The following is a 71,067-nucleotide window of genomic DNA, read 5'->3' on the forward strand; positions in this document are numbered from 1 at the left end:
TCGATGCAAAAATGTTTGCATCGATGCAACCTAGCTGAAAATTCAAATTTCAGCTTCAAAGACACATTTGCATCGATGCAAAGTGTTATGCATCGATGCAAATGATTCAAAAACATAAAAAACGGCTAGTTTTAACAAAACGGCTTCATCCCATTAACTCCCCAACGTTTCTAAGGTTTGGGAAGTCTATAAATAGATGGATTGAAGCCTTATTTCACATACGTGAGTATTTGCAAACTATCTTGTTCATATTCTTTCATTCTACACATTTTTAAGGTGTTATAATACACAATTTGAGAGAGCAATATCAATTGGTTCAATAGTGCTAAACTTGTAATCATACACTCTTCTAGAGAGTACTCATTTCATCTCAACAATTCTTTGAGAATTGTTTTCTTGTACACTTTGTAAATTGGAGTGTGATCTCCAAGGTTGAGTCAAGAGTTATAAACACTATAGTCGGTGAGGATACCAAAGAAGTATACTAAGTACTCAAGGCAAATCTTAGAGAAGGAATCTCTAAGTGGAGTAGGTTAGTATACGAGTGGTGATCATATACCGTGAGGTGTTAGAAACTAAGGACTCGGATTGTAAAAGGTTTTGCGCGAGCACCTTGAAGCTTGGCAATAGTGGAACTTCTCAATAGCGATTGAGAAAGAAAGTGGACGTAGGACAAGGATTGTGCCGAACCACTCTAAATAGCGTTTGCATCTCTCCAAACTCATCTCTTCTATATTATTGTCTTTTACCTTTGAGCAAATAAATTGTGATCGAAAAGTAGCTTCGTAAGTACTTAAGGAATAGCTTAAGTCCGATTGGTGAAAAGCTTGATCAATTTATTTGAGTTGGTGTCTATTGGAAAGTAAAAGCTCCTTATAAATGCTTAGCAATTGAGTTAAGCTCTTGGAAAAATACTAGTACAATAACACTTTTGTATATTGTCTTTAACTTTCGCAAAAAGATTCATTGTTGTTGCAATACTCAATTCACCCCCCCTCTTGAGTAATTGTGCATAGGTTCTACAAGTGGTATCAGAGCTTAACCCTTTGAAAGACTTAACCGTTTAAGGGAAAAGATCATGGCAAGCACAGGCTTTAACAACAACAACACTAGCGAAGGTAACTCAACCGCTAGACCTCCTCTTTTTAGCGGAACAAATTACTCTTATTGGAAAAATAAGATGAGAATTTGGATCCGTTCTCAAGATGTGAGAATTTGGAAAGTAATTGAGAATGGAAATCACATTCCAACAAAGACAACAAGCGCTAAAGAAGAAGGAGTCTCCGTCTTAAAACAAGTACCGAAAGGAGAAGATGAATATAGTGACGATGATTGGAAGAAAGTGGCAATGAATGATAAAGCCATCAACTTCATTCATTGTGCACTTAACGAGCATGATTATATGAAGATCTCTACATGTGAAACCGCTAAAGAGATTTGGGATAAACTCCAAATCACCTACGAAGGAACCGACCACGTTAAAGAATCAAAGGTATTTATGTTGGTTCATGAATGGGAAAATTTTAAAATGAAAGATGAAGAGAGCATTGAAGAAGCCCTTGAAAGACTCTCCAAGATCTTCAACAATCTAAGCATGCTTGGCACAAAATACAATGATAAACAAATTGTGACCAAGGTGCTTACAAGCCTTACACCAAAATGGAACTCCAAAGTGAACGCCATTGTGGAAGGAAGGCTCTATGATCAACTTACATTTGATCAACTGCGAGGAAATCTTCTCACCTATGAAATGACTATGCTAAATAGACAAAAAGGTGAAGAAAGCAAGAAGAAAAGTCTCGCCCTTAAAACAACATCACTGCAAGAAGAGAGTGATGATAATGAAGAAGAAGGAGATGAAGAATTTGTACTCTTATTAAAAAGATTCAATAAGTTTGCAATGAAGAAAAACTTCAAGAACAAAACAAAGGAACCAAAATGCTATGAGTGTGGAGAAGTTGGACACATCAAACCCAATTGTCCAAAACTTCAAAAGGAGGACAAAAACAAGAAATTTAAGAAGAAGGAGAAAGCATACATATCATGGGAGAACGAGGATGAATCCGACTCCGATGACAACGAGGTTGCAAATCTTTGCTTAATGGCAAGCGAAGAAAAGGTTAGTGATGACAACCCCACTTCTTTTAATTTACAAGATGAATATGATGCCTTACTTGAGGTGTACACAAAACTTACCCAAGATTATTCTCTCCTAAAGAAAAAGAATATGGAACTTTTAAAACAAAATGAGATGTTGAAAAACGAGAATATCAATCTTGGAAAAGATAAGTGTAGCACAAGTAGTGATCCATACAAATCTTGTAAAATGCATGAAAATGAAATTACAAATCTTAAGAACACTTTAGCTAAGTTCAATGAATCTTCAAAGAACTTAGATAAAATGTTGAAAAACCAAAAGCATGTTCATAATAAGGAAGGTTTGGGCTTTGAAAAAGGAAAACTTAAAAATGCTAAAACTCCTATTAGGCAACCGCAAGCCCAAAAGGTAAGCATGCCTAAAAGGAATGAAGCCTTTAAACATCCTCCTCAACATGCTTCATTTAGAAATTATAATCACAATGTATATAGATCAAAAGATGTTGCATTTAGGAAACAACCTAGGCAACCATTTAGAAACATGCATAGGATGCATAATCCAAATGTCATATGTCATTATTGTAATAAAGTAGGTCATATAGCACCCGTATGCTTTACTAGAATTAAACATATAAACTTTAGTAGTCAAGATACGAGATGGGCACCTTATGGGCATTATACTCATACTAACCATCAAGGACCCAAATTCACTTGGGTACCTAAATCCCAATTTTAATTGTTTTGTAGGTACGTGTTGGAGCTAAGGATACAAATTGGTATGTTGATAGTGGATGCTCCAAACACATGACCGGCGATGAATCAAAGTTCACCGCAATAGAGCCTACAAACGGAGGAAATGTGATCTATGGAGACAACAACACCGGCAAAGTAATCGGCGTTGGAAAAGTTGGTAAAAATTCTTCTACCTCCATAGATAATGTTATACTTGTCAAAGGTCTCAAACATAATCTCATTAGTGTTAGCCAACTTTGTGACAAAGGAAACTTAGTTACCTTTGACTCAAAATGTTGTTTGATAAAAAGGCAAGACACTAATGAAATTGTGCTAATTGGACACCGTGTTGACAATGTATACATGATTAATATAGATGAAGTTTCCTCAAATGATGTGAAATGCCTTATTAGTAAAAATGATGAAACTTGGTTATGGCATCGTAGAGTAGCTCATGCTAACATGGACCATCTTAGCAAGTTGGTCTCTAAAGAGTTAGTAATTGGCTTACCAAAGCTACGTTTTGAAAAAGACATCCTTTGCGACGCATGTCAAAAGGGAAAACAAGTAAAGGCCTCTTTTAAATCTAAAAACATTGTTTCGACAACAAGGCCATTACAACTTTTGCACATGGATTTATTTGGTCCTTCCAGGACTATGAGCTTTGGTGGCAATTACTATGCTTTAGTTATTGTTGATGATTACTCTCGATTTACATGGACCTTGTTTCTAGCAAACAAGAGTGATGCATTTCGAGCATTCAAAAGATTAGCCAAAGTTATTCAAAATGAAAAGAATTTGCATATATCATCTATTAGAAGTGATCATGGTGGAGAATTTGAAAACAATCTTTTTGAAACTTTTTGTGAAGAAAATGGCATTGAGCATAATTTTTCCTCTCCTAGAACACCACAACAAAATGGTGTGGTTGAAAGGAAAAATCGTCATTTAGAAGAAATGGCGAGAACTATGCTCAATGAGGCTAATATTCCTAAGTACTTTTGGGCGGATGCGGTTAGTACCGCGTGTTATGTTATGAATAGGATTATCATTCGACCTATTCTTAAGAAAACACCGTACGAATTGTACAAAGGAAGAAAGCCAAATATTTCCCACCTTCACGTCTTTGGTTGTAAATGCTTTATTCTAAATAATGGAAAAGATAACTTAGGCAAATTTGATGCTAAGGCTGATGAAGGAATCTTCTTAGGCTACTCTTTAACTAGCAAAGCTTTTAGAGTATATAATAAACGCATCATGACTATGGAAGAAAGTATTCATGTCGCTTTTGATGAAACTAACCATTGTTGTGCTAGAAAAGATTTTGATGAAAATGTAGAAAACTTTGATTCACTAAATTTGAATGGTGAAGACAAAGAAAAAGATTTAAATGAAGCCTCTACAAGCTCAACAAAGGATAGTGTGCAAGTTGAAGAAATTGAACCATCACACGCACAAATAAATGCACTTCCAAAGGACTGGCGTACTTCAAAGGATCATCCTCTAGACAACGTCATTGGTAATGTTTCGAAAGGGGTAACAACTCGATCTACTTTTAGAAATTTATTTACATATAGTGCTTTTGTTTCTCAAATTGAACCATCTACCATTGAGTCCGCAATTGATGATGAACATTGGGCTATGGCAATGCAAGAGGAGCTTAACCAATTCAAACGAAATGACGTTTGGGAATTGGTGCCTAAACCAAGTAATCAAACAATTGTAGGAACAAAATGGGTTTTTAGAAATAAACTCGATGAAAATGGTACATTTGTTAGAAACAAAGCTAGATTAGTAGCTAAAGGTTATAATCAAGAGGAAGGCATTGATTATGACGAAACTTATGCTCCCGTAGCTAGATTAGAAGCTATTAGGATGTTACTTGCTTTTGCATCCTCTTATAACTTCAAACTTTATCAAATGGATGTTAAGAGTGCCTTTCTTAATGGTTTCATTCAAGAAGAAGTATATGTTGAACAACCTCCCGGTTTTGAGGATTATGAAAATCCTAATCATGTTTTTAAACTCAAGAAAGCTCTTTATGGTCTTAAACAAGCTCCAAGAGCTTGGTATGAACGTTTGAGCAAGTTTTTAATAGAAAAGGGTTTTAGAAGAGGGAAGGTTGATACAACTTTATTTATCATGATTGAAAACAAAAATATCCTTTTGGTACAAGTTTACGTCGATGACATAATATTTGGTTCAACTAACGAATCACTTTGCAAGTTTTTCTCAAACCTCATGCAAAGTGAATTTGAAATGTCCATGATGGGCGAACTCAACTTCTTCCTTGGTCTTCAAATCAAACAAGGAAAAGAAGGAACTTTCGTTGGCCAAACCAAATATTGCAAGGAATTGCTCAAAAGATTTGGAATGGACAATGCTAAGGCAATGGACACACCAATGAGCACTACTTGCTACCTTGACAAAGATGAACAAGGTAAAAACATAGATGTAAAGAAGTATAGAGGCATGATAGGATCATTGCTTTATCTAACGGCAAGTAGGCCAGATATCATGTTTAGTGTATGCATGTGTGCGAGATACCAAACTAATCCTAAGGAATCTCACTTAAGTGCGGTGAAAAGGATTATGAAGTATCTCCTAGGAACATTAAATGTTGGATTGTGGTATCCGAAAGGATCCACTTGTGATTTGATTGGTTATTCCGATTCCGATTTTGCCGGTTGCAAATTGGATAGGAAAAGCACTAGCGACACTTGTCACTTGCTAGGAAACTCTCTTGTTTCATGGCATAGCAAGAAACAAGTAAGTGTAGCCTTATCTACCGCCGAAGCCGAGTATGTAGCCGCCGGTAGTTGTTGCGCTCAAATTTTATGGATGAAACAACAACTTATGGACTATGGACTCATGCTTGATCACATTCCTATCAAATGTGATAATACTAGTGCAATAAATTTAACCAAGAATCCGGTTCAACATTCAAGAACCAAGCATATTGAGATTAGACATCACTTCATAAGAGACCATGTTGAAAAGGGTGATGTGGTTATTGAATTTGTCGAAACTAGTAAACAACTAGCGGACATCTTCACTAAACCTTTATGTAAAGAAAGTTTTTTTAACATCCGAAATGAACTTGGTATCTTGGATTCTAATCTAATATGATTTGTTTGAATTCATTGCATTGATATTACTATTTTTGTATCTCTTACTAACTTAAGCATTGGAGATATCCAATTAGCCATTGTTTTGTAGGTTTATGAGTTGATCTTGAGGTAGATTGAAAAATTTGAAGATTATAAACAATGGAGGATCAACAAATTGAAGTTTATAATGGTTTAATTGATATTTCCTTCATAATTTTGTTTAATGATTAATGCTTGTATGCTTATTTGGTGAATAACTCAAAATAGGCTTGGTACCCCTATTTTAAGTTAATGTGCATGCTTTAATATATTTCACTTATTTAGGGGGAATTATGCATGCTTGTTATATATATAAAAAGAGGAAATCAAATTCTTTTTGAAAGGGGGAATATCTCATCCTTGAAATTAATAGAGATATTGAACTTAAAAAAAAAAAAAAAAAAAAAAATTCATTGTTTTATGCATGCTTCTATGACACATTTCAAACTCCTTTCTTTTTGATAATGTCAAAAGGGGGAAGAGAAGTTTGAGGATATTTGAAATTTTGAACTCTTGAAAAAGAAGAAGTTTGAGGATTTGAAAAGAAGAAATAAGTTTGCGAAACAATGATTTCAAAAAGACTTCCGCTAAGCAAAAACTTTGATATCTAAATCGTTTTCTTTGATAAACGCCCTTTAAGGGAACAAATGCACATATTTAGGGGGAACTCCTGCAAAATTTTTTTTGTGAAGTCTTCTCCAAAGCTTTCTATTAAAAAAGTGCATTATTGTTGCTTTCAAAATCATTTATAAATGCATATCCTCAAAATTGGTTTGTCATTATCAAAAAGGGGGAAATTGTAAATCATGTTGCTTGTATGCGAAGTTTGTATTCGTAGGTTTTGATGAATGACAAACCAACAAAAGACATGAAAGACAAACCAACAAACAACTTGAATGAACAAGCATGTTGAAAGATCAACTAACATTCAACGTTGAGAAATGAAGAGTTGAAAGCAACACAACAACAACAAGAAACTCAAGTCCACAACATTTGAAGACAAGTATAGTGTCTTAGGACTTAGGTAAATTCTTGTTAAGAACCAATTGCTAAATCTCTCAACACACACTCACAAAATGTTTTGATGCACATCTTGCAATTTGATGCTAGCCAAATGGTTTAAAAACTTGTTTTCAAAGGTACAAAAGCATAGGAATTGACTCCAACAAGTTTGAGATCAATCCTAAGCATTTTGAAGTGATTTTAAGCCATTCTTTAAGGTTTGCATCGATGCACACTCATCTTGCATCGATGCAAAGCATGCAACGACTTTTTGCATCGATGCAAAAATGTTTGCATCGATGCAACCTAGCTGAAAATTCAAATTTCAGCTTCAAAGACACATTTGCATCGATGCAAAGTGTTATGCATCGATGCAAATGATTCAAAAACATAAAAAACGGCTAGTTTTAACAAAACGGCTTCATCCCATTAACTCCCCAACGTTTCTAAGGTTTGGGAAGTCTATAAATAGATGGATTGAAGCCTTATTTCACATACGTGAGTATTTGCAAACTATCTTGTTCATATTCTTTCATTCTACACATTTTTAAGGTGTTATAATACACAATTTGAGAGAGCAATATCAATTGGTTCAATAGTGCTAAACTTGTAATCATACACTCTTCTAGAGAGTACTCATTTCATCTCAACAATTCTTTGAGAATTGTTTTCTTGTACACTTTGTAAATTGGAGTGTGATCTCCAAGGTTGAGTCAAGAGTTATAAACACTATAGTCGGTGAGGATACCAAAGAAGTATACTAAGTACTCAAGGCAAATCTTAGAGAAGGAATCTCTAAGTGGAGTAGGTTAGTATACGAGTGGTGATCATATACCGTGAGGTGTTAGAAACTAAGGACTCGGATTGTAAAAGGTTTTGCGCGAGCACCTTGAAGCTTGGCAATAGTGGAACTTCTCAATAGCGATTGAGAAAGAAAGTGGACGTAGGACAAGGATTGTGCCGAACCACTCTAAATAGCGTTTGCATCTCTCCAAACTCATCTCTTCTATATTATTGTCTTTTACCTTTGAGCAAATAAATTGTGATCGAAAAGTAGCTTCGTAAGTACTTAAGGAATAGCTTAAGTCCGATTGGTGAAAAGCTTGATCAATTTATTTGAGTTGGTGTCTATTGGAAAGTAAAAGCTCCTTATAAATGCTTAGCAATTGAGTTAAGCTCTTGGAAAAATACTAGTACAATAACACTTTTGTATATTGTCTTTAACTTTCGCAAAAAGATTCATTGTTGTTGCAATACTCAATTCACCCCCCCTCTTGAGTAATTGTGCATAGGTTCTACATGTTGAATGCCAAGCTCCCTGCCTCTTCTGGTGTTCAACGCCAGAGATGCTGGCCTCAATGGGCATTGAACACCTAGCTTTCCTCTTGTCTGGCGTTCTACGCCAACAATGGGCTCTCTCCAGGGTGTTCTATTTTCAATTCTAAATATCTCTGTCTCTATTCTAAGTGATACACATGATCACAAATGTTTAAAAAGCAAGGGAAAACTATGAAAATTAATAGAAAATAAACTAAAAATTAATAATGAACACAAGAAAGAAGACGATAGTACTCTACTTATGGTTGGATTTTCTCCCAACGAGCACTTCTTTACCATCATTAGCTTGACATTACTGCTGTTATGTTAGCAGCAGAGTAGAGCTTTCTTGCTCAATGTCATCCCCTAGGTAATCTTGACTCTCTGTCCATTAACGGTGAATCTTTTGTCTGAGTATCTATTTTGGAGCTCTATATGACCAAAATGTGACACATTAGTGACCACAAAAGGTCCCGTCCATTTTGACTTGAGCTTCCCAGAGAAGAGCTTGAATTTGGAATTAAAGAGTAAGACCTTCTGGCCAGGTTTGAAGACTCTGGAAGATATCTTTTTATCATGCCATTTCTTAGTCCTTTCTTTGTAAATTTTAGCATTCTCAAATGCAGCATGTCATTAGCTGGAGCAACCTTTTTTCTCCTGCAGCTTTGGCATCAAAGTGTAGGAATTTGATTTCTCAGTAGGCCCTGTGTTCCAGTTCTATTAGTAAATGACATGCTTTGCCATAGACCAGCTGGTAAGGCGACATTCTAATACAGGTCTTGAAAGCTGTTCTATACACCCAGAGGGCATCATCAAACTTCCTTGCCCAATCCTTCCTAGAGGTGCTCACTATTCTCTCTAGAATTCTTTTGAGTTCCCTATTGGAGACCTCGGCTTGCTCGTTTGTCTACAGATGGTAGGGGGTTGCCACTCTGTGGCGAACGCCATAACGATGCAGAATGGAGTCGAGTTGTCTGTTACAAAAATGACTACCTCCATCACTAATCAGTGTCCTTGGGACACCGAATCTGCTGAAAATATATTTCTAGAGGAATTTCATCACTACTCGGATATCATTAGTGGGTGATGCAATTGCCTCAACCCATTTAGACACATAGTCCACTGCCACAAGGATGTATGTGTTCGAATAGGAGGGTCGAAAGGGGCCCATGAAGCCTATTCCCCATACATCAAACAGCTCAATTTCCAGAATCTCTTGTTGTGGCATCTCGTGATTATGAGGGAGATTTCCAGCACGTTGATAATTGTCACAATTGTGGACAAACTCCTGGGAGTCCTTGAAGAGCATTGGCCAGTAGAAGCCGCTCTGAAAAACCTTGGTGGTTATTCGCTCACCTCCAAAATGACCTCCATACTCTGATCCATGACAGTGCCAGAGAATTTGTTGCGTTTCTTCCTCTTACACACAACGGCGGATGATACCGTCCGAGCATCTTTTGAAAAGATATGGTTCATCTCACAAGTAGTACTTAGCATCATGTATGAATTTTCGAACTTGCTGTTTACTATATTCCTTGGGGATGAACCTTATAGCCTTGTAATTTGCAATGTCAGCAAACCAAGGTGCTTTTCGTATTGCAAAGAGTTGCTCATCAGGAAAGGTCTCGGATACCTCAATAGTGGGAAGGGGCGTCCCTGCTGCAGGTTCAATCTAGGACAAATGGTCAGCTACCGAATTTTCTGATCATTTCCTTGATCTCTATGTCAAATTCTTGTAGGAGTAATACCCATCTTATCAATCTTAGTTTAGAATCCTGCTTGGATAGAAGGTATTTGAGACCAGCATGGTCAGTGTAGATAATGACTTTAGAACCTATTAAATAGGATCTGAACTTGTCAATGGCATAGACGACTGCAAGTAATTCCTTCTCTGTGGTGGTGTAGTTCCTCTGTGCGTCATTTAAAACACGACTGGCATAATAAATGATGTGCAGAGGCTTATCATGTCGCTGTCCTAAAACTGTACCAATGGAATAATCATTGGCATCACACATCAGTTCAAATGGTAGGTCCCAGTTAGGTGCAGAAATGACAGGTGCAGAGATAAGCATTGCTTTCAGAGTTTCGAAAGCATGCAGACAATCTTTGTCAAAAACAAAGGGAGTGTCAGTGGCTAGAAGATTGCACAGGAGTTTTGCAATTTTAAAGAAGTCTTTTATGAACTTCCTGTAGAATCCTGCATGTCGCAAGAAACTTCTGATTGCCTTAACATTAGTAGGTGGTGGTAGTCGTTCAATTACTTCCACCTTAACTTGATCAACCTTTATTCCCTTGCTTGAAATCTGATGTCCAAGAATAATTCCTTCAGTCACCATGAAATGATATTTTTCCCATTTTAAAACCAGATTTGTTTCTTGGCATCGTTTCAGAACTAAGGCGAGATGGTTAAGGCAGGAATCAAAGGAATCACCAAAGACAGAGAAGTCATCCATGAATACTTCAAGGAATTTCTCAACCATATCTGAAAAAATTGAGAGCATACACCTTTGAAAGGTTGCTGGTGCATTACAGAGGTCGAATGGCATTCTTCTGTTAGCAAACACTCCATATGGGCATGTGAATGTTGTCTTCTCTTGATCCTGAGGATCTACTAAAATTTGATCGTAGCCTGAATAGCCATCCAAGAAGCAGTAGAATGCATGCCCAACCAGTCTTTCTAGCATCTGGTCTATGAATGGTAGGGGAAATGATCCTTTCTTGTGGCATTGTTAAGTCTCCTGTAATCAATACACAAATGCCATCCTGTAACTGTTCTCGTGGGAATCAATTCATTCTTCTCACTGTGGATCACTGTCATCTCTCCTTTCTTAGGTACAACTTGTACAGGGCTTACCTAGGAACTATCTAAAATGGGGTAGATGATCCCAGCCTCCCACAGTTTTGTGACTTCTTTTTGAACTACTTCCTTCATAGCCGGATTCAGTCGCCTTTGTGGTTGCACCACTAGTTTAGCATCTTCTTCGAGCCTGATCTTGTGCATACACCGAGTTGGACTGATTCCCTTTAAGTCACTTATGGTCCATCTAAGAGCTATTTTGTAGGTCTTCAGCACTTGAATCAATGCTTGTTTTTCATGCGGCTCTAGAGCAGAGCTTATGATCACTGGATAAGTGTCACCCTCTCCTAGAAACACATATTTTAAGAATAATGGAAATGGCTTGTGCTCGAGATTGGGAGGTTCATCTTCTACCTTAAGAGCTTTTAACGACTCTTTCTATTCTTCTGGTGCCTCCATGTCAGGCGTGGCATCCTCAAGGATGTCATCCCGCTCCTCCTCGAGTCTCTCAACTGCATGTACCACTTCCACTATGGGATCGATGATATCAATCCTCATGCATTCCTCTGCGGTGTCAGGTACTGCATGGCCTTGACCGCATTCAGTACGAATTCATCCTCGTTAAATCTCAGTGTCACTTCCCCTTTTTGCACATCAATGAGGGTCCTTTCTGTAGCCAGGAAAGGTCTCCCTAAAATGATGAATGCATTCTTATGTTCTTCCATATCCAATACCACAAAGTCTGTGGGGAATACAAAGGGTCCGACCTTCACAATCATGTCTTCAACCACTCCTGATGGAAACTTGATGGAGCCATCAGCAAGCTGAAGGCATATATAGGTGTGCTTGACTTCTTGGATCCTAAGTTTCTTTATTAGTGATTGGTAGCACAAATTGCGAATAACACTTTTCACAACTCGTACCACTAACCAGCAAGTGCACTGGGTCGTCCAAGTAATACCTTACGTGAGTAAGGGTCGAATCCCACAGAGATTGTTGGTTTGAAGCAATCTATGGTTATCTTGTAAATCTTAGTCAGGAAGTCAATTATGTTTATCAGTTGAATTATGAATAACCAGTAGAGCATAAATTAAAAGTTACTTGTTGTGTAGTAATGGAGAATATGTTGGAGTTTTGGAGATGCTTTGTCTTCTGAATCTCTGCTTCCCTCTGTCTTCTGATTCACGCACGCACGTCCTCCTATGGCAAGCTGTGTGTTGGTGGATCACCGTTGTCAATGGCTACCTTCCATCCTTCCAGTGAAAACTACGCTCACGCGCTCTGTCACAGCACGGCTAATCACCGGTTGGTTCTCGATCCGGTTGGAATAGGATTTACTATCCTTTTGCGTCTGTCACTAACGCCCAACCTTCAGGAGTTTGAAGTTCGTCACAGTCATTCAATCCCTGAATCCTACTCGGAATACCACAGACAAGGTTTAGACTTTCCGGATTCTCATGAATGCCGCCATCAGTTCTAGCTTATACCACGGAGATTCTGATTAAGGAATCTAAGAGATACTCATTCAATCGGATTTAGAATGGAGGTGGTTGTCAGGCACACGTTCGTGGGTTGAGGAAGGTGATGAATGTCACAGATCATCACCTTCATCACAGTTAAGCGCGAATGAACATCTTAGATAGGAACAAGCGTGTTTGAATGGAAAACAGAAATACTTGCATTAATTCATTGAGACACAGCAGAGCTCCTCACCCCCAACAATGGGGTTTAGAGACTCATGCCGTCAGAGAATACAAAGTTTAGATCTGAAAATGTCATGAGATCCAAAATAAGTCTCTAAAAGTTGTTTAAATACTAAACTAGTAGCCTAGGGTTACAAAATATGAGTGGACTATGATGGATGATGCAGAGATCCACTTCTGGAGCCCACTTGGTGTGCTGGGGCCCACTTGGTGTGTGCTGGGACTGAGACTTTAAGCAATCCACGTGAAGAGGCCATTTGTGGAGTTGAACGCCAGTTTTTGTGCCAGTTTGGGCGTTCAACTCCAGTTTTTGATCCTTTTCTGGCGCTGGACGCCAGAATTGGGCAGAGGACTGGCGTTGAACGCCAGTTTACGTCGTCTATTCTTGTGCAAAGTATGGACTATTATATATTTCTGGAAAGCCCTGGATGTCTACTTTTCAACGCAATTGGAAGCACGCCATTTCGAGTTCTGTAGCTCCAGAAAATCCACTTTGAGTGCAGGGAGGTCAGAATCCAACAGCATCAGCAGTCCTTTTTCAGCCTGAATCAGATTTTTGCTCAGCTCCTTCAATTTCAGCCAGAAAAATACCTGAAATTACAAAAAAACACACAACTCATAGTAAAGTCCAGAAATATGAGTTTTTCCTAAAAACTACTAGAAATAGACTAAAAACTAACTAAAACATACTCAAAACTATATGAAATTATCCCCAAAAAGCGTATAAAATATCCGCTCATCACAACACCAAACTTAAACTGTTGCTTGTCCTCAAGCAACTAGACAAATAAAATAGAAGACTAATAGGTTGAGAAGCAATAATATCTCAGAGTTTTTGATTGAAGCTCAGATTCTAATTAGATGAGCGGGACTAGTAGCTTTTTGCTTCTGAACAGTTTTGGCATCTCACTTTATCCATTGAAGCTCAGAGTGATTGGCATCTATAGGAACTCAGAATTCAGATAGTGTTATTGATTCTCTTAGTTCAGTGTGATGATTCTTGAACACAGCTTCTTTATGAGTCTTGGCCGTGGCCCTAAGCACTTTGTTTTCCAGTATTACTACCGGATACATAAATGCCACAGACACATAACTGGGTGAACCTTTTCAGATTGTGACTCAGCTTTGCTAAAGTCCCCAATTAGAGGTGTCCAGGGTTCTTAAGCACACTCTTTTTTTTTTTTTTTGCTTTGGACCTTGACTTTAACCACTCAGTCTCAAGTTTTCACTTGACACCTGCACGCCACAAGCACATGGTTAGGGACAGCTTGGTTTAGCCGCTTAGACCAGGATTTCAGTCCTTTAGGCCCTCCTATCCACTGATGCTCAAAGCCTTGGGATCCTTTTTAATTGCCCTTGCCTTTTGGTTTTAAGGGTTATTGGCTTTTTCTGCTTGCTTTTGCTTTTCTCTTTTTTTTTTTTTTCTGCAAGCTTTGTTCTTTGCTGCTTTTTCTTGCTTCAAGAATCATTTTTATGATTTTTCAGATTATCAATAACATGTCTCATGTTCATTATTCTTTCAAGAGCCAACATATTTAACAGTCTTAAACAACAAATTCAAAAGACATATGCACTGTTCAAGCATTCATTCAGAAGACAGAAAGCATTGCCACCACATTTAACTAATTAGAATTTCTCTTATTAAACTCGAAATTTTATTTGCCTCTTATTCAAAAGATCTACTATTTTATTCATGTTTGCTGATGATGAGAAAAATAGACTATAACTTAATTGGGGATAAAATCAAACTAGACACTAATTACTACTAATGATCATGTAATGAAGACACAGCCATAGATAAGCACTTATCATAGAGAAAACGAAAAATAGAGAAAGTAAGAACAAGGAATGAGTCCACCTTAGTGATGATGGCATTTCCTTCTTGAGGCACCAATGATGCTCTTGAGCTCTTTTATGTCTCTTCCTTGCCTTTGTGGCTTGATTCCTAGTGATTTTTTGGTATTTCTATCCTCAGTTGCTTCCAATAATTATGTGGAGGGAAGTCCATCCCCTGAGGTATCTCTTGATTTGCAGCCACATGTTCTACCACTGAGCTATAGATCCTTTACATAATTGTTTTACCACACCAAACTTAGAATGTTGCTCGCCCTCGAGCAAAAGAAGAGGGAATTGCACACAACTCTGGGCGTTCAGCGCCAGGTTGGTGCCCATTTTGGGCGTTCAACGCCCAATTACTAGCCATTTCTGGCGTTGAACGCCAGAACCATGCTCTGTTCTGGCGTTGAACGCCAGACAGGTGCTTCCTCCAGGGTGTGATTTTTCTTCTGCTGTTTTTGATTCCGTTTTCAATTTTTTTAATATTTATTTTGTGACTCCACATGATCATGAACCTAATAAAACATGAAAAATCATGAGAATAAATAAAAATTGGGTTGCCTCCCAACAAGCGCTTCTTTACTGTCCTTAGCTGGACTTTGCTGAGCTTTTAATCTAGCTTCAGCCTTGAGCATTCTTGCTCAGTGTTGCCTTCAAGATAATGCTTGATTCTCTGTCCATTGACAATGAACTTCTTATCAGAATCAATATCTTGAAGCTCCACATAACCATATGGTGATACACTTGTAATCACGTATGGTCCCCTCCACCGGGATTTCAGTTTCCCGGGGAATAGCCTGAGTCTAGAGTTAAACAACAGAACCTTCTGTCCTGGTTCAAAGATTCTAAATGACAGCTTTCTGTCATGCCATTTTTTTTATTTTTCTTTATAAAGCTTGGCATTTTCGAAAGCTGTGAATCTGAATTCCTCTAGCTCATTTAGCTGGAGCAATCGTTTTTCTTCTGCTAATTTGGCATCTAAGTTTAGGAATCTGGTTGCCCAGTAGGCCTTATGTTCCAGTTCCACGGGCAAGTGGCATGCCTTACCATACACGAGTTGGTATGGAGAGGTCCCTATAGGGGTCTTGAATGCTGTTCTGTAAGCCCACAGAGCATCATCCAAGCTCCTTGCCCAATCCTTTCTACGGGTATTTACTGTCCGTTCCAGGATTCTCTTTAATTCTCTGTTAGAGACTTCAGCTAGCCCGTTGGTTTGTGGATGATATGGAGTGGCCACTTTGTGGCGAATTCCATACCGAACCATGGCAGAGTAAAGCTGTTTATTGCAGAAGTGAGTGCCCCCATCACTGATTAACACTCTAGGGACACCAAATCTGCTAAAGATATGTTTCTGGAGGAACTTCAGCACTGTTTTAGTATCATTGGTGGGTGTGGCAATAGCCTCAACCCATTTTGATACATAGTCAACTGCCACCAGAATATAAGTGTTTGAGTATGATGGTGGGAAAGGTCCCATGAAGTCAATTCCCCATACATCAAACAACTCTATTTCCAAGATTCCTTGTTGAGGCATGGCGTAACCATGAGGCAGATTACCAGCTCTTTGGCAACTGTCACAATTACGTACAAACTCTCGGGAATCTTTATAGAGTGTGGGCCAATAGAAGCCACATTGGAGGACCTTGGTGGCTGTTCGCTCACCTCCGAAATGGCCTCCATATTGAGATCCGTAGCAATGCCATAGGATTCTCTGTGCTTCCTCTCTGGGGACACACCTACGGATAATTCCGTCTGCACATCTCTTAAAGAGATAGGGTTCATCCCACAAGTAGTACTTTGCATCAGTAACTAATTTCTTCTTTTGTATTCTATTGTACTCCTTGGGTATGAACCTTGCAGCTTTATAGTTTGCAATATCGGCAAACCATGGTGCTTCCTGAATGGCAAATAGATGCTCATCAGGGAACGTCTCAGAGATCTCAAGAAAGGGGAGGGACGTCCCTTTCACTGGCTCTATCCGGGACAGATGATCAGCCACTTGGTTCTCTGTCCCTTTTCTGTCTCTTATTTCTATATCAAACTCTTGCAGAAGCAATACCCATCTGATGAGCCTGGGTTTTGAATCCTGCTTTGTGAGTAGATATTTAAGAGCAGCATGGTCAGTATACACAATCACTTTTGATCCTACTAAGTATGATCTGAACTTGTCAATGGCGTAAACCACTGCAAGTAGTTCTTTTTCTGTGGTTGTGTAATTTTTCTGGGCATCATTTAGAACGCGGCTGGCATAATAAATGACATGCAGAAGCTTGTCATGCCTCTGTCCCAATACTGCACCAATGGCATGATCACTGGCATCACACATTAACTCAAATGGCAATGTCCAGTCTGGTACAGAAATGACTGGTGCTGTGACCAGCTTAGCTTTCAGCGTTTCAAACGCCTGCAGGCATGCTGTGTCAAACACAAATGGCGTGTCAGCAGCTAGCAGATTGCTTAGAGGTTTTGCGATTTTTGAAAAATCCTTTATAAACCTCCTATAGAATCCTGCATGCCCCAGAAAGCTTCTGATTGCCTTAACATTGGCAGGTGGTGGTAATTTTTCAATTACCTCTATTTTTGCTTGATCCACCTCTATTCCCTTGTTTGAAATTTTATGCCCAAGAACAATTCCTTCAGTCACCATGAAGTGACACTTTTCCCAGTTTAAAACTAGGTTGGTTTCTTGGCATCTTTTCAGAACAAGTTTCAGGTGATCAAGACAGGAGCTGAATGAGTCTCCATATACTGAGAAGTCATCCATGAAGACTTCCAGAAATTTTTCCACCATGTCAGAGAAAATAGAGAGCATGCATCTCTGGAAGGTTGCAGGTGCATTGCATAGCCCAAAGGGCATCCTTCTATAAGCAAACACTCCGGATGGACATGTGAATGCTGTTTTCTCTTGATCCTGGGGATCTACTGCAATCTGGTTATAGCCTGAGTAGCCATCCAAAAAGCAGTAGTAATCATGACCTGCTAGTCTCTCTAGCATCTGGTCTATGAATGGTAAAGGAAAATGATCCTTTCTGGTGGCTGTATTGAGCCTTCTGTAGTCAATACACATGCGCCACCCTGTAACTGTTCTTGTAGGAACCAGTTCATTTTTTTCATTATGAATCACTGTCATGCCTCCCTTTTTTGGGACGACTTGAACAGGGCTCACCTAGGGGCTATCAGAAATGGGATAAATAATCCCAGCCTCTAGTAATTTGGTGACCTCTTTCTGCACCACTTCCTTCATGGCTGGATTTAGCCGCCTCTGTGGTTGAACCACTGGTTTGGCATTATCCTCCAATAGGATTTTGTGCATGCATCTAGCTGGGCTTATGCCCTTAAGGTCGCCTATGGACCACCCAAGAGTTGTCTTGTGTGTCCTTAGCACTTGAATAAGTGCTTCCTCTTCCTGTGAATTTAAAGCAGAGCTTATGATCACTGGAAAAGTGTCACCTTCTCCTAGAAATGCATATTTCAAGGATGGTGGCAGTGGCTTGAGCTCTGGTTTAGGAGGTTTTTCCTCTTTCAGAAGAAAGTTCAGAGGCTCTTTCATGTCCCCTGAATCCTCCAAATCAGGCTGAACATCTTTAAAGATGTTTTCCAACTCTGATTCGAGACTCTCAGCCATGTTGATTTCTTCTACCAAAGAGTCAATAAGGTCAACTTTCATGCAGTCTGTTGATGTGTCTGGATGCTGCATGGCTTTGACAGCGTTCAATTTGAACTCGTCATCGTTGACTCTCAGGGTTATTTCCCCCTGCTGGACGTCAATGAGGGATCGTCCAGTTGCTAGGAAGGGTCTTCCTAGAATGAGAGTAGCACTCTTGTGCTCCTCCATTTCCAGCACAACAAAGTCAGTGGGAAAGGCGAATGGCCCAACTCTGACAATCATGTCCTCAATCACGCCTGATGGGTATTTAGTGGAACCATCAGCAAGTTGGAGACATATCCGGGTTGGTTTAACTTCTTCAGTTAAGCCAAGCTTCCTGATAGTGGATGCAGGTATCAGGTTGATGCTTGCCCCAAGATCGCATAAAGCTGTCTTGGTGCAATCACCTTCCAATATGCATGGTATCAGAAAACTCCCAGGGTCTTTAAGCTTTTCAGGAAAGCTTTTCAGAATGACTGCACTGCATTCTTCAGTGAGGAGAACTCTTTCTGTTTCTCTCCACTCCTTTTTATGACTCAAGATCTCTTTCATGAACTTGGCATAAGAAGGTATTTGCTCAAGTGCCTCTGCAAATGGAATCTTTATTTCAAGAGTCCTTAGATAATCTGCAAAGCGAGAAAATTGCTTATCCTGCTCCTCTTTCCGGAATTTTTGAGGATAAGGTATCTTGGCTTTATATTCCTCAACCTTAGTAGTTAAAGAAGCCTTTTTAGAGGGGTTGTTGTCAGCACTTGTGGGTGTCTGATCCCTCACTGGCAATTGAATGCCAGAGTCAGAAGCTGGAGTGACGTTAGACGCCAACTCACTATCTGTTCCTGGCGCCTGAACGCCAGAAATGTGCCCCTGTTGGGCGTTCAACACCAGATTCTTGCCTGTTTCTAGCGTTGAACGCCAATCCTGCCTTGTTTCTGGCGCTGAACGCCAGTTTTGGGCATGGTCTGGCCGTTCAGCGCCAGCCTTCCACCCATTTCCTGGCGTTTTAGTGCCAGAATTATTTTTCCCTGGGCTCTTACTGTCCTCAGGGGAATCTTTGGTGGGTCGCTCATTTCTTGAATCTTTGATGCCTTGAGGTGGGGTATTTAATGTTTTCCCACGTCTTAATTGAACTGCTTGGCATTCTTCTGCTATTTGCTTTGATAGCTGCTGCTTTGTTTGCTTAAACTGTTCGTCCATATGTATATTAGCTATCCTTGTCTCCTGTAACCTGTCTTTGAATTCAGCTAGCTATTTTGTTAGAAAATCTAATTGCTGATTGAATTCAGCAGCTTGTTTTACAGTACTGAATTCAGCAGTTACTGTTTTAACCTCTTCATTCATGGAAGGGTTGCTGCTTAGATACAGATGCTGATTCCTGGCAACTGTATCAATGAGCTCTTGAGCTTCTTCAAGTGTCTTTCTCATATGGATAGATCCACCAGCTGAGTAATCTAAAGACATCTGAGCTCCTTCTGCAAGCCCATAGTAGAAGATGTCTAACTGAACCCACTCTGAAAACATTTCAGAGGGGCATTTTCGTAGCATCTCTCTGTATCTCTCCCAGGCATCATAAAGAGATTCATTATCTCCTTGTTTAAAGCCTTGGATGTCCAGCCTTAGCTGTGTCATCCTTTTTGGAGGGAAATATTGATTCAGAAATTTTTCTGTCAGCTGTTTCCATGTTCTTATGCTGGCCTTTGGTTGGTTATTTAACCACCTCTTGGCTTGATCTTTTACAGCAAATGGAAACAGTAATAGTCTGTAGACATCCTGATCTATTTCCTTATCATGTACTGTGTCAGCAATTTGTAAAAATTGTGCCAGAAACTCTGTAGGTTCTTCCTGTGGAAGACCGGAATACTGACAACTTTGCTGCACCATGATAATGAGCTGAGGATTCAACTTAAAACTACTAACTCCAATGGAGGGTATGCAGATGCTACTCCCATATGAAGCAGTAGAGGGGTTAGAATATGACCCCAAAGTCCTCCTGGACTGTCCATCTCCACTTATGTCCATGATGGATATGTGGATATAACTTGGACTGATTTATCTTTTTATTTATTTTATTTTATAAGAAGTAAATACTTAAATAAAATAAAATAACTAAAAAGAATTTGAATTTTGAAATAAAATTTTTTTTTTCGTAAAAAAAATTAAAAATAATTAGTAAAAAAAACAGAAATTTTTGAAAAAGAGGGGAGATATTTTCGAAAATTTGAGAGAGAGAGAGTTAGTTAGGTAGTTTTGAAAAAGTTAAGAAACAAACAAAAAGTTAGTTAGTTAGTTGAAACAAATTTTGAAAAGATAAGAAGTTAGGAAGTTAGAAAAGATATTTTAAAAAAGATATTTTTGAATTTAGTGAGGAGAGAGAAAAATAATAAGATAGTGCTAGATTTAAAATTTTTAGATCTAATGCTCCTTGTTTTTCGAAAATTTTGGAGGGAAAACACCAAGGAACACCAAACTTAAAAATTTTAAGATCAAGACACAAGGAAAACTCAAGAACACTTTGAAGACTCACAAGAACACAAGAACATGAAGGAAGAACACCAAACTTAAAATTTTTAGAAAACCAAACCAAAATTTTCGAAAATCAAAGGGGAATCAACAAGAAAACACCAAACTTACCGTTTGGCACAAGATTTAAGAGAAAAAATATTTTTGAAAAAGAAGGTTTTGAAAAGAGTATAAAAGAGTCTAACCCAATCAAATTAATGTTCTAGCCAAATGAGTTATGGGACCTTATTTTAAGAAAGATTATTTTTGAAAACACCAAACTTAAAGTTTGGCACAGGATTTAATAGAAAAATTATTTTTGAAAAAGGTTTTTAAAAAAAAATATGATAGCCAATTATCATGAACATAAACACCACGCTCTAACTAACTGAGTTATAAATTTAAAGTGTTTTAACAAGGGATAATTAATAAAAGACTCTAAACCAAAAAGAAAGATTTTTTTTTTCTAATCTAAGCAACAAAATAATCCGTCAGTTGTTCAAACACGAACAATCCCCGGCAACGGCGCCAAAAACTTGGTAGCACAAATTGCGAATCACACTTTTCACAACTCGTACCACTAACCAGCAAGTGCACTGGGTCGTCCAAGTAATACCTTACGTGAGTAAGGGTCGAATCCCACAGAGATTGTTGGTTTGAAGCAATCTATGGTTATCTTGTAAATCTTAGTCAGGAAGTCAATTATGTTTATCAGTTGAATTATGAATAACCAGTAGAGCATAAATTAAAAGTTACTTGTTGTGTAGTAATGGAGAATATGTTGGAGTTTTGGAGATGCTTTGTCTTCTGAATCTCTGCTTCCCTCTGTCTTCTGATTCACGCACGCACGTCCTCCTATGGCAAGCTGTGTGTTGGTGGATCACCGTTGTCAATGGCTACCTTCCATCCTTCCAGTGAAAACTACGCTCACGCGCTCTGTCACAGCACGGCTAATCACCGGTTGGTTCTCGATCCGGTTGGAATAGGATTTACTATCCTTTTGCGTCTGTCACTAACGCCCAACCTTCAGGAGTTTGAAGTTCGTCACAGTCATTCAATCCCTGAATCCTACTCGGAATACCACAGACAAGGTTTAGACTTTCCGGATTCTCATGAATGCCGCCATCAGTTCTAGCTTATACCACGGAGATTCTGATTAAGGAATCTAAGAGATACTCATTCAATCGGATTTAGAACGGAGGTGGTTGTCAGGCACACGTTCGTGGGTTGAGGAAGGTGATGAATGTCACAGATCATCACCTTCATCACAGTTAAGCGCGAATGAACATCTTAGATAGGAACAAGCGTGTTTGAATGAAAAACAGAAATACTTGCATTAATTCATTGAGACACAGCAGAGCTCCTCACCCCCAACAATGGGGTTTAGAGACTCATGCCGTCAGAGAATACAAAGTTTAGATCTGAAAATGTCATGAGATCCAAAATAAGTCACTAAAAGTTATTTAAATACTAAACTAGTAGCCTAGGGTTACAAAATATGAGTGGACTATGATGGATGATGCAGAGATCCACTTCTGGGGCCCACTTGGTGTGCTGGGGCCCACTTGGTGTGTGCTGGGCTGAGACTCTAAGCAATCCACATGCAGAGGCCATTTGTGGAGTTGAACGCCAGTTTTTGTGCCAGTTTGGGCGTTCAACTCCAGTTTTTGATCATTTTCTGGCGCTGGACGCCAGAATTGGGCAGAGGACTGGCGTTGAACGCCAGTTTACGTCGTCTATTCTTGTGCAAAGTATGTACTATTATATATTGCTAGAAAGCCCTGGATGTCTACTTTTCAACGCAATTGGAAGCACGCCATTTCGAGTTCTGTAGCTCCAGAAAATCCACTTTGAGTGCAAGGAGGTCAGAATCCAACAGCATCAGCAGTCCTTTTTCAGCCTGAATCAGATTTTTGCTCAGCTCCTTCAATTTCAGCCAGAAAAATACCTGAAATTACAGAAAAACACACAACTCATAGTAAAGTCCAGAAATATGAGTTTTTCCTAAAAACTACTAGAAATAGACTAAAAACTAACTAAAACATACTCAAAACTATATGAAATTATCCCCAAAAAGCGTATAAAATATCCGCTCATCAGTGATGAAGGTATTAGGTTAATGCTCGCTCCAAGATCACATATGGTTGTCTTTGTGCTACCGTCTCTGAGGGTGCAGGGTATCACAAAACTCCCAGGGTCCTGAAGTTTCTCCGGTAGGGTCCTCTGGATGACTGCACTGCATTCTTTAATGAGGAAGATTGTTTCTACCTCCCTCCAATCCATCTTATGGCTTAATATGTCCTTCATAAACTTGGCATAGGAGGGTTTTTGTTCAAGGGCATCTGCAAATGGGATCTTGATCTCTTGTCTCTTGAGGTAATCTGCAAACTAGGCAAACTGCTTATCTTTCTCTGCTTGACGGAGTTTCTGAGGAAATGGCGTCTTGGTCTTGTACTCATGTGTTCTGAGTGGTGTAGGGTGAGTGTCCAAAGTACCAAAAGAAGGGTTACTAGCTTGCTTGGAAGAGGTGTTCCCTGAACCATGGCCTCCCCTATCTGGGCGTTCAACGCCACTGCTGGTCCTTTCCTGGTGTTGAACGCCAGTGTTGCCCCTTCCTGGGCGTTGGATGCTAGTGCCACTCTTCTCTAGGTGTTCAGTGCCCTTGATGGTGCCTTCAGTCACTGCTTGCTCATCCTCTGTTGTTTCCTCTTCCCCCTGCTCCTAACTATTCTGAGACTGGGTGTTCAGGGTCCTTCCACTCCTCAATTAGATGGCTTGCCACTCTTCTCTTATCCGTTCAGACAATTGATGTTCAGCCTCGTTCAACCATGCCTCTATGTTCTTGTTGGAGGAACGGGTTTCTTGCAACACTTCTTGCAAACCTAGCAACTATTGTGTGAGAGAGTGTAGCTACTGGGTTAATGATTCACTTTGTTCTGGAGGGTCTGATTCAGTGGACACTGTCTTGACCTCTCCCTTCATTAAAGTCTCACTAGATGAGTATAAATGCTGGTTGATGGCAATTGTCTCAATGAGTTCTTGAGCTTCCTCGATTGTCTTTTTCATGTGTATTGAACCACCTGTAGAATGATCTAGGGACATCTTAGTGGTGCACGAAATTGTGATCATCAATGGCGCCAACAACTTGGTACGCACAACTGTAATCTCAACTCTTTGTCACAACTCCGCACAACTAACCAGCAAGTGCATGATAAACCCCAATTTGACGGTTTGTTTTGCATTGAATTTAGAGTATTTTGATAACCTTTTGTCATATTTAGCCTAGGAATTAGCATGATTTTGTTATCTCTCCCATACTTGTGCTTAAGTGTAAAAACATGCTTTTTAAGCCTTATTTTGATGACTTCCAGTTCCTCTTTGATTCCATAAGATGCCTTGATGTGTTTGCTAGTAATTCCAGGATTGAAATAGGCTAGGCATGGATCAAAGGAAGCAAGGAAGGAAGCATACAAGTGGAGAGAAGCATAAAAAGTCAAAGAAGCAAAGTCAGCCATGCACGCGCACGCGCACAAGGCGCTCGCGCGCACATCGCAGAATTAGCCAGGGACGCGCACGCGTACCGTGCGCGCACGCGTACCGTGCGCGCACGCGTCGATGAGGGCACATGACCTCACTAATGCAACACGTGCCTGGCGATTTGAGAGGGTTTCTGAACCCATTTTTGGCGCCAAATTGCTAAGGGAAAGGAATAAAAGGATGAAGGATTAAGGGGAAGGCATCATCATTATTATTACCATCACATAGGACATATAATCACTTTTAGTTTAGAGTTCTAGAGAGAGAAGCTCTCACTTCTCTCTAGAATTAGGATTAGGATTAGGTTTAGTTCTTAGATCTAGGTTTTAATCTTTGCTTTCTTCCACTTCTATCTCTCAATTCTTTGTTGCTACATTCAATCTTCTTCTACTCTTTTGTTGTAATTTCCTTTATGTTGTTCTTATGTTTTGTTGTAGATCTAGTATTGTTCTTCCATTTTCTTTCAATTCAATAAGAGGTAACTCATAATAAATGTGTCTTCTTTGCTTTTCTATTGTTGATCTCTTGTTTTTGTAGTTGTAGATTCCTTTAATTCTTGCATCTAATAATGTTTACTTCTACTGCATTTTATGTGTTTGTTGAAATGTCTCTTTTAGTTTTAGTGTAGATTTTGTTCCTCTTGGCCTAGGTAGAGTAATTAGTGACACTTGAGTTATCTAATTCCTTTGTTGATTGATAATTGGAGAGATTGCGAATTGGTTTGGAGTGCACTAAAGCTAGTCTTTCCTTGAGAGTTGGCTAGGACTTGTGACTTAAGTCAATTCATCCACTTGACCTTCCTTTAATTAGTAAGGGTTAACTAAGTGGTAGCAATGAACAATTCTCATCACAATTGAGAAGGATAACTAGGATAGGACTTCTAGTTCTCACACCTTGCCAAGAGCCTTTTATAGTTGTTAGTTTATTTTCATTGCCATTTACTTTTCATGCTTCTTATCCAAAACCCTAAAATAACTCATAACCAATAACAAGACACTTTATTGTAATTCCTAGGGAGAACGACCCGAGGTCCAATACTTCGGTTTATAAATTTTAGGGGTTTGTACTAGTGACAAACAACTTTTTGTATGAAAGGATTAGTGATTGGTTTAGAAACTATGCTTGCAACGAGAATTCAATTGTGAAATTCTAAACCGTCAAAAAATCCATTCGTCAGTGCACTAGGTCATCCAAGTAATAAACCTTACGTGAGTAAGGGTCGATCCCACGGAGATTGTCGGCTTGAAGCAAGCTATGGTCATCTTGTAAGTCTCAGTCAGGTGGATTCAAATGGTTATGGAGTTTAAGATAATTAAAAGATGAATAAAATATATAATAGGATAGAGATACTTATGTAATTCATTGGTAGGAATTTCAGATAAGCGTATGAAGATGCTTTGTTCCTCCTAAACTTCTGCTTTCCTATTGCCTTCATCCAATCATTCATACTTCTTTCAATGGCAAGCTTTATGTTGGGCATCACCGTTGTCAATGACTACTTCCCGTCCTCTCAGTGAAAATGGTCCAAATGCACTGTCACCGCACGGTTAATCATCTGTCAGTTCTCGATCATGTTGGAATAGGATCCATTGATCCTTTTGCGTCTGTCACTACGCCCAACAATCGTGAGTTTGAAGCTCGTCACAGTCATCCCTTTCCAAATCCTACTCGGAATACCACAGACAAGGTTTAGACTTTCCGGATCTCAGGAATGGCCGCCAATTGATTCTAGCCTATACCATGAAGGTTCTAATCTTATATTAGAAACCCAAGAGAGTATACTCTAGCTGTCGTCCAATGACTACGTTGAACATCATGTAGATTGCTTTGTGGTTGTCAGGCACGCGACCTTGGCTAAGCGAGTAACGAAGATTGGGTGATTGTCACGGGTCACCCCTTCATTCTGACTTAACTGAATTAAGCACAAGAGTATATCTTGGAGAAGAAGTAGGCGTGAATTGAATAGAAAAATAATAGTACTTTGCATTAATTCATGAAGAATAGCAGAGCTCCACACCTTAATCTATGGTGTGTAGAAACTCCACCGTTGAAAATACAAAAGTAATGAAGGTCCAGGCATGGCCGAATGGCCAGCCCCCATAAAGGTCTAAGATAGCATAAGACTAATCAAAGATGGATAAGTATCAAAATACAATAGCAAAAGGTCCTATTTATAGAGAACTAGTAGCCTAGGGTTTACGGAAATGAGTAAATGATGCAGAAATCTTCTTCCAAGCCCACTTGGTGTGTGCTTGGGCTGAGCATTGAAGCTTTCGCATGTAGAGACTTTTCTTGGAGTTAAACGCCAGCTTTTGTACCAGTTTGGACATTTAACTCCAGCTTTCATGCCAGTTCTGGCGTTTTGACGCCAAAATTTCTATGCTGACTTGGAACGCCGGTTTGGGCCATCAAATCTCGGGCAAAGTATGAACTATTATATATTGTTGGAAAGTCCAGGATGTCTACTTTCCAACGCAATTAAAAGCGCGCCAATTGGGCTTCTATAGCTCCAGAAAATCCACTTCGAGTGCAGGGAGGTCAGAATCCAACAGCATCTGCAATCCTTTTTCAGCCTCTGAATCAGATTTTTGCTCAGGTCCCTCAATTTCAGCCAGAAAATACCTGAAATCATAGAAAAACACACAAACTCATAGTAAAGTCCAAAAATGTGATTTTTGTTTAAAAACTAATAAAAATATAATAAAAACTAACTAAAACATACTAAAAACATACTAAAAACAATGCCAAAAAGCGTATAAATTATCCGCTCATCACAACACCAAACTTAAATTGTTGCTTGTCCCCAAGTAACTAAAAACAAAGTAGGATAAAAAGAAGAGAATATACAATGAATTCCAAAAACATCTATGAAGATCAGTTTTAATTAGATGAGCGGGGCTTTTAGCTTTTTGCTTCTGAATAGTTTTGGCATCTCACTTTATCCCTTGAAGTTCAGAATGATTGGCTTCTATAAGAACTCAGAATTTAGATAGTGTTATTGATTCTCCTAGTTTAGTATGTTAATTCTTGAACACAGTTACTTTATGAGTCTTGGTCGTGACCCTAAGCATTTTGTTTTCCAGTATTACCACCGGATACATAAATGCCACAGACACATAACTGGGTGAACCTTTTCAAATTGTGACTTAGCTTTGCTAGAGTCCCCAATTAGAGGTGTCCAGAGCTCTTAAGCACACTCTTTTTGCTTTGGACCACGACTTTAATCGCTCAGTCTCAAGCTTTCACTTGACACCTTCACGCCACAAGCACATGGTTAGGGACAACTTGTTTTAGCCACTTAGGCCAGGATTTTATTCCTGTGGGCCCTCCTATCCACTGATGCTCAAAGCCTTGGATCCTTTTTATTTTACCCTTGCCTTTTGGTTTAAAGGGCTATTGGCTTTTTCTGCTTGCTTTTTCTTTTTCTTTCTTTTTCTTTTCTTTTTTTTTTCGCCATTTTTTTTCGCAAGCTTTTCACTGCTTTTTCTTGCTTCAAGAATCAATTTTATGATTTTTCAGATTATCAAATAACATTTCTCCTTTTTCACCATTCTTTCAAGAGCCAACAATTTTAACATTCATAAACAACAATATCAAAAATATGCACTGTTCAAGCATTCATTCAGAAAATAAAAGTATTGCCACCACATCAAAATAATTAAGCTGTTTTAAAATTCGAAATTCATGTACTTCTTATTCTTTTACAATTAAAAATATTTTTCATTTAAGAAAGGTGATGGATTCATAGGACATTCATAACTTTAAGGCATAGACACTTAGACACTAGTGATCATGTAATAAGACACAAACATAAATAAAACATAAAGATAATTTTCAAAAAACAGAAAATAAAGAACAAGAAAATTAAAGAACGGGTCCACCTTAGTGATGGCGACTTGTTCTTCCTCTTGAAGATCTTATGGAGTGCTTGAGCTCCTCAATGTCTCTTCCTTGCCTTTGTTGCTCCTCTCTCATGACTCTTTGGTCTTCTCTAATTTCATGGAGGAGAATGGAATGCTCTTGGTGTTCCACCCTTAGTTGTCCCATATTGGAACTTAATTCTCCTAGGGAGGTGTTGATTCGCTCCCAATAGTTTTGTGGAGGAAAATGCATCCCTTGAGGCATCTTAGGAATCTCATGATGAGGAATTTCCTCATGCTCTTGTCCATGAGTGGGATCTCTTGTTTGCTCCATCCTTTTCTTAGTGATGGGCTTGTCCTCATCAATGAGGATGTCTTCCTCTATGTCAATTCCAACTGAATTGCAGAGGTGACAAATGAGATGAGGGAAGGCTAACCTTGCCAAAGTAGAGGACTTGTCCGCCACCTTGTAGAGTTCTAGGGATATAACTTCATAAACTTCTACTTCCTCTCTAATCATGATGCTATGGATCATGATAGCACGGTCTATAGTAACTTCAAACCGGTTGCTAGTGGGAATGATTGAGCGTTGGATGAACTCCAATCATCCCCTAGCCACTGGCTTGAGGTCATGCCTTTTTAGTTAAATCGGCTTCCCTCTTGAATCTCTCTTCCATTAAGCGCCCACTTCACAAATGTCTATGAGGACTTGGTCCAACCTTTGATCAAAGTTGACCCTTCTAGTGTAGAGGTGTGCATCTCCTTGCATCATGGGCAAGTTGAATGCCGACCTTATATTTTCCGGACTGAAATCTAAGTATTTCCTCCGAATCATTATAAGCCAATTCTTAGGGTCCGGGTTCACATTTTGATCATGGTTCTTGGTGATCCATGCATTGACATAGAACTCTTGAACCATTAAGATCCCGACTTGTTGAACGGGGTTGGTGAGAATTTCCCAACCTCTTCTTCGAATCTCATGTCGGATCTCCGGATATTCACCCTTTTTAAGCTTGAAAGGGACCTCGGGGATCACTTTCTTCTTGGCCACAACTTCATAGAAGTGGTCTTGATGCACCCTTGAGATGAATTTCTCCATCTCCCATGACTCGGAGGTGGAAACTTTTGTCTTCCCTTTCCTCTTTCTAGAGGTTTCTCCAGCCTTTGGTGCCATAAATGGTTATGGAAAAACAAAAAGCAATGCTTTTACCACACCAAACTTAGAAGGTTTGCTCGTCTTCGAGCAAAAGAAGAAAGAAGAGAGTAGAAGAAGAAGAAATAGAGGAGATGGAGGGGGGTTTAGTGATTCGGCCAAGGGGGGTAAGTAGTGTGTATGATGTGTGAAAATGAAGGAGTGAAGATGGGTTTATATAGGAGTGGAGAGAGGGGTAGGATTCGGCCATGTATGGGTAGGGTTTTTTGATGGAGGAATGTAGATTGGTGAAGAGATTATGGAGAAGAGGGTAGGATTTGATAGGTGAGGGGTATTTGGGGAAGAGGTATTATGAAAAGGTGTAAAGAAGAGAGAGAGAGAGAGAGAGAGAGAGAGAGAGAGAGAGAGATGAGGTAGGTGGGGATCCTGTGGGGTCCACAGATCCTGAGGTGTCAAGGATTTCTCATCCCTGCACCAATTAGGTGTGCAAAACGCCCTTTCTTGCTAATCCTAGCATTAAACGCCAGGTTGCTGCCTATTTCTGACATTTAACGCCAGCTTCTTGCCCTTTTCTGGCGTTAAACGCCAGTCTGGTGCCCTTACTGGCGTTTAAACGCCAGTAGGCTTCTCCTCTAGGGTGTGCTGTTTTTAATACTGTTTTTCATTCTGTTTTTTGCTTTTTCAGTTGTTTTTGTGACTTCTCATGATCATCAATCTACAGAAAACATAAAATAATAATAAAAAATAGAAATTTAACATAGATAAGTAAAAATTGGGTTGCCTCCCAACAAGCGCTTCTTTAATGTCAGTAGGTTGACAGTGGGCTCTCATGGAGCCTCACAGATACTCAGAGCATGATGATGGCCTCTCAACGCCAAACTTAGAGTTTGAATGTGGGGTTTTTGTTTGACTCTGTATTGAGAGAAGCTTTTCATACTTCCTCTCCATAATTACAGAGGGAGATCCTTGAGCTTTAAACACAAGGGAGTCCTCATTCACTTGAAGGACCAATTCTCCTCTGTCAACATCAATCACAGCTTTTGCTGTGGCTAGGAAGGATCTACCAAGGATGATGGATTCATCCATACACTTCCCAGTATCTAGGATTATGAAATCAGCAAGGATGTAGTGGTCATCAACCTTTACCAAGACATCCTCTACAAGTCCATAAGCCTGTTTCCTTGATTTGTCTGCCATCTCTAGTGAGATTCTTGCAGCTTGTACCTCCAGGATTCCTAGCTTCTCCATTACAGAGAGAGGCATGAGGTTTATGCTTGACCTTAGGTCACACAGAGCCTTCTCAAAGGTCATGGTGCCTATGGTACAAGGTATTAAAAACTTTCTAGGATCTTGTCTTTTTTGAGGTATTCTCTGCCTAGTCAAGTCATCTAGTTCTTTGGTGAGCAAAGGGGGTTCATCCTCCCAAGTCTCATTATCAAATAACTTGGCATTTATTTTCATGATTGCTCCAAGGTACTTAGCAACTTGCTCTTCAGTAACATCTTCATCTTCTTCAGAGGAAGAATACTCATCAGAGCTCATGAATGGCAGAAGTAAATTTAATTGAATCTCTATGGTCTCAGTATGAGCCTCATATTCCCATAGTTCCTCATTAGGGAACTTCTTGGAGGCCAGTGGACGTCCATTGAGGTCTTCCTCAGTGGAGATCACTGCCTCTTCCTCCTCTCCAGGTTTGGCCGTGTGGGTTATGTTGATGGCCTTGCACTCTCCTTTTGGATTCTCTTCTGTATTGCTTGGAAGAGTGCTAGGAAGGAGTTCAGTAACTTTCTTACTCAGCTGACCCACTTGTGTCTCTAAATTTCTAATGGAGGACCTTGTTTCAGTCATGAAACTTTGAGTGGTCTTAATTAGATCAGAGACTATGGTTGCTAAGTCAGAATGGCTCTGCTTAGAATTCTCTGTCTGTTGCTGAGAAGATGATGGAAAAGGCTTGCTATTGCTAAACCTATTTTTTTCACCATTACTGTTGTTGAAGCTTTGTTGAGGCCTCTGTTGGTTCTTCTATAAGAGGTTTGGATGATTTCTCCATGAAGGATTATAGGTGTTTCCATAGGATTCTCCCATGTAATTCACCTCTTCCATTGCTGGGTTCTAAGGATCATAAGCTTCTTCTTCAGATGAAGCTTCTTTGGTACTGCCTGTTGCTGCTTGCATTCCAGATAGACTCTGAGAAATCATATTGACTTACTGAGTCAATATTTTGTTCTGAGCCAATATGGCATTCAGAGTATCAATCTCAAGAACTCCTTTCTTCTGATTTGTCCCATTATTCACAAGATTCCTTTCAGAAATGTACATGAATTGGTTATTTGCAACCATTTCAATGAGTTCCTGAGCTTCTGCAGGCGTCTTCTTCAGATGAAGAGATCCTCCAGCAGAGCTATCCAATGACATCTTGGACAGTTCAGACAGACCATCATAGAAAATACCTATGATACTCTATTCTGAAAGCATGTCAGAAGGACACCTTCTGATCAATTGCTTGTATCTTTCCCAAGCTTCATAGAGTGATTCACCTTCCTTCTGTCTGAAGGTTTGGACTTTCACTCTAAGCTTACTCAATTTTTGAGGTGGAAAGAACTTTGCCAAGAAGGCATTAACTAGCTTTTTCTAAGAGTTCAGGCTTTCCTTAGGTTGTGAATCCAACCATGTCCTAGCTTTGCCTCTTACAGCAAAGGGAAAAAGCATAAGCTTGTAGACCTCGGGATCAACCCCATTGGTCTTGACAGTGTCACAGATTTGCAAGAATTTAGCTAAGAACTGATGAGGATCTTCCAATGGAAGTCCATGAAACTTGCAATTCTATTGCATTAGAGGGACTAATTGAGGCTTAAGCTCAAAGTTGTTTGCTTCAATGGCAGGGATAGAGATGCTTCTCCCATAGAAGTCGGGAGTAGGTGCAGTAAAGTCACCAAGCACCTTCCTTGCATTGTTGGCATTGTTGTTGTTTTCGGCTGCCATGGCTTCTTCTTGTTTGAAAAGCTCTGTTAGGTCCTCTACAGAGAGTTGTACTTTAGCTTCTCTTAGCTTTCTCTTCAAGGTCCTTTCAGGTTCAGGATCAGCCTCAACAAGAATGTCTTTGTCCCTACTCCTGCTCATATGAAAGAGAGAGGAGAAGGAAGTATGGAATCCTCTATGTTACAGTATAAAGATTCCTTGCGATGTCAGAGAAAAAGAAGAATAGAAGGAGGAGGTAGATAGAGGAGAATTCGAACTTATCAAGAGGGATAGAGTTCGAATTGCACATTGAGGAGGAGTGTTAGTCCTTAATTAGAAGGAGGTGGGAAGGGAGGAAAGGATTTCGAAAATTAGTTAAAAAAAATTCGAAATAATTAAAAGAAATTTTGCAAAATTGATTGATGATTTTCAAAAACTAAAATTGAGAAAGTATTTAAGTGATTTTGAAAAAGATTTTGAAATTAGAAATCAAAAAGATATGATTGAGAAAATTATTTTAAAAAAGATGTGATTGAGAAGATATGATTGATATGAAAAAAGGAAGTTTTAAAATTAAGGTTGATTACTTGACTAACAAGGAATTAAAAGATATGATTCTAGAATTAAAATTTGATCCTTTCTTAATAGGCAAGTAATAACTTGAAGATTTTGAATTAAATCATTAATTGTAGCAAGGATTTTCGAAAATAGTAATAAATAAAAAAAATGGAAAAAAATTGATTTTGAAAAGATATGATTTGAAAAAGATTTGATTTTGAAAAATTATGAATATTTGAAAAAGATTTGAATTAAAAACAAAATCTTCCCTCTAGTGTCCTCCTGGCGTTAAACGCCCAGAATGGCATCCATTCTGGCGTTTAACGCTCAAAATGCTACCTTTTTAGGCATTTAACGCCCAGCCAGGTACCCTGACTGGGGTTTAAACGCCAGTTTTCCTTCTTCATTGGGCGTTTTGAACGCCCAGTTTTTTTTTCTGTGTAATTCCTCTGCTGTATGTTCTGAATCTTCAATTCTCTGTATTATTGACTTGAAAAGGCATAATTTTGAAAATTTTTTTGAGTTTTTAGTGATGAGAAACAATCAAAATGAAACTAATCATAGAAAACTAAAAGCAAACAAACAATGCATGCAAGACACCAAACTTAGAAATTTTCATATTAGAGATACTAATAAAATTAGAACACATATGAAAAACAATAAAACACACAAAACAAGAGAATTTAAAGATCAGAACAAGGAAATCATCAAGAACAACTTGAAGATTAATGAAGAACATAATGCATATATTCGAAAAATGCAAGAAGAATAAAGACATGTAATTGACACCAAACTTAAGATTTGACACTAGACTCAAACAAGAAACACAAAATATTTTTGATTTTATAAATTTAATAATTTTTTTTTATTTTTCGAAAATTATATGGAAAAGAAAATAAAGAGATTCAAAATTTTTAATAAGAATTCCAGGAATCATGCAATGTTAGTCTAAAACTCCGGTCCAGGAATTAGACATGGCTTACTAGCCAGCCAAGCTTTCAGTGAAAGCTTCGGTCCAAAACACTAGACATTGCCAATGGCCAGCCAAGCTTTAGCAGATCATTACTCTCAACAGCAAAATTGATAGAAATCAACAAGCTCTTGTGATGATAAGTTGAAGCCTCGGTCCAAAAGATTAAACATGGCTTCACAGCCAGCTAGACTTCAACAAATTTTTTTTGAATAACTTTATGAATAATAATTAAATAAAAACAAGAAAAAGTGCATGATCTAAGCAACAGGATAACTGGTACTTCGTCAACCACAAACAATCCCCGATAATGGTGCCAAAAACTTGGTGCGCAAAATTAGAACTCGCACAACAGAACCGGTAAATGCACCAGGTCGTCCAAGTAATACCTCTGGTGAGTGAGGGTCGATCTCACAAGGATTGTCGGATTGAGCAAGCAATGGTTATCTTGCTGGGTTTAGTTAGGAGAACAGAAAAGATGGTAGTTGTTGTAAACACATAAAACGAAAATAGTATTGAATTGGTGTAGAGATAATGATGGAGAATTAGTTAAGGCCTTGCTGATGCTTATCCTTTCGGATTGATACTTCTTATTGTCTACTTTAACAATGAGTGATTCATTCAATGGCAAGGCTGTAAATGATTAAAGCCAGGGTCAGTGGTCATCAATCTCCTCTGATCCACACCAAACGCCAGGGTTAGTGGTCATTCGATCTGAATAAGGGTGAAGATCACGCAATTCAATCTCTAATGATCCTACTCAAAATGCCATAGACAAGGTCAGATCTTCCGGATCGAAGAATGAAGCTCTATGATTCTAGCCTTAGCGCTACAGAAGCCTCAATTATCCATGACTAACAAGATTTTATGTCACTTATCCCAATTAGCCCAGATACTCTATTGGAACCTGTGATGCATTCTCAAGCTGTAGCTCAATACTATCCTGTCAGGGACTCGTAAGAACTCATGTAGAATAAAGGGTCGTACTTCTGTTTCACCCCAGATTCATAAGGATGAAGAATGACAATGCATCATAGAATAGAATCAAACATATTTTAAAGTAGAAAAGTAATGAATTAATCCATAGGAATAAGCAAAGCTCCTATCCTTAACTTAGGAGGTTTAGTTGCTCATAATTTACAGAAAAAATGTGTGATAGATTCGAAGATGATGAAGAAGATCTAAATATGGGTGATCTTCTCTTATATATACTAATCTAATAAATAATATTTACAAAATGAGATAAATTAAACTAAGCTAAAGGTGCGAAAATCCACTTTCTGGGCACACTTGGTGAGTGTTTGGGTTGAGCTTGGCGTTCAACTTGAGTGAGTGGGAGTTGAACGCCCACTAGGGGGTGTGTGTGCTGCCTTGTGCTCCCTTGGTGGCGTTGAACGCCAGTTTTGGGCATTCAACGCTGGCCTTGGTCCTCCTTGGGCATTGAACACTAGAAAGGGGGTAGTTCGGGCGTTCAACACCCATTTTGGGCAGTCCTCTCCAAAGAAAAGTATAGACTATTATATATTGCTAAAAAGCTCTAAACATTATCTTTCCAACGCCGTTAAGAGCGCATCAATTGGATTTCTATAGTCCAAGATATGCTCATTGGAACGCACGAAGGTCAGAATTTGATAGCATCTGTTATCCTTTCTTTGCCTCTGAATCAGACTTTTTCTAGAGTTTATAGTTGGCGTGCCATGCCTGGCCTTGGCGTGCCACGCCCATTATGCTTCATCTCCTTGGCGTGCCACGCCCATTGAAAGCTTCATGGACTCTCCTCTGGAATTGCTAACTGGCGTGCCACGCCCATTGAATTTGTTGGCATTTGCACCAAGTAGCACGCCCAGCTCACATGCCCAACTCTTCTTTCTTGTTTTCTTCTTCTTTTGATGCTATTTTCACCTGAAATTCAAACAAAACTCATTTCAAAGCAATGTACAATAAAATTCATCATTTAGTTCATGAAATTGCATTAATTGAATGAGATTTCACTATTTCTATGGTCCTTTTAGATAAGAGAAAGAGGTAGATGATGCAAATCATCAAGGTTAGTGAGGAAGAGCTAGAAAAGGGTGGTGAGGAAGAGGTAGGCAACCAAGGGGTGGAGGTATTTATGCAAGATTTCACAAGAGTAACTCCATTCCAAGAGTAAATTAAGTGGGTGACAATATCCTCAAGAAGCTTCATAGTCCCACATCAATATGCTATCTTGGAAACGAATTATCAACTTCAAGTCCTTCTTGGGTTGTTAAATGGTGAAAAATTAGAGGTTGGTCACAAAAAGGGGTCAAGATTCATCAAAGAAGCTAAATCAACATTTGGAATTCAAATGTGGTGCAAGGTTCAATTGTGAAGATTTCAAGGTCTATAGGGGTGCTTCAATGGAAATTCAAGAGTTTGTTCATCCAAATACAAGAGCAAAGATCAACAAAGGGATGGCCAGGAAACTAAAGTGTGGGATCCGGGCATACACTTCTACAATCAACCACCTTGGGTCCCAATTTCTTGCTTGAGGTTGCTTGAAAGCTTGATGTACTTCGTTTGGGATCTTGGAGGATTTTGGAAGAGCAAACATGGGTGGCAACTCAGGGATGAGTGGAAGCATAAGCCACATTGACACAAGCTTCACTCAAAAAGTCCAACTTAAGGACTTTAAACCAAAGTGCTAGGTGGGAGACACCCCACCATGGTAATATCCTTCTAACCCTTTTATCTCTTTTAGCTTTTGTTTCTTGAATAATTGCTTATCTTGCTTAGCTTAGTCTAGTTGCATTTTAGTTTGATCATGTGTTTTTGAAGAATGATATGTTTTGGGGTTGAAAACTTTTGATTGATATTATGGTTGGTGCTTTAGAGGCATTAAAAATTTTGCAGAAACAGAGCATTGTGTGTATGCACACCTGCCCTAGTTTTCGTTATCTGTGCGTACGCACACACGTTTGCGCACCCTCTGTTTAGAGCGCTCGCATCTGTTTGTGCGCGCGCACCCCAACCTTTTTCATTCTGTGCGTATGCACGCCAGTCTATATGTACGCACACATGATCCTTTTGGCCTATTCTAAAAAAAAAGAGTTTTCTGTGCTTGCACACAACTGTGCATATGAGCACGCCTCTGCTTTCCCTAGTGTGTGTACGCACACTACCTTGTGCGTACGCACAAGTCACGTTCTAGGCGTTAATCAGGAAGGATGCCCTGTTGCGCCAGACAACCCCAACCCTTCTTTTCTCTTCTTCGTCTGGCCACACACAGCCCTACCCACCCTTCTTCCGGTGACCCTGCCACCACCGGCACCGCAGCTGCCACGCCGCCACCACCCTCCCGTCTTTCTTCTTTGTTCTTCTTCCTTTCTCTTTCTCTTTCACAGCGTGCTACTCCCTGTTCCTCCTAGCACCACCGTCGTCTTCTCCGGTGAAGCCCAGCCGCCGTGAGCTTCGCGGTGGCTGTCACAAGTACCACCATCTTCTTCTCTTCCATTCTTCAACTCTTCAAGTTTTATGTTTTAGTCTTTTTTGTTTTGTTTATTTGCTTGGCTAATGTTCGTTTTCTTTGTTTAACTTTGGTAATATAGGTTAAGTTTTGCTTAATTAGTTGTCGTTGAGTTGCAAGTGTTCAATTTCTAATTTATGGGTTGTTATTGCTTGAATTTTTGCTTGAATTTGATGAATATGTGTACTGCATGCCATGTGCTCGATATAATACCCGAATCAACTTTTTATTTAATGCATGTGTTGTAGCTACCACATGTGTTGGACTATATTCTTGTTTGGCATTCTAATCAAGAATTGTGCACTTTTGAATGATTATGATGTTATTTTAAATTGGAATTTCAATAATGTGCTTGTTTATTACTTTGAGTTGCTAACACCAAATTGATATGAAAATTGACATTTGTCTCTTATTTGGTAGAGACTTTAACAAGTGCATATTGAATTTAGTGAATTGAATTTAATTGAATTGCTTGTTCATCAAGGTTTTTAAATTAATATAATCATATAACAAGGTTTTTGTTTCTTGTTAATGCTTTGCATTTGTTTGAGTTAACTTGACTTGATTCTTATCAAGCTTGTCACTTTTTGGAACAAGAACCTTGTCTATGTGATTATTTCATTATTTTTTTAAGATGAATAAGTAGTCTTCTTTTCATCATTTGAATTGGTTATTGTTTTTTTGTGCTATTCTATATTAACTTTCTGCCATCACATGTACAATTTCAATATCCAATATTTCTTAAATTCAATTCACTCTTGTTATAATTGCCTAAGCTTGCTTGTCCTTAATTGATGCTCATCTATTGCTTGCATCTTAGACCGTTTAATTGAGGAACTCATGCTTAATTTTTAATTGTGTGGATGTCATTTTCACTGGCCGTTGTGTGTGTTCTAACCGGGCACATAATTGGAATACGCACCTGGCTCATTTTTATCATGCCACACTACTATACAAACTTCCTCAATTAAATGCTTGTTTATTTTCTTTTGGCCCCAAGTATACAATGTATTTGCTCCCTCCTTTGCCTTTTTGTGCCACTTGCTAGGGGTGTGCATAGGTCGGGTGAAACCAGGTTTGATGTGACCCAGACTCGCCCCGAAATATATATTGGCCTATTTATTAGACCCAAACCCGGCCCTAGACCCGATGAAAGCTATACACTTTCGGGCCACGATTATACCAGGTAAAAACCGGGCCGTTAATATTACATTACCTTGATACCTTCTTATAAGCTAGCATGTGAAAATATCCAAATTTCCAAGACTCCAACCATTATTTGACATGGTAAAATTCACTTAGAAAAATATAACAAGAACCATCTCTTCTCTAAAATTAAAGCATAACCATAATCAATACTAATATTGTCTAATAACACCAAATATTTAAATCAATACAAATAACACAATATTATGCATTTTTGTCTAAAATCTTATGCATTTTAAACATAAAACATTGACTTATAGTCTTATAATAACTAATAATACAACATATTAAGTTTTACAATACTTAAATTCCACATAAGAATAGCCATCATCCATCACTAATAACACAAAATATTAGTTGTGTATGATGATCGGGCCATCGGGCCGAGTTCGGGTGACCCGAGCCATGGCCCGGACTCGACCCGAAATAATGACCGGGTTTATTTTTGAAACCCTTACCCGACCCTAAACCCAATGAAATCACACCAAAATAGCCCCTAAAATGTTCGGGACCGGGCCGGACTGGACCATGCACACCCCTACCACTTGCCTTATGATTTTTAATTATACTGTTGTGACTGAAATGTTGATGTAATTAATTGGGGTTTTTTATTTTCCTAGATTGTCATTGCAATGTGTCTAATTCTCAACAAAGAAATAAATAAAAGATTTGAAGAAAAATTTTACTGTCTCTCCCCTGATATTGTGGTAAGGTATATTATTATGAAATTTGAGTGTATTTATATAATGTATTGTGTGTAATAACTATTTTTTTCGGTGTTATATAAATTATGCAGCATATGTTTTTAGGGAATTATGGCAACGGGGACTTCTTACATGAAAAATCAAATAAGCCCTTTAACATTCTAGACTACAAAATGTTCATCCTTTATTTGGACTTGAAAAAGTTGGCATCCATCTATATGTAAGTTTTCATTTCTAAAACTTCTTATCACCATTCTTTTGTTAGGTGCCAATTAAACTAAAACATTGTTCTATCTGGCAAAACTTCAGATATTTGCCCCTATTTGCTATGCAAATCATTGGTGGATATGGATGGCAGATGTTAGAAACAAAAAATTTCGTGTTCTTGACCCCTATAACAAGAAGTGTCCCTCTCCAGCCAGAATGAAGCTTAATAAATTTGTTGTAAGTTGATTCTATTTTCTCTATAAATTCTTTGGTATAAGTCTGTTGTTAGCATTATAAGATTTGGGTGTAGTGCTATTTAAAAAAAGGTGTACTATGGGATCATTTGGGTGTAATCAGGTTTTATATGTAGTATTTCTTATATTTTGCTTTTTTGGTTTTTAGGGCTATGTAATTTTTAGAATGAGGGTATTTGCTAGGGGGCAACTTCTCAGAAAAAATGATGATCAAATTAAACCGCCATATATCAACATTGCGGGCCAAAGAATGGAGTATAAATCTCTCTCTGAAAAATTTTATGTTTTTTCTTATTGTCCTATTTTAGTTTGCTAATTTATTTTTGTTTTTAGCTTCGATTGTGCAGTTTATGTAATGAAATGGCTCGAGACAATCGAGCTGGAAAACATTAAAAAGGGCAAATATGACTGGGAGAATTGAACGCATGTAATTATATTTAAAAATATATAACTCTATATTACTTTACTAAATTAACAGAGTTTAGAAAAAAGAAATTTCTTTAAACTGTAGGCGGAGGTGGACCATTTCAGAGTTGAATACGCTTCGCAGATTCTGTTTGATGAAATGAATCAAGAAAAGAGATATAGCCATTCGAGAAAGTGAAGCAATCAGATTGTCCATATCGTCTGCAGCATTGTTGAGTCCATATTGTCAATTAGATTCAGATGATATTGACAGTGATTAGTTTAAATGTTGTGTAGTTTGTGAATAGTTTGAATACTTTTTATATAGTTTGTGAATATTTAATCCAATCTTATTATAAATTTTGTTTGTATAAATAAACTTCTATGAAGTTGTCTGTGCTATATTCAAAAGCTGTCAATTACAGATTCAAAAAAAATCAAGAAAAACAAGATCAAATATATTAATACGTCAAATTCCTTTTATAATACACTCAAAACTTACCGGAATACACCCAAATTGCGTGCTTACATATTTCCATGGAAAATCTAACCAAGAGTTATGAGAATTCAGAAATTTGAATTATTACCCTCTTTAGGAATTGAATTGTATATGTATTGTAAATTTAAAACAAACAAATCTCTTCAGATAGTTTAAGACACTAATTTCCAACACAAACAACAGCAGCTCAAAATATAAAAAGAAATGTCAAAAACAAGAGCATTCAGAATACATCAAAAAATGTTCATTTGGTACATCGAAATAGTGTCAATCTACACCCCAAAACCTAACATGTGCTACTGAATTTCTTAACTGATAATTCATAACATGTCCATGATATTGGCTGGAATTTGATTGCACCATTGATCTGCCATAAAAAAGGTTCAACTGTGAAAAAATAAACTCACATATTACCAAAAATTTTAACAAAATTAAACTCAATTGGCCCCTATTTAAAGAACATCACTTTTACCTCACTTAGAGCTTTTGTTTTCTTTTTCTTTGAAGCATTTGCAATCTGTTTTTTCATCTTTGAACCTAGTTTATTTTTGGGACATCCTCTTGTTCTCACCCGTGGAGGGCTTTGAAGCTCATTAATGGCTTCCAAGTTAACATCTTCATGAGATAACAAACATGCCCCCCTTGCTTTTGGCTTTCAGTTCTTGCATCTCAACTATGACATTATTGTAGGCGCGGTGCAGAATTGTAATTAGCTCCTCAGATTCTGATTCAAATTCGTATATATTTTGCGAATGAAACACCGATTCGTCAAATCTCTTGCTTTTTGGCTCCAACTGTGGCTCGTCATGGCTGCTCATGATATGTGTGTGTCTTCTCTTTACGTTCTTGCTCTATCGTTCCAATATATATCTCGGTGACACTTTATTTACTCGTTCAAAGCTTAACACGCTTAGGGCATGACGACACAATATCCCTCTCGACTTGAATAATAAGCACTAACATTTTACTTGGGCCGCAAACTTGTTGAATGTTGAGTTGAAAACTTGTTCTACAACTTCGTATACCGTATAGCCTAGAGCGGAGTGCTTTGATCTTGTGATGCAATTCACCTTTTCTCTGAATTGTGCTTGAACTTTTCTGAACTTCTCGTGAGTATACATGTGTTGAAACTGAGTTTCTATTGAGAATTTTGTTGCATACTGTATGACGGTGTGAAATTTGCAGCATCCAATTCTCTCTCTCTTTGCTCTTTGCTTCCTAGGCAATTATCGTATTGTTTGACAAATTGGATAAATGAGCTGTTTCGTGTAATGAACTTGTTAAAAAAAGCATGCACGTTCTCGCTCCTTTGTGTGCTTCTAATCCTGGCCCAGAAGTGGTGCTCGAGATAAACTGGAATCCATAAATGATGGTCTTTGTAAAGCTCTGCAAAAACACCTAAATTAGAACTAGCATACACCCAAACACATGCAATTTACAGCTCTGCTGCAGAATTTTAAAAAATAACATTACCTGAAAAGCCACTTATTGTCCCCAAGACCATACTTCATCAGAAAATCATTCCAATTTCTATCGAATGATTCTTTCGTAAGAGAGTTCCAAACAACATGGTTCATCTCTTATTCGATTTCTTGGTGTCTCTTGTAGCTGTTTAATTTGCTTGGAATCTTCTTCATGATGTGCCAAATACACCAACGGTGAATTATTGTGAGCATACAAGCCTCGATGGCCCTTTGCATCGATACACATTGATCAATGAGAATCCCTTTCAGAGGATTTCCTCCCATGCAATGAAGACAACATTCAAATAACCATTTAAATGATTGAGTATCCTCGTTTTTCATCAAAGCGCATCACATAAGTGCTGACTGACCGTGGTGATTCACCCTAACAAAAGAACAAAAAACTAGATTATACTTGAATACGACGAAACAGAAATAAAATCGTTAAATACATCCAAATAATAACTCTCTACACCCAAAAACATGCAATGTACACCTCTGCTACATATTTAAAAAACAACATTACCTGAACAACATAAACCAAAATAGCATATTACTTGTTTGTATTGGAGGTGGTATCGAATAAAATAACATCTTCGAAATACTTACAGGCAGCCCTGCTCCTTGCGTCCGCCCAAAAAGCAATCTTAATCTACTGATCAACCTCGAGTTCGAACTCGAAAAAGAAATTTTGATTCTTCTCTTTTATTTTTAATAAGTATTTCCCAAATTGTTTTGCATCCTCTAGTTTTGAAAAATTCCGCACTTCTCTCGTGATGTAATTTCTCACGTCTTTTTTGATAAAATTTAACTCATGGTGACCCTCGGCTGCTGCGACAAATGATTGGTATGTTTTGCTTGGTCTGCTTCCAGCTTCCTCGTTATTATCTATCGTACGACGTACGGACATGCTTAGTTCCCTGTGCTGTTTGAGCATCTCTGCTTGATTTACACAGCAGGGATGTGATTGATGCAATACGACCTTCAAAATGATTCAAACACTAATGCCCTTCAATATGTGTATATAAATTCTTGCGGGATAATTTAATCCTGCTAAGGGGTTTGTCTTCTCGATCGGAGATATTTTCAATTTTCATTTTTCCTCTCTGCTACATATAATCAATTGGTTCTTAATTTCATTTTTCTTCTTATTTGTGCTCTGAATTCTTGTAGAAAAATATGCAGTTTTCGAATAATCCTTGTAGAATTTTGCAGCATCTTCAAGCGTGTTAAAAGTCATAAAAACCTTGGGAACAAACTGCTCATCAACATCGCAGAAAAACTACAAAATATACCTAAAATAGTCATCAATTCACCATATTAAAGCTAGCATAAACTATAGAATGCAACTACAACTATAGAATCATCATAAAAAATAACAAAAATCATATTCATAACTCATCATCAAACAGAAACTAAAACAATTTAACTAAAACAATAATGCAATTCACCCTCGGTCAATTGAAAAAGTTAGAACTTGTAGATACAACGAAATTTTCCCACAATACACCCAAATATTTCTGATTTACACTGAAAGTATGATATAAAATGCAACAGATTCATCAGAACTACTACATTACATGCAATTCAAAGAATCAACAATGAACAGCAATTTTCACAAGCAAGGTTCACAATATTATTCACCTCCACAATCATAAACTACTAACAAAAACATTAACTGGAATTGAACCACACCTCAGACACTTCATTGGATTCAAAACAAAAATTCACTTCGCTCTGGTTCAGTTGACAATCTAAACTTGAATCATTCATTATCTTCAAAACGATTTTCAGAGCTTGATTTCAAAAATGAACGTAGAAAATAAAGGAAATCGAGAAAAACGTAGAAAGAGAGCGCAAAGAGAAACGCACGAAAACGCCGAAAGAGAACGTATAGAGAAACGCACGAAAACGACAAAAGAGAACGCAGAGAGAAAGCACAAAACTGCAGACGAAATTCGAAAAAGAAAACGAAATTCTTTCGAAAAAAGAAGTTATATATTCGCACGTTAATTGAAAAATCTGTCAAATTAAGAGGCGCGTGAAATATACGTGCTAGAAGAGGCGCGAGTGAGGTGAATTAGGATATATTGATTTGTATGAATTTGTATAGGAAAAATGCTTGTACCTGGAGAATAATTAATTAATAATTAACGTATCATATAAATATGTTCTGAAGAGAGATTATTGACAAAAAAAAAAACTAATCAATCCCACAAAATTAAACGAAAATTTTTTTTTCCCCCAAAAGCCTCGAAATCCTAAAATAAATTATCAGGAGAAGTATTCATCCTGTCAAAAAAAATAAAAAAAAGGGATGAAAACCCTAATTTCCTACCCCCATAACCTCGGCGCCCCCACACCATAAAAAACCTCACTCACTCATCACTCACTCATTACGCACGGACTTCCCTCCTCCCTACCTCACTCACCGCTGTGCATCCTCCGATTGCGTCGTCTCTCTCCGCTCCGCTGCAGGTCGTGCTCGTGCTTCCCCTCCGTTTCAGGCTGAAGCTCCGAAGCTGCTCCGTCGCTTACTCTGCTTCTGCTTCTGTAGGTGAGTTTTTATTTTTTATTTTTTCAGTAATTATTTATTAATTTTTTATGCTTAGTTTTTTCAGTTTTAATTTAGGTTTAGATTTGTTTATGTTAAGTTGATGCTAATTAGATAAATTAATGATTAGTTTTACTGATTAGACAATAGGTTCTGTGACGTAACTGGGAATATGTTTAGCTAATTGGGTTAGATGATCAGTTATACTATTTTTTTTTAAATAGTATTTTGAAGGGTTTTACATTTCTAGTTGTTGCTACTTGCTAGGGTTTAAGCTTTCAAGAACTTTGCACCTTTCTCAATCTCCACTCGTCAACCATGTGGGCTCTTCGTCGAGCTTCCGTTCGTCTTAGTCTCAGGTAAATAACACTCTTTAACTTCTCCCTCGTTGCCCTTCCCATTAATCTCTACTCTCGATGGAAAAATTGAAGTATTTGCCCATCTTTTTTCGTAACTAAATGTTGAGCTTTGAATCTAGGTTTTGTTTCTTAATTTTCCTTTTTATTGCAAAATGAGTGCCTCTTAAATTCGTAGCAGAAGTTTACATGTTTAGTGCTGTAATACATTTCATGCAACTAGACCTTGTAACTTTGTTTAATTTGATGCTAATTTTATATATTAACAGATTTAGAAATGTATGGTTCGAACATGAATAATCTATGATATGGTACTATGATGATGTTTGACTACTATTGTCGATGCTACCCGGTGGGTAGGACTTGGATTTTGTTTTTGATTTGCCTCTTCCTCTTTTTGAGCAAGCTGTAGAGTTGAGAACTTGACAGCTTGTTATGTGACTGTAGGAGGAAGAAACAATGGGTGACATAATATTGACAATTTATGTTATTTAAGTTGAAGTAAAAATTAATTTTAATGTAAACTAAGGGGGTGCAAGAAAGAATTAATGTTAAACCGGGTTGCAATGTGTGCAATTTTATTCATATATTGGGGGTTGTAGTTTCCATTAGGCTAGTATTTTAGGGGATGAATTTATATATTTGTAGATTGTCTATAACATGAAGACTTGGTTTCTTACATAACATGGTGCATGATTCTGTTGCTTGAACCAGCAACAAAACATTGAATTATCATTTATTACCTAGAAAGGTTGTGTTGGTTTATTTTAGTTTCACATTTTGCCTTTGGTCATGCTCTAGTCCCTATAAGAGTTTGCAGTCACTTTTTAATGTGCACTGTTTGCAGGAGCCAAGGATTTAGTCTAGGAGCATCTACTGCTTCTTGTATCAAGCTAATGCCAGCTGCTGTGGAAGATGGGGCTGGTATCAGTGGATATTTTCAAATAACATGCAGCAAAGTTCTGTCAACAATGACATGTTATCATGCAGGTCATTCTTCCCCCAAATTTATTATGAGCAGACGTGAACTTTCGTCACAAGCTGATGCAAATAGTATGAACAATGACGATGATTTGGATGAAGCGCTGTCTTATGAGCTGCAGACACGAGGGATTAATGACGAAGTTGAGACTGACTTAGGCGATGATGACGAGAATGTTAACAAATCACACGACGAGATGGAGTTATCTGACACTGAGATTGATCCAATAGAGAAAAAGTCACTGCGTAGTAAGCATCTGTCAAAAATATTCACGGCAATTATTAAAGCTCCAGGATTGTCTGTTCGTTCGGCTTTGGATAAGTGGATTGAAGAAGGGAAAGACATTAGTAGGCAAGAGATCTCACTGGCCTTGGTTAATCTCCGGAGGCGTAAAATGTATGGGAGGGCTTTGCAGGTAAATTGATCAAAGTTAATAGTATTCTACTCTTACAATTAATCCAATTCATTTTATTTGTGAACTCATGCTGATTAAGTAGAGTATTAGACATTGCTTTACTTTTATGGATGTTTGATATTTGAATTTTTCCAGCCTGTCTGTGATATAATTAATAGCGGAAATCTCTCTCCCAGCATCTCTCCCGTTTAGCAGTTTCCTGCTTGAAAATGTTTCCTATTCCTGCAGTGGATTGATACTCGGGGCCAATATCCATTCACTTATATTGTAAATTTAATTTAGTTTGCTAGATTAAGTTTGAACAACCAGGAGATTGAATTTTGGACTGACCTTAATGGTCATCTAGTGCTCTTTCAACCTTTATGGCTTCTCTGTAAGAGGGATTATATTGTTGCTCTTTTGTCTTTTTTACCATATTCACTGGTATAATTTGTGGGGGCATATATTTGGATATCTTTTTCCTCATTGATTTTAATAATTGTGTTTTATGAAATTTTCATTATTCTATGAAATCTTTATCATCTCAAAAGAAGAAAATATATATGTATTTTTTTTGTGTTTAAGGACTATATTTTTCCCATGTAAAGAAAAGAGGACAATATATTTCCTTTTGTTGCTGATTGACATGTTTTGCCTTGTTTGAGCTTCTGGTTTATGATGTGATCTTATTTTAATTGTGTGAATCTGTTGTACTTTTCTTGTTGGTATTGTAGCTCTTCGAGTGGCTAGAGTTAAACAAGAAGCTTGAATTCTTAGAGCAGGATTATGCTTCTCGACTTGATTTGATTGCTAAATTACGTGGTATGCCAATGGCAGAGAAATTTATTGACAGTGTTCCAAAGTCATTCAGAAGGGAGTTGTTATACCGAACTTTACTTGCTAACTATGTTAGTCAGAACAAGTTGAATAAGGCTGAGGCAACATTCAATAGAATGAAGGACTTGGATTTACCTCGGACAGCATTTGCTTGTAACCAAATGCTTCTTTTGTATAAGAGGGTTGACAAGAAGAAGATAGCAGATGTGTTATTGTTGATGGAAAATGAGAATGTCAAACCTTCTACGCTTACCTATAAAATTTTGATAGACACAAAAGGGTCCAATGATATTGCTGGGATGGAGGAAATTGTGGAGACAATGAAGACTGAAGGCATTGAACCAGACTTGCAAACACAAGCAGCCTTGGCTAGACATTACATCTCTGCTGGGCTTAATGAAAGAGCCGAAGCTATATTGAAGGAGATGGAAGGTGAAAACGTGAAAAAGAAACAATGGGTTTGCCCTACTTTGCTCTGCCTTTATGCAAAGTTGGGAAAGGCTGACGAAGTAGAGAGAATTTGGAAGGTCTGTGAGTCTAGCCCTCGAATTGAGGATTGCATGAGTGCAGTTGAAGCATGGGGAGCATTAAACAAAATTGATAAAGCAGAGGAAATTTTTGAGATTATGTCGAAGAAATGGAAACTCTCTTCTGGTAACTATAATGTACTCCTGAAGGTTTATCTCAATCATAATATGCTATTGAAGGGTAAGGATCTTGTTAAGCGAATGTTAGATAGCGGCTGCAAACTTAACCTATTGACATACAATGCTCTTGTCAAACTTCATGTCCAAGCTGGGGAAGTAGAAAAGGCAAACTCTCTCTTGCAGACCGCAATCCAGCAGAACCGAAACAAGCCATTGTTTGATACTTTCATGGCTATTATGGAAGAGTATGCGAAGAGCGGCGACATTCATAATGCAGAAAAGATTTTCTACCAAATGAGGAAAGCTGGCTACATTTCTCGATTCACTCAGTATCAAGTTCTAATCCAAGCGTACATAAATGCCAAGCAGCCAGCATATGGAATCAGTGAGCGGATGAAAGCCGATAACATATTTCCAAACAAAGCTATGTCTAAGCAATTAGTTCAAATTAACCCATTTGAGAAAATTGCAGTTTTGGCATTACTTGATTAATGACAATAGCCATGAGAGGGTTGTTTCTGCACTTTAACTTGAAACTAATTATTTAGTTATATAGCAGGTTGTGAGGATCCTAGAGTTTAAAGTGAATTTGCAAATTTACGGTTGGCTAAAATCTTATCATATGCATTAGTCCAAATGCAAATGGAGTTCTTGAGATGGTCCTTATTAAAAATACCGAGTCAATTTGTTTTCTGGAACTAATTTGTAAGCTGGTGAAGGATATTTGAGGGGTAGGGACTAGGGACTATGTTGGGAGTTTCTATTTCTCAGAAGTTATATCTGATGCTGATGTATCTAATTTATTCTATTTCTAATTTGTATGCACGGATACGGGACCAAGATATACGAAAACACCATAAATTTATGCTATGGTGCAACCATACGGGATATGTAGGCAACACACGGAACACAACATATATGAAAAATATAATTTTATTAATATTAAAATAAATAATTCTTTTAATTATTTTTAATATTTTTTAATTATATAAAGTATTTAAAATATTTTGTTTTCATAAATAATAATATATATTATTTTTAAATTTATTTCAAGAATATATATTAAGAATAAAATTGGACGCGTTGACACGTGATAGTATTTAGGTGTGTCTAAATATATCCGAAGAAAAAAATTTTATTTTTTATTAAAACACGGTTGGACAAAGCAGATATGTGTGTCAGACGAGTGTCGCTTGGACACGACAACTCAGCGAAGTGTCTGTGCTTCATAGAATTTATGTCGTAGATTTTGTGATATATGGGCATTACATATATGTAAAAATATATATAAAAAAAAGATTGTAATAATATTTTAGTATTTTATTATTTAAAAGTAAAAGTAAATTTTTTAAAAATATTTTTGATTACTTTTTAATTGTGGAAAATATTTTAGATATTTTTTTTAGGGTTAAGTACGATTTTGGTTTTTAAGGTATAGACTGAAAATTGTTTTCATTTCCAACATTTTTTTGCTACAAAATCGTCCCTAAGATTTAACTTGGTTTTAAAATAGTCTTTTTTACCAAAATTTTAAATTTTATTACCAAATTACCTCTAACTAAAAAATATTATAAAATAAAAAAAAAGAAAGAAAATGGACGAGAAGGAGAAAGAATGGGGAAGGGAAGAGGGGGGAGAAGAAGAATGGGAAAGAGAAGAGAAGAAGAAGAAGGAAAAATGGAGGCAGTTTTCACTCTGGCGTGGTCTTCTTGTAAACTCCGAATAATTAATAAGTAGTTAGTCAATAAATTAATTTTTATTTAAAAATTTAAAAATTAATTTTAATGAATTAAAAGGATAAAAATAATTAAAATATGAATTTTGACACTAATTTTATTGATTTTGACTTAAAATTAAGCTAAACAGATCAAATTAATTGAATAGGACTCAAACTGGGCAAGATCCTACCGAACTCACCTAAATTTAACGGCTTTAGCCATTTCTTTCCTCCTTTACTATGAAACACGCTTAACTCTTGGGTAAGGAAGGGAAAACATTCCAAACCCTTGACAAAAATTCAATTGTCCAAAAAATTTATGCCATTGTAGATTTTGTGATATATGAGCATTATATATACTAGCGGCTTAACAGACACTGTGTCTGTGCCTGTTCAGTCGTTTTTTTATTGAGTTTAAAAAAATATTTTTATATTTTTATTTTTGTACTAAATAACAAAAAAGTTAAATTTTATGTCCGTTTTTTATTACTTATTTTACTTATCTATAGTTGTTTATATTAGACTTTATAGTTATTGAGTTATGTTTCGTTCCAACAAAAAAAATAGTTATGAAATTATTTTCATTTTTTTTATTGGAGTACATCTATTATATCATCATGATTTTAATAATTGATGTAAAATTTAAAAAATTAAATAAACATATATTTATTTTGATTAAATCAAAGAGTGAATTATATATATTTCTATAGTCAAAAAATAGACTTAAATTTGTTTATAATAAATAGTTTTTTTATCATCTAATTTATAAAAAAAAGTCTCATCTTTTTTATTTATCCTAAAGGTTAAATATTAAAATTGATATTAATACTTTTTTTATTAATAAAACTAAAATAAAACATAAAAATAAACTTTGAATAAAAATAAAAATACAAAATTTTGAATCTCAAAATATAAAATGATTATAAGATAAAAAAAATTACTTAACTTTTTTCAGGCAAATTATATTAGGTTTTACGTTATATTTAAGTGAAATGAGAAGGATGCAAGAGAAGATGGATAAAAAAAAGTTTTTTTTTGATTATTTAGTAACAGTAATATGAGATGATAGATAGTAAGAGAGGTAAGAGATAATGATAGGGTTTCCGTGAATGTGAATTAATGAGATAAGAGAGAACGTGAATGTACGTGATAAGAGAGAAGATGAAGTAGTGGAAATTTTTGAACTTAGAATAACTGACATATAGTGGGGTAGATTATTAGAAAGAGCAAAATTGAAAAAAAAAAATTGGACACCAAAACATGTTTTGTCATTATATATTGTTATAAATATGTAAAAATATAAAAAATAGATTGTAATAATATTTTAATATTTTATTATTAAAAGTAAAAGTAAATTTTTTAAAAATATTTTTGATGACTTTTTAATTGTGGAAAACATTTTAGATAATTTTTTTTTGTTAATAATTAATAATACTAGCGGCTTAACAGGCACGCGCTTTTTTTATAGCTTGGAATGTGAGAGGAGCTGGAAATAAGCTGGCTCGGGTGCATCTGAAACAATTGGTAAAGAATTTTCATCCATACGTTTTTATCATTTTAGAGAGTCATTGTGCTTTCCAAAAGATGGCTGTCTTTTGGAACAGATTAGGTTATACTCCTATTCATATTGAAGAAGCTCAGGGGCATAGTGGAGGTATTTGGGTGCTCTCTGCATGGCCCGGAGTATCTTGCAATGTCGTGGCAGCGAGTTCGCAAGTGGTGTGTGTTGAGTTTTTGAATGACGGTTTTTCTTGGGTCTGTGCAGCAATTTATGCAAGTCCCGTTCCTAGCAAAAGGGAAGAAGCTTGGAGGGTTTTGACAGATTTTTCTAGAAATTATTCAGGTCCTTTATTAGCTATTGGGGATTTTAATGAGATCCTTCTTTCATCTGAGGTTAAAGGTGGGAACTTTGTCTCTCGAAGGGCAGAGCGGTTTGGAGCTCTCCTAGATGAGTGTGGTTTGATTGATTTGGGAGCCCATGGATCTTTGTACACTTGGTTCAGACATATGCAGGGTAATCGGTTCATCTCGAAGAGGCTGGATAGGGCTGTGGCTACTGATGCTTGGTGTTTTCGTTTTCCAGAAAGCTATGTGGAGAATTTGGCGAGGATGCATTCTGACCACTGTCCCATTATGATACGATGTCAAGGTAATGATAGAAGAGTCGGGGTAAAACCTTTCCGTTTTCAAGTAGCTTGGTCTTATCAGCCAAGTTTTTTGTCGGTGGTCAGGGGTGCTTGGGACAAGGGTAGACCCAATCCTATTCGTTGCCTTTCTCAGGTCAGAGATGATACTTTGGCCTTTAACCGAGATGTCTTTGGGAATATTTTTAAAAGAAAGAGGGAATTGGAGAGGCGTGTGGCCAGTATCCAACAGCGAATGAAGAGAGTTGATGCTTTATCCCTCATACAGGAAGAAAGGGAGTTACAGGCTGAATATAGTAATCTGTTTATGCAAGAGGAGTTGTTTTGGTATAAAAAATTCTGAGAGCACTGGGTCAGATTTGGAGATAGAAATACTAAGTTCTTTTATATGCAAACCATTATGCAGAGGAAGCGTAACAAGGTTCAGGGGTTGTTTTTGGAGGATGGAAGATGGAGTACTGATCCGCAAGAACTCGAAGAATGTGCAATTGGATTTTATAGAGATCTTTTTTGTAATGTGGAACAGGTAGAACTTGATGTGATGGGGGATCAGGAATTACCTTCTTTATCTCGTGAGGCTATTGAAAGTCTCACAAGAAATGTTTCTAAAGAAGAGGTTAGGAAGGTGGTTATGGGCATGAACTCTTTTAAGGCCCTAGGTGCCGATGGTTTTCAGGCTTTTTTCTTCAAGGAATATTGGGAAGTGGTTGGTACAGAGGTATGGGAACTTGTTAAGAAGGCTTTCGCTGGGTTTGATCTGGATAGTGCTCTGTTTGACACTTTGGTGGTGCTGATTCCTAAAGTTGATAACCCGTCTCGCATGAAAGAGTTTCGTCATATCAGCCTTTGTAATGTCATCTACAAGATTATAACTAAGGTGGTTGTGGAGAGGTTACGACCTTTTCTACAAGATATCATTGGTCCTCTGCAGGGAGGGTTTATTCCTGGAAGGGGTGCCCCAGACAATATCATTGTAGCCCAGAAAGTTCTCCATTTTATGAAGAAAACCAAATCAAAGAGAGGTGTTCTTGCTTTTAAAATTGACCTAGAAAAGGCTTATGACAGGGTGAGCTGGGAGCTTTTGGAGCAATCTCTCCTAATGTTTGACTTTCCAGGTACTATTGTTTCTCTTATTATGAAATGTGTAAAGTCTTCCTCCTTTTCTCTAATGTGGAATGGTAACCGGTTGGATGGTTTTCAGCCAAAGAGGGGTTTGAGGTAAGGAGACCCGATGTCTCCTTATTTATTTGTTATTTGTATGGAGAGGTTGAGTTGCCTCATTGCTAGGCAAGTGGAGGTTGGTAGATGGAAACCAGTGACTGTGTCTAGGGGAGGTCCTGTAATCTCCCATCTCCTTTTTGCAGACGACCTTATCCTTTTTTGCAAAGCGAAGAAATCTCAAGTGCTTCATGTTTTGGACACTATGGCCACCTTTTGCAGAGCATCTGGTATGAAGGTGAATTTTGACAAATCTCGTGCTATCTGTTCTATGAATGTTTCTAGACAATGCAAGGATCTCTTCACTGGTATTTCTTCTATCCGATTTGCTAATTCTCTGGGAAAATACCTTGGTGTCCCCCTTATGCATGGCAGAGTTACTAAAGCTGATTTTAATGATGTGGTTGATAAGCTTACTAATAGGCTAGCATCTTGGAAAGGTCGCTTCCTTAATAAAGCTGGTCGGATTTGCCTTGCTAAATCAATTTTATCTTCTATACCTATTTATAGGATGCAAGTAAGCCTTTTTCCATCAGGTGTGTGCTCTAACATTGATAAGTTTACTAGAAGTTTCATTTGGTGTGGTAGTCATAATCACCGTGGTCTTCATTTAGCATCTTGGAGAGTTTTGACGACTCCGAAAAAGTTTGGAGGTCTTGCTTTGCAGGAGTCGCGGTTGGTTAATTTTTCTTTATTAGGAAAGCTAGTTTGGCAAATTTTGATGAATCAAGAGAAACTGTGGGTCAAGATTATGCTTCAAAAATACCTCCAGAATAGAAAACTATTTGCAGTTAAAGCAATGGGTTCTTCATCGTATATATGGAAGTCTATTGTGCACACAGCTTCCGTATTAAAAGAAGGATTTGTTTGGGAAGTGGGAGCTCTTTCTAAGAATTTCTGGTTTGACTCTTGGTTGCACTCTGGGCCAGTAGGAGCGAGGGTTGAATTTCTTGATATTTGTGAGGCTGCTTTGACCATTGAAGATGTTTACCGTGATGGAGTTTGGCATTTGGAGAGGATTTACTCTTTTATTCCTATGAACTTAAGGGAAGACATTCTTAGTTTAGTACATATTTCGGCTTCTGGTCGTGATTTGGGTTGGAGTTGGGAGCACACTCTTTACTCTGCTAAACAAGGATATTTATGGTTAATTCAGAATAAGTTGAATTGGGATAGGAATATCAATTGGCTTTGGCTTTGGAAGGCGCGGGTCCCTGAAAAGTTGAGGCTCCTAGTGTGGCTTTGCCTTCATGATGCTGTACCAACTCAATATCTGCGTTTTCGGCGACATCTCTCTCCTCATCCTTATGTACACGTTGCAATCAACTTCTGGAGACAATTCTTCGTTGTTTTCGGGATTGTGAAGTGGTGCGATCAGTTTGGGTTTCTCTAGGTTTTTCTGATGTGTATTTCTTTGGCTCTCACGAGGTGCATGATTGGTTCAAGCATGGCCTCCTCAATGAAGGTTGTTCCAAATTTGCAGCTATAATATGGTCAATTTGGCAAGACAGAAATATGGGTAATTTTCAGGAAATTTTTGGATCTGCTGGGTCAATTGCATACAAGGCTCGCAGGTGCATGGTAAATTTTGAATATACAACTCAGAATCGAGTGTGTTGCATCCAGGAATTAAAATCTCTGTCTTGGTCTCCGCTAGAACCTGGTGCTTGGAAGTTAAATTGTGATGGGAGTGTGAACTTGGGATTGTGCTGGTTTTGGATGGGTAATTCGCGATAGCTCCAGTCAATGGGTAATGGGATGCTCAGAAAATTCCTTTGGATCTAGTGTCATCAAGATGGAGTTGTGGAGTATATGGAAAGGTTTGGCTTGGGCTTGGGAGGCGGGTCTTAAGCTTGTTGTCTGTGAGACAGATTGCGCATCAGCTTTTGAGCTAGTGACTAGTTGGCAAGTTCCACTCTGGCATCTTGAAAAAGAAGTGATACAACTGATCTTTGACTTGAAGTTAAGAAGGGATTGGGATATTCGTTTTGAGCTTATCCCGAGAGAAGCTAATGTCGTGGCAGATCGGTTGACAAAGATGGGATCTGGAGGTAGCGGAGCTGATGAGGTTCACCTTTGGCACCAGCCGCTAGAGATGGTTTGTCCTCTCTTGCTGTTAAGAACCTGATTTCTTTTCTTTTTCTTTTCTGCTCTTTTGTTTTTTCTCTTGGTTGTTCACCAAAAAAAGTTAATTATTTTAATGAATTTAAAAAGTTGTCACGTTCAAATAACATAAAAAAATATAGAATAGTCAATGATAATATAAAAATAGTCAAATTAAAATAATCATATATTACCTATCTATAAACAATAATAATATGAAAATGATTTAATTATAATGAACACATACATCACTTATCGACAAATAACATAATCCATAAAATAGTTATTATAATAATATTTTATCTTTTTCTATCTAACCCAAAGTCATAAAAATAAATAGAAAAATACGATTGTTTACAAAAAATGAGCCATATTTAAAAGTCATATTTTTTTCTTTGTTTAGGGACCTTTTTTTAAGTGGTAAGGCAAAGTACGAATCTATATTTAAAGAATCTTTATTGTGCCTACAAAAAGTGTAAAGAAGAAAAATAATTATGTCTTTTTTTTTTGTGATTATAGATCAAACTATAAGTAAAAACGTTAAGATAAACCTAAAGTAATTTCTGAATTTGTACCGAGTAAAAATTTTTAGCAATTCCTCATACATCTCCTTATCAACAAATTCTTGAGCCTTGAAGAACTACAAAATTTAGAAATTAATAAAATATACCATATGCCAATACAAATTTCATTATATTTGAACGACAATTTAACAATAAAAAAAATAAAACCTGTAAAATTGAAATTTCTTGTTTGAGATTAGATTTCTTACACATGCACAACAAAAGAAGCTATTAAACCCTCTCTAGAGCATTCAAATCTATAATTATCCGATATTACCTCTATTTTGTGCGATTTCTTAATCTAATGAAAGGTACCTGCAATGTTCTTCTTTACTAACATGAGTGGGTTCCGCTTCTGTGAGTTTGTTGCTGGAAAAAGAAAAATGTTTAATTTATTATCACTGGTTTGAAATTATTTTTGCAACTTTATTCAATATGGAAAACATAATCTCCGTTCCAATTTCAGAGTAACTTTTTAATATTTTAGGCATAAACTCTTTTTTTTTTATTTAATGAAAAATGAAGAATACAAAAGGAAGATAGATAATAGGTATATCAATAATATTCTGATTACGATAATTGCATTACCTTGTATGTTGTTGGAACAGTATTTCCTTTTTTATCATCTTTCAGAATTGGGTCTTGTCTGTTTTAACCGTTCCTCCCCAACCAATAGAATAAATTTGAAGGAAATGAACCTATTAGATAACATATGATTATGATTACTGACATAAAAATAAAAGTATGTATATTTAATGCAATTTTCACAGTAATTAATTTAAAAAATTATTTTATTGTCTATTGCTTCGATTGATGCAATTGTTTGCTCATCTTTCCATGCACTCCAGAGACTTTGGAATCCTACTTCCTGTAATTTATATTTGTTAATATATTTCTACTATATCTAGTATGTCTCAATTAATGATAATTAGTACATACCTGTTGCACAAAAAAAATGTTCAAGTTCGTTGTCTTTATCTCCTGACATATATTGATGAGCTCTTTTGAAATTAAATTGTCTATTAAAAAAATATAAGTCGTTAGTCGTCAATAAATTGAAGTTTATAAACAAAAATATCTATATCAATGAAAAAGATTTAAAAATTAAAATTATATGAAGACTGAATTGTATCAAGAAGTAACTACACACAGATTTACTAAGAACATAAATTATCTGTGGTGAAGGTAACAATATTTCTTTAAAAACTATATTTCTAGTAATACACCATAAAGATTTTTATAAAGATTATAATCAAAAATTAATATTCTATAAATAATTAATATAAAAATTAATATGATAATTAATATAAAAATATAAATAACTATGATAAATAAATAAATTAATATGATAATTATTTAATATAAATAAATTAATTAATATGATAATTATCATCAAGTATTTATATATTTTTTTAATATTCTTTGAAATTTTTTTTATAATTTTTATACATTTATATATTCCTTTGTTTATTTTAACATTTTATTTAATTATTTTATTTTATCATATTTGTGTGAATTATAATAAAATGATTCAATAAAATATAAAATTTTTTAAATTAACTATTTTTTCATTTTCACTAAAGTTTACATATTTTTAATTTTAATTGAAAAATAAATATTTTAAGTATTATATTGGTTTTTATAAAATTTTTTGTGTATAGATTTTAATATTTTTTGTTAGGCATTGGCACTCTTTTTTTATAATTGGTTCTTGTAATAATGATCTTAAATAAATAAATTTTTTAACATCAATTATGCTCACACTTAATGTTTACTATGAATACATTAATATGTTAACATATAAGGATAAAATAATAATATTTTTATAAATTTATTTACCTATTAAAATTATGTCACAATACTAAATATATAAAAAAAATAGAATACTAACCAGTTATATTTTTTTCTATTTTGATCAGACCTATTTCCATGAATTTCTGATAGTATGTAAAAAGAACACATTAATAAAATTATAAAATTGTTCATTGAATTAAGTTTGTACAGTATTTGTGGTAATTGAGAGGTTACTTTATAAGAAACAAATCATACAAAATTAAATTGATTGGAAGTAATAGAATACGTAGAATACCTATTAATATCATAATTATCCAAACTCTGAACTAAAAAAAATAGATAGTGACCGTAAAATACAAATACATGATAGGCAGTTTGAGTTCTTGTAAAAAGTTACCATTTAAAAAATGATTCAAGTGTAACCGTATAATAGATTTATTAAATGAAGAAATTATCATTTATTTTTTACAATGTTATATATATTTATTAAAAATATTTGAACCTTTTTTTGTGTATTAAATAAAACGTTTAAAAGAATTGTAGAATATTAAAAAATATATGAAATGTAAAATTCTATTATATATTAATTAGACCACTATTATTATGAGCATCTGAATAATAGCAATCATATTATTGGAACGACAATAATGTATTTTAAATGATTATATTTTACCGTGTATAATTTTTAGAGAGAAGTAATTCGTGAATATAAAAATTATATTAAACTGGTAGTATAATAATTATATTAAAAATAGTAAATTTATCAATTTAAATTTATGTAGTGAAGAAATTGCCACTTCTGATATATCTATTTTTAGAAGAAAAAGTATAAAAAATTATCGAAATTATCAACTAATTTTTTTTGTTATACACCAAAAAAATTTAAGTTACAATTATATTATTAAACATATATCAAATATAATTTTTTTTATAATGATACGGTGAGAACATTTTATTTATTCTTATAATAATATTATCTAGGATAATAATAGAAGGTTTATTGAATCAAAATTTATGAAAAAATAAATTACTATTAATTAAATAAATATATAGGAGTTCTACCCATATTTATTACCATTCGGTCTATTACTTGAATCAGTTTCGCTTTTATTATGAGTATCTAAATATTTAAAAAATTTATTATTAACATAAAAATAATGTATATTGAGAATTTAAGAGTATATTCGATAGATAAATTACAGATAAATAGTACTAAGAATACATTAACATAGAGATATTGTAGAAATAATTCAAATTAAATGGCAAATTAAATTGTAGAAAAAATGTTAAAAAAATATACCAGAATTATCTACTAATTTTTTTTTGTTACAGAATCAGAAAATTTAATAACAAATATATTATTAAACATTGAACATATATATATATATATTTATAATAATACAGTTACAAAAATTTTATAACGGTATAATATTATATTAATAAATTATTAAATTATTTAATAATTGAGATTATAATGATGTAAAGTACATTAAGACAATATAATAATATCTATAATAATATTATTTAGACCAATAATAAAAAATTTATTGAATCAAAATTTTTTAAAAAAATTATTATTAATTAAATAAATATAAATATATAGGATTCCTACTCATATTTAGACCGTTCGGTATATTACTTGAACCAGTTCTGCTGTTGTTGTGAGTATCTGTATATGTAGAAAATTTATTATTAAGATAAAAATAATATAATTTGGTAATTTAAGGGTACACTCAAGAAATAAATTATACATAATTGGCACTAAGAGTCCAGTAATATAGATATATCGTAAAAAATAATTAATATTAAATGATAAACTAACAACACAAATTTATTAATGGGAAGTATAACTTAGAGTACCTGATACAGAGTATTGTTGAGCGGGTATATTTGAGATATCTTGTAATGATGTTGTCATGTTAGTTGGTCCACTTGATGTATCGATTTGTTTTCCTCGTCTAATACTCTCTCGGTAACTGGCATGCCTTCTGACAAGGTGTTTCTACCTCTGTTCTTCGCTCATGTTTTATCTTCGTGAATGAAAATGAAGTAGTGAAAATTCTGTAACTGGTAGTAAGTTATTAGGAAGGATAAAAATGGAAAAAAATTTGGACATCAAAATGAGTTTTTTCATTATATATTGTTATAGATAATTATTTCTAAATATATTTTAAAATATATGTTAATTACAAAGTCAAATAAACATCTGAATATTTTTATTAACTAAGTCTAATTAAATTAATTTAAATTCAACAAAAATTATTTATATAACATGTATATAAATCACATATTTTTTTTACTTTGCGTTTTTTCTTTGTTTTTTTTGTACATTTTCTCTTCATCGTCTTTTTTATTACTGCTGTACTTTTATTTTAATTTCTTCTTCTCCTCTTCTTGGTGATGGTTATTACAACATTTATTATTTTTTTGTTTGATTTTTTTTCTTTTTTTTGTTTTAATTTTTTTAAAAAAATAAAACAAGAAAAATTACGAGAAAGTGAAATCAAAGAGAGTTGATGAAAAAGAAAAAGAATAAGATGAAGATGATGATGAAGAGTTTTGAATTGTGCAGAATTTACTAAAAATATAGCACCGAAACTTTTCAACTATGACACAAGAAGTTTCTTAATTTTGACATCAAAATTTTTTTAGCGTGACATAGGTTCTTGTTAAAAGGGTAAAATAAGAAGAATTATGAGAAGAAGAAGAAGAAGAAGTTTTGAATTGTGCAGAATTTATTAGAAAAATAATATCAAAATTTGTTAACTGTAACACAGGTTCTTATTAAGAGGGTGAAACAAGTAAAATTATGAGAATGCTTTTGTTTGAATTGTGTAGAATTTATTAGAGAAATAGCACCCAAAATTTTTTAACTATAACAAAAAATTTTTTAATTTTGATACCAAAATTTTCTAACCGTGATATAAAAAATTTCTTAACTTGTGGCCCTTTGAAAACTTTTTGTGTTAATTAAATGGTATTAAACTCATATATAAGAGGTCTAGCCATTCATGTGTCATTTGTAATAAATTGATGTATTTTTCAATTTCAAAACACATTTGAATGTGTTTTGTTAGTTAAGTGTGTTAAAGTTTGGGACTTGTAGTTTTTTAAAAATTTCTTATGTCATTTATAAAAAATTCATGTGTCATTTTTAAAAAATTTCTTATATCATTAATACTTTTGTTATCGTTAAATTTATGATGATGATGGTAATAATGCAGCTGGAAGAAGAAAAAGAAGAAGTATGTAAATTTGAATTGATTAAAAAAAAATTAGTTGTCTAACATTTCTATTTGTAAAATAAGGGCTAATATGTTTTCTCTCCTTAAAAGAGATAATTAAGGCTAGAATAACATAATATTATGCCCAAATTTGATTTTGTGAGACTTGAATAAAATTATTTATATTTTGGTCCCTGAACTTTTAATTAATTACAATTAGGCATATTTGTAGTGGAAATATAATTATGAATAAATAATGTGTGTTGGGTGAAATAATAAAAATTATTAGAGAAAATTAGTGGAAAAAATATAACTTGGTCCCAAGTTTAAATTTAAATTTGAGTCGGGCTAATTTGTTTACAGAAAACGCATGTTGCCATGCAAAATTTGTGTTAGAAATTAGCTTGACCACCAAGCTAACCGCTCACCAAAAGTTGTAAATAATCATAGAGGGTTGAGATCGACTCTTATTTTCGTTCCCATTCTCATTTCGGTCATTGTTAGTGAAATTAAGAAGAGAGAAAGAAAGAACAAGAGAGAAACATACTTGAGGGAGAGAAAGAAGAGAAAGAAGAAGACTCATATTTTGACACCACCATCATTAGCATCATCGGAGCCACCAAGAGCAGGAAAGAAGTTAAGACTTCTTTGAGCCTCGGATGTGGAAGAAGAGGAGGAGAAAAGAAGTGCCCACATTTACTCACTATAATAACATTGATTATTATTGATGGCCTTACCAAGTGCCAACCAATTTTATTAACAGGTTATTGGTAAAATTGTGTGGGTCAAAGTCTCATTAATAAAATTCAACATTTTTTGCCAAACAATCGATATCATTGAAAAAAAATAAAAACTATTAGTGACACTTTAATTTTGGTAATAAAAAGATGTTAAATACAAAATTGAAAAGTTAATTATCCTGACGCTTGAGTCATCGGTAAATTTTTTATCAGCTATATATATGTTGACAATAATAAAATAAATTATTAAATTAATCATGAAATAAAAATATCATATTTATTAATTATTAAATAAAATACATTATTTAAAAACATGTTATTATACATTTACAAGTAATCCTTGTCGAGGAACTTGTCGTCATCCACGTCAACTTCCTGCCTGGGGGGTGGTTTTTCGTTTCGTGAATTGTTCATGCTACCATTGCCTACCATGGGAAGAAATGGAGGAGGCATCAGTGACTACACGGACGTGTACAACTAGCTCATGATACTCTTCATATTAGTCATATCTACATTCTGGTATCAAAATTTTTCAATAGGTGGGTTATCTCCCTTGCTGCCTCTGATGAGTCTGCCTCCACTCCTCTTGCTTCTGATGGTAGCGCACCTCTAAGTCTGCATATGTCATCCTTTACTCGTCTTACTATTCCAGTTAAAGCCTGAGCTTTATGTTGAGCATAGTAATCTGCTCCAAACAGCCTTAGTAAATCAAGGTGTAGTGGTGGTGTTGACGTGCGTCTCCCAGACTTGCAACCACCAATGATCTGGTCCTCGCCTCCTTTCTAAGACTAAAGGAGGACCTCGGGCCCCTCAACAATTTGAGTGGAACACTCCTCGATAGCTTTTGTCAAATTTGCTTCAACGCGATTCTAACATGGATAAAAATTATAAAATAAAACACTAGATAGACAATTATAAAGTAAATATGAAACACGAAAAAACATGAGATATTAAACTTATGTAGGTCTCTTTGGAGTGTCTATCAACATGCTTGCTATGATCTTTTTTCTTTCTTTGACTTTCTCGAAGAGCTTAATCCCGAGTCTCGCTGTCTGTCATTATCTTTATCCGTTACTCACTGTGCCTCCGTCGAACTTGTTGGCACCGCCGTTCTCTTTTGTTAAAATCTTTGATTTCTTTTGTTTGGAGAGAGATTTAAAATTGTTGGAGTTTTTTTATTTGTTATATATATGGTTTTGGATATTTTTTTGAGCTTTTAGATGTTTATGATAGTCATGTTTCAAGTGTTTTTTTTATTGATTTTGGATGTTGCTTATTTTTTTAAGATTTAGATGTTTTTTACTTAGGAATTGGATATTTATAATTGTTAGTTTTGTGGAAGTTTCTTTCGGGTATGAATTCAGATGGTCTTTATGTAATGTTTTGTACGCTTGTTTTTATTAGGTCTTGGAGGATTTTTTTATAGTATTGGATGTTTCTTTTTTTTTAGTTTTTGAATGTTTTTATAATTTTTCTATTCATTTGTGTATCTCTTTGTCAATTGGATTGATGATTTATTGTGCTGAGACTTTTGAATGCTTACTAAAATCTTTTATAACATGGATGTGTTGAATGCTAAATGCACTATCCAATGATGTAATCTAGCTCTTTAAGTTATGGATGTTTTGTTTTTTGAGGTTTTGAATGTTTTTTTTTAATGTTTGGGATGTTTTTTTTATAATTTTTAGTTTTTTTTTGTTTTAGAATTTTTTTGGAAGTTTCTTTTTAATAGTTTTAGATATTTTTTTTATATTCTGAATGTTTCTATTTCTTGAATTTCAGATGTTTTGTTTTGTTTTTTCTTTGTGTTTTGATTGTTTCTTGCTATAGATTTTGGATGTTTTTTTTGTTATTGTTTTCGGATTTTTTTCCTCAGGTTTCAAATGTTTATTTCTTATATGATTTGGATGTTTTTTTACATCAATTTCTATTCTTATATTTTAGGTTTTTACAACATGGTTACAAATAAGGAGGCCCCAAAAATGTATTCCTTTTATATTGCTTTTTGTTAGGTTTTAGATATTATTTTTCTATTATTCTAAATTTTTTTAGGTTTTGGATGTTTTTTAATAATTTTAGCATTTTTTTTTGTTTAGACCATGGATGTTCTTTTAACATCTGTTTTGGATGTTTCTTTTATTATACATTTGTAGAAGAAAAACATATAAGAAGAGGAAGAAGGCATCCCAAAATAGGTTTTGAATGAGTTTTTTATGAGTTGTAGTTTGTGCTTATGATGTACAATTGAGGGTTGATGTGCTGAGTTCAGATTTTCAAAATTGTTCATGATGTACAATTAGGTTTATGATTAAGTTGTGGTTCTTACTCTCAATGATTTGTTAGATTTTTATTTGATATTTCTTTTTATAATAAGTTTTGGATGTTCTTTTTTGATAATTTTAGATGTTCTTATTTTATTTTATAAAATTTTATTTATCATTAAAGGAAAAGTACATTATACATGCTATGATGCCACCAATAAAAGGAACACCATATATCCAAATATTTTTTTTGGTATTTTTTTCCATGGAGTTTCGGATGTTTTTTTTTCTCGTAGTTTCAAAATTTCTTATAGTTTATAAAGCATTGTTAACGAAAGAATGCATATATTTCTAATGGAAAAAATATGAAAGACTAACGGTAATGAGAATAACATGTTCTATACTTTGAAAGTGTATATGAAAAAAATAACATGTATACGCCTTAGTTATATTAAACTAAGTTTTCAAAAGAATTTAACAAAAATATGAATTCACCAAGTTATTGCGATTCATCTACTCTACGACTTGCACTAAAAGATTGAGCAGTCAAAATATCTTGTGAATTATTGCTTTCTTCAATATCAATTGTTCCCAACAAAATAAAATAATCTAGCTATAAAGGACACCCACGACTACATATAAAAAGAACATCCAAAACTATATGAAGAAGAATATCCAGAATGATAATTCAGTCAACAACCCGTTAACATTAAGAATAACTTATATTTCTTTTTGATATATTTATAGATGGATTAAACCTAACTATTTCGAATAGTTTTTTTCTTGGATGTAATTTACAAGATAATAATCATTCCTCATGTGTCACTTTTAGTAATCATTGATTGCTAACACCAATTAAAAAGTGTAGAAAATAATCAAACAAAACAACTTCAGTATGAACATCATAAAAGCTTTAACATAAAAAGAGAAACTACAAAAAAACTTTCAAAACCTAACAAAAAGATCGTCCAAAAACCTAATATAGGAAGCATCCGAAACCTAACAAAAGATGCATCCAAAATTATTAAAAAATCCATCCAAAATTATCAAAAAAGAACATCCGAAAAATATAAAAATAAACATCCACAATCTAACAACCAATAACTATCCAAATTCATATTGAAAACATCCATAATATTACGAAAAGAAATATCCAACATGATTGCTATATAAACATACGTTATCTAACCCAAAAAATCCAAAAAAAAAAACAAAATATATATATAAAAAAGATAAAAAAATGTTGAAAAAGGAACATCCGAAAAAGACAAAAAAAAAAATATCCGACATGTATCAACTAATAAATATCCAAATTCATACCGAAAATATCCAGTATATAACAAAAAAAAACATCCAACATGCTTGCTAAATAAACATACGAAACCTGACAAAAAAAATACGAAACCAAACAAAATAACCATTCAAACCAAAACAAAAAAACCATCCAAAATGTGAAATATTAAATAACATATGTCATGATCATATTGATGAAGAAGAAGATTAATACCCTCTAGATTCTCTTTAGAAAAATGATAATTCACAGACAAAGCGACTATATTTAAGTCTCCATAAACGAGAAAAATTAGTTTTAGCGACAAATTTTTAACGGTCATAATACAATAGCCGCTATTTCTTTTATTTAAGATATCTTTTTGTGGCAATTATAAATTTTTCGTTATTGTTATATGTTATAATGGTAATTATTACTATTGCCACTGAATTATTATCTTTGTATATTTGTAATCCTACTTTCTCTAAATCAATAGTGGCAATTATCAATATTGCCGCTAATTCCTTATTATATTTTTTTATCTCATCTTAATTCAGATGACCATTAACTCTGTTCTCTAAATCAAGTAACCTAAGGAGAAACTCCTCAAGCTTTTCCCACCACCGCTGACCACCACCATAGGCCTTACCATCGTCGATGATCGTCCATCATCCTTCTCTCATTCACAGTCATTCAAATTGATCGCTCTTCATGTTTCCATCCCCACCTCAGATTTGCATCGCTATTCTTGTTTGTTCGTGTCTCCGATCTCTATTGCTAGGTTTGGTTCCTATCTTAAAAGCATCGTTAATGGTGGTAGGAAAGTCCAACGCGAAGGTTGAGGAGGTTCTTAATCAAATGCTCACTCGTTTGGCTCTCTGCGATGATTCCAAGCTTGAGCCCTTACTCTCTAATCTTCTCCCTCTCAGCATATCTTCACTATCCTTAAACTCTGCCGTTGTTTGCAATAAGGTTCGCCAATTCTCCTCTCTCTCTTTCTAGTTGAATTTTATTTATCAGTAATTTCAAGTGTTGTTGCTTTCAAATTTGAAGATGCTATTGCTGATGTTTCACTTTTGATTTTGTGAATACTTGTGTTAATTCTTCAAATGTTATAGGATTTCAAATTTGCAGTTGCTAGCGACTTAGGACACATTGGAGTTAGAATATAAGAGGGAAGATAGTTCCAGCATTGAATTCATGGATCTTTAATCCGAAAAGATAATAGTAACAAATTTCACAGTTTTGTGTTCTACCAATGTTGCTTCTATGATCTATGATTTACTTTTTGGTCTTTATTACAGTTTTAATAGTTTCACATTGATCTAATTGTGACACTAAATAGTTTTAGGTTGTATATTCTATGAATAGCATTCGCGTCTTCATTTCTTCCAATATACTCCCTTTTCTCTCTTCTAAATCTTTCACTATTCCCTGCAGTGTTAAGTTCAAATTATGATTCGAGGTATTTTGCTACTCATGATTTGGAGTTTATTTACCTCATTGTAGGTTCAAAATCTTATTGAACGATACTTACAACTATATATGAGCCAGAAAGAAGTAGTGGACACACTACTAAAGCAAGCCAAAATAGAGCCTAGTTTCACAGAATTGGGTAAGGAAAGCTTTGTTCTATGCTATGATTTTTGTTTTGCTTGTATCATACTCCACAACCTTCTTCTTCAAACACTTGATGGAATCACGCTGAATAGGGTGGAAACGTGAAGAAGAACCTTAACCCTCCCTTCCAATTTTCAGTCGTCCATAACTTTCAATCTGGAGCTTTGATTGACGAGCCGTCAGCGGCCATGCATTCATCTCGGAATTCTCTACAACAACCATATATCAATTTGGTAAGAATCTAGCAATTTCTTACTCAGTCACTCTTCCCTAATTTTAAAATTTAAGGTTTTGAGTTTGATAGATTATGTAATTTGATGTTCTAGGCTTGAGTTAGCTTGAGAAAACTATTAGATTTTGTTCATTTGAAGGGGTAAGGTAAGAAACTGTTGAACCCTTGTGAATTATTGAATTAGTGAATCCTATGATGATTATAGTGATATTGTGTGAATTGGATTGTGTTCTTGTTGATTTGGAGTTCAATTGAGCAGTTTGGAACGAAATCCAGATGATTAAGCTTAAGGAATTGACATTTGGAAGCTTGGAGTTTGTGAAAGGAGAGATTTTTGAGGTGTTCCAAGCTTAGGGAAGAATCGGCAAAGGTATAATTTGGTTTCTTGTAGATAAAATATAATATAACGTGAAAACTGAAGCTAGAAGACCATAAAATTGGAATGGACTTAATGAATTATTGATGGATTATGTATATGGTATACAATGTGTGTATAAAGGATAAATGAATTTGTATGTGTTGGATTGTGACTTCGATAAGTATAAAATAAACATGATTGTTGATGTGTTGAGAATTGATGGTGCGTTTGTGACATTGAATTGAATGGATTGGTTGAGAGATGTATGATTCGATTTTATAAACAGTTTGTTATTGGAGTTGGTTAGTTTTGGAAAAAGATTTAATATTGGAATCGGTTTGATGTTGAAATGATTTGATACTAGGAATGATCTGAATGACTGAGAAGTATTTGGTTTGGTGGTTGGGACCCTTGAAGGGTGGCAAAAGTCCAAATTTTAGAAAAGATGCTGCCGAAATTTTTATGAACATATGAGGCTTCGAATGAAGTGGTTATTTAGGAAGATTTAGATTTTTAAGAATTTTATAATTTGATTTCGAGTTATTAAGAAAAGGATTACATTTTGAGATTGCTTTATTTAGAAAAGAATGAATTATGTTGTGATTATGAATTATTAATGAATGAAATGGGAGGTCTGATAATGGTTTACGAGAATTGATTTTTAAGTATATTTGTTAAAAGAATATGAATGAATTATAATGATAATGAGATGATGATGAATGAGTTTGAATTGAGATGATGATGGCTGATTGTGATTGATATATATATGTGTGTGTGTGTGTGTGTGTGTGTGGCCGGGAATAAATTGAGACATCGGGTAAGATGCGGTAGCGTTGTCCACTCACTCAGGGTCAGTGATGGAGTTGTATGAGATTTGATTGAGGATGACGTTGGCTTTGAGAAAGAGGAAGGTTGAGGACTGAGTTTGATTATGAATTTGAATGAATATGAATAAATTGTAATGATAATGAGAATGAATTTTTGAATGTGACACTGGGTAAGATGTAGTGGTGTTATCCACTTACTCCGGGATAGTTCGAGGCTTCAGATAAGATGCAAGGGCTAAGTTCTGTCGTCGCTTGCTCCGGGTCGAGAACTGTAACACCGTCTGGGTAAGAGGCAGTGGTGAGGTTATCCCCTGCTCCGGGTATGCGGGTAAGATCCAAGAGTTGCAGTGTTATCCCACTTGCTCTGTGTTTGGTGTTCTGCCTAGGGTTAGCTACTAGACATGTCAGGTTTAGCTTGATAACTGACAGATGAGACTCATCGGCCACAGGACAGACATACATCATATGCATATGTGTGCTTTGTTTGATTGTGCATTAATTGGGCTTGTCTATGTGATTATTATGCTTACCTACTATATTTGCTACCTGTTGTATCTGTATCCTACTTGTGTTTGCTTTGTCTGTATTGCTTGTCTGTGCACCAGAGTTTTGGAGGAAGGTGAAAATTAGGGCTTAAGTTAGAAAGGAATTAGAAATAAGAACCTTAGATAACCTACCCTGTATATGGTTTTTCATTTATAAACTTTATGGTTTAAATATGAGTGTCGTAGTTCTAGGATCGCCTCTGGAGCACATTATATATTATCTTTGTGGGCACCTTTACTATACTAAGAACCTCCGGTTCTCATTCCATATCTATGTTGTTATTTTCAGATGCAGGACGTGAGGCACCGCATTGAGAATTCTGGTAACTCTTGGAAGCGAAGAACTATCTTGGAACTTGGTGTTTGTATTTGGTTTATGTTTATATATATGTATAGATTCTCCAACTTGTATATATTATGTTTTGTCCTTCTTAGAGGTTGACTTGGAGAAACAAAAATTATATTTATCTGTTGGTTTATTTCTGGGGTTGTATATATATATATATATTCTAGCCAACCTTTGCTTCGCAGGTTGAGTCTAGATCTTGATTATATAACTACCATTTAGAACTCTACTTTTACATATCTGTCTTTTGGTTTTCTGTATAAGCCTTCTATCCAAACGCCTTTTGAGTGTGACGCATTTTCAGTCTTGTTTTGATCATCCTTTCTTCGAAAGCTCCTAGTTAAACTATTCTTCATATATATATATATATATATACACGTATTTTTGTTTTAGAGGTTGTAGCGCTTCACCATCTTTGATTTACGTCCTAGGCGTAAACTCTGTATGGTAGGGTGTTACATTATGGTATCTGGTGTGCGAATCCCCACGCTTCATACAAATGAACCAGCAAGTGCACTGGGTCATCCAAGTAATACCTGAGTGAGTTAGGGTCGATCCCACGAGGATTGTGGTTTGAAGCAAGCTATGGTTATCTTGCAGGTCATAGTCAGGCAGATAGAAGAGTTGGTTTGATTTATGAAATCTGAACTAGGTTGCTATGTGACAGCAAGGATTCATACCGGTTCGAAATTCTACAAAATAATTCCGTTGTTAGTATAGTCCAAACCAACAAACAACTCTCACATCAAATTAAATTTGGTTTTGTCACAAGTACAAACCCCAATGAATTTGTAACCGAAGTATTTAGACTTCGGATCGTCTCACAAGGAATTGCAATGAAGTGTATGATTATTGGCTATAAAGGGGTAAAGGGGGGTTTTGATTGGTGAGAGTGCAAGAATTTAAATGTGCAAGAAAAGTAAATCAAGCAAGCAATTAAAGGAAGCAAGTAAAGAAGAGAGACATTCATGGCAAGGGTTGAGATCATAGGCCCATCCTAGTCATACAATGATTAATTCATCTTATTTAGTCAACTCCAACACATAGGGAGAAAGTCAAACAAGATTAATCAATCATATCACAATAATAAGCAAGAATTTATCTCATTTCGTCATCCCCAACATTGGAAGAAGGTATAAGTTATCTTCCATGAGAGAAAGTCAAACAAGACTAGTTAATCTCAATCTAAAAGTCCTAATCAACTCACTAATATAATTAGCAAAAGATTAGAGTCAATAGAAATCATATTAACTAACAACTCTAGATTACCAACATTAGTTGGGTATTCATGGCTTAAGATTGCCTAATTACTCTTTCCAAGCCAAGAATGCTCAAGATCTACTCTAACATCCTTCCAAGCATTTTGTCAAACACTTGGAAGGCATACAAGGAAAGCATAGTAAATGACAAGAAATAGTAAAGTCTACCAACTATCAATTGCAAGGAAAGTAAATCACAACTCAAATCAACACTTAAAAGAACATCAAACATTAAATTGCATTAAAAGTAAACCAAATCCAACAAGAGCATATCCATGAACATAAAAGAGAAATTAACATGAAAACTAAGAGAATCAAGTAGTAGGAACAAGAAATCATAAAAGAAACAAGATGAAAACATGTGATTGGACCTAGATCTAGAAGGATTAACCTAACCTAATTCTAGAGAGAAGAGGGAGCTTCTCTCTCTAGAAATTAACCTACATGATGCTAATGCTACAAACAATTGCTCCCCCCTTGCCCAAGCTTGAATTTTGCATGAAATAACTTCAGAAATGAGTTGGGTTAGGCCCAAAGTGCTTCAAATATCGCTGGGGGCGATTTCACTTTAGTGGGCCACGAGCAGCATCAGCGCGCACGCGTACATGGCGCGTGCGCACCCCTAAACGCGAAGCAAAATATAGCAAATTTTATATATTTTCGAAGCCCCGGATGTTAGCTTTCTAACGCAACTGAAACCGTCTCATTTGGATCTCTGTAGCTCAAGTTATGGTCGATTGAGTGCCAGGAGGTCAGGCTTGACAGCTTTACGGTTCCTTCATTTTTTCATGAGTTCTCCCACTTGCATGCTTTTCTCCTCACTTCTTTCATCCAATACTTGCCTTATGAACCTGAAATTACTCAACAAACATATCATGGTATCGAATGGAATTAAAGTGAATTAAAATCACCAATTTTAGGGCCTAAAAAGCATGTTTTCACATTTAAGCACAAATCAAGGGAGAATTGCAAAACCATGCTATTTCATTGAATAAATGTGAGAAAAGGTGATAAAATCTCCCAAATTAAGCACAAGATAA

At 35.8% G+C, this 71,067-nt stretch overlaps 2 protein-coding genes across 2 annotated transcripts; both read left to right on the forward strand.

Moving 5' to 3' along the window:
- The first annotated feature begins 44,330 nt into the window (after positions 1-44,330).
- Positions 44,331-48,605, forward strand: LOC107625381 (pentatricopeptide repeat-containing protein At1g80270, mitochondrial). Its single transcript, XM_016328011.3, has 4 exons — positions 44,331-44,593; positions 44,858-44,949; positions 45,794-46,343; positions 47,057-48,605. The coding sequence occupies exons 2-4, from the start codon at positions 44,909-44,911 to the stop codon at positions 48,296-48,298; spliced, it is 1,833 nt and encodes a 610-aa protein (XP_016183497.1). The 5' UTR covers positions 44,331-44,593; positions 44,858-44,908; the 3' UTR covers positions 48,299-48,605.
- A 2,502-nt stretch (positions 48,606-51,107) lies between these two features.
- LOC148574740 (uncharacterized) lies at positions 51,108-52,010 on the forward strand. The gene is made up of 2 exons (XM_088505946.1): positions 51,108-51,177; positions 51,289-52,010. The coding sequence occupies exons 1-2, from the start codon at positions 51,108-51,110 to the stop codon at positions 52,008-52,010; spliced, it is 792 nt and encodes a 263-aa protein (XP_088362072.1).
- The last annotated feature ends 19,057 nt before the right edge of the window (positions 52,011-71,067 follow it).

Source organism: Arachis ipaensis, chromosome B2 (assembly GCF_059453495.1).
Source record: "Arachis ipaensis isolate K30076 ecotype BB chromosome B2, ASM5945349v1, whole genome shotgun sequence".
In the NCBI taxonomy this organism is placed as follows: domain Eukaryota; kingdom Viridiplantae; phylum Streptophyta; class Magnoliopsida; order Fabales; family Fabaceae; genus Arachis; species Arachis ipaensis.

Bases quoted from the DNA above. Each gene is read 5' to 3' on its own strand.
- LOC107625381 (XM_016328011.3), top strand. From the start codon at position 44,909: ATGTGGGCTCTTCGTCGAGCTTCCGTTCGTCTTAGTCTCAG. The intron at 44,950-45,793 runs GTAAATAACACT...CACTGTTTGCAG, and splicing joins TCCGTTCGTCTTAGTCTCAG to GAGCCAAGGATTTAGTCTAG. The intron at 46,344-47,056 runs GTAAATTGATCA...TTGGTATTGTAG, and splicing joins TGTATGGGAGGGCTTTGCAG to CTCTTCGAGTGGCTAGAGTT.
- LOC148574740 (XM_088505946.1), top strand. From the start codon at position 51,108: ATGGCTGTCTTTTGGAACAGATTAGGTTATACTCCTATTCATATTGAA. The intron at 51,178-51,288 runs GTATTTGGGTGC...GGGTCTGTGCAG, and splicing joins AGCTCAGGGGCATAGTGGAG to CAATTTATGCAAGTCCCGTT.